A 64,556-nucleotide genomic window follows, 5' to 3' on the forward strand; every position below is an offset into this window, starting at 1 on the left:
TGGAAATCATTTTGACATGCATAAATGTTTGTTTTTTGTGACAATTACAGTACTCAAGGTGACTTTTCCCAATTCCACCTATTTGTGAGCATTAGGCTGTCTTGTTGGCTGGGCAAACACTGGAAACTCACAATAGAGTAGTCACCTGTACCTTGTGGAGAGAAAGTACCTAAGAGTCCTAAAATGTCCACTGTGGCCAGAGATATTCTTAGCAACAGATCGGCTACTACTTGGCTCTGACCTATTTCTTCCTTTACCGTGAAAAATTGGTCCTGCCAGCTGGAGAGCTGTTACTGGTGCCTCATTTCCCCTCCATGTGGCTTACTTTTAAAGGCCCTGCCTGCCTCCAACCAAAAGCCCATTTTCCAGCTGGTGCGAGCCCGGGTCCCATGCCACCAAGAGTAATGGCCATGGTCACGGTCGGTCAGAAAAGCGTACCGTATCCATCTGCCGTGCTGTGGTCGTGGATGCTGATATAACCTCTAACATCTAGAAAATTGTGCTACATGTTTTCTGTGATAAATATTTGCGTCTGCATGTGTTTGTATACATAAGAAGGATATATATGTCCTGTCAAATGTGTGTGGGTGGTATAATCCACACGCTATACCACGTGCCTAATTTGTTTATCTGGACTCGCATGAGCCACTCGGGGGCACAGAAGGCAGTCAGGAGCACAGAAGTAGAGAGCTGCAGCAGGCTGTGTCCCAAATGAAACCCTATACTTCTCAGTACTTCTCACTAGGGCCCGTAGGGAAAAGGGTGCTATTTGAGAAGCAACCCCAGTGAACCCCATGGAGAGAGGCCGTCCATTACTGACGATGGCCATTTATGTTTAAGGGCACTTCAAGTCCCATCGTAAATTTCTCCCCTTTGAAGATAATATTTTTTCCTTTCCGTAATCACCTGTGGCTTGTGTTGTGTTGTGGCGGGGGGGGGGGGGGGGGGGGTTCTTGGGAACATTGGTGGTTATTTATAACATGTAACCACTATGGTTCATGTCACCTTTTTCTTCACAGAAAGAACACTGAAAGAAAAATGATGTTTAATGTAGCCTGCTGTACTACAGTTAATTACCATGTTGGTTAGCGAGTCACATTTGCTTGACTATAGGAAATGTACCTCTTACGTTTTATAAAAAATCCCTTTACATGTATGTTTTTGAACCGAAGAAAGAGGCCTACCAGCACAATTTCTGAGGCACATGGAAGAGAAATGATCATAGCTTTTTTTGTGTGCAAAGAGCAGCATGACCAAGCTTTGCAAGCCCATTTTGGTAAACACTGACTTACCAGCAGGCAGGGTTTTTCGAAGGCTTTGTTTTTCTTAATTGACAGATTGGCTTGACTCACAAATGTGCATGCATTACTATGGGTCCATTGTTGGAACATACACATGTGAACAAGTCCATCTGTTGATGAGCATCAAACAGAATCGATGATACACAGCCACATACTGTACCTGTGTATTACCAAACATTGTGCAGGTGTTTGGTGTTGGCTAGTGCCAACAAGCCAATATTGCGATCCCATTATTCTTTTGTTGTGATTAAGTGTAAAGTATTCATATGGATTAAAGGTGTTCATTCAAACATTCAAAGTTCCTACGCTACAGAAATCAACTTGCTCATTTGTAAATTGTACACTGAGTATATAAAACATTAAGAACGCCTGCTCTTTCCATGACATAGACTGTCCGTCAATTGTGTATGTGGCTTTGAACGGGATATGCTAGCCGGTGCCAGGCGCACTGGTTTGTGTCAGGAACTGCAAAACTTTCACGCTCAACAGTTTCCCCTGTGTATCAAGAATGGACATCCAGCCAACTTGGCACAACTGTGACACAGTTAGTCATCAGAATCTTCATTTTTCATTTTAAAGACCACGTGAGTCAGTAATCAGACCAAGATTCCCAGACACCAGAAGTCTTACAAATGTATCATCTGACCCACAAATGTGTTATTTTTAGAAGTTTTAGATGGGATGGAAACATTAAAAAGTCATGAAAAAAATGCTCTGGAAATGCAAACGGATTAATCAAATTAGCCCAATTTACTCCGCTATAGATATCCTCAGAAGCACACCCAAAACCAATGTCTAGGTTCAAATATTCTTATAGTGTAGTTCTTTCCCTAGTTTCCTTTCCAACTTGGCCCAATGGGTCTGGACTAAATAGGTGCCAGCAGTGACGAGGAAACATGCGGTGTATCTAAAAACTGGCCTCCTCTCCTTTTTCTGTACTGACCTCAAAAGACAGGATAGATCAGAGCAATGTTGTGGTTGCCACCAGGAATGTGCTTTTTTGTCCTTCAAGTTATTTCACGTCAGTGCAAATGAAGGAAAGGAGATGAGAAGAGGAAGCCACTTTAGACTATTGAGATGTACCCCGATATTACAATCCTTTCCTCTCACCTATCAGAGGTCACAAGGGGACTTACAAAAATATATATCATGTTTTCAAGGGTGATACTGTTGTAATAGGATTTAGATTTGGGAGTGTTTGTAATGTGTTCAGACATTTGATTGTGCTATTTAATGTATTTAATTCATAAGGGGAAATCAGATATAGAACATGTTTTGCAAGCCTGCCATTGCATCTATTTTGCAAAAACAAAACTGAACTCTATTGGTGCTTCGTATGTCTTAAGCTGTTTATGAATGTGTTATATGGTTTATATTCACAGTAGCGTGCCTGAAGCGTTACCTACGTATATGTTTCTCTCAGCATGGCTTCCTTTACTTTGAATGTCCACTCTTATGTCTTCAGCTTATATTTCATAGTGTGTGGGTGTTTATTTTGCAAAGAGGTAATGTAGATGCACACAGACACACATACTCACACACAAACACACACACACACACATCCAAAATCCTCAGTATTCCACTCATGAGTGTAAAATTGCATCTGGCACCCAAAGGCATTTACACTGCGGACACACATCTTCCCACAGTTCTTTGCATTTCACGCTGTCACATGATATAAAACTTGTCCACATTTTTCTGGCATTTTCTCTCCTTGTGTACTTGGCGTGAGATGCTTACTCTTTCTCTACTGAAGGAGGTATCTGTTTTCTTCAACTCCAAATCGAATGCAGACTATAAGACTATAATCCTGGAGATAAACTTCACATAATTAAATTAAAATTGAATTAAACGTACTACATAACTCCCCAAACAATTCTCAAAGCCTTGTGGAACAACAAACAAGTCTTATTAAGTTTTAAATTATCATCCGTTTTGGTAAAAAACGTACTTAATAGGAAATGTACTTAATTTAAGCAACATATAACAATTATTCATTGATTGGCTTCATGAATTAAATATAAGGGGGCTATTTATATTGTTAACTGAGTGTATATGTGAATTACTGATTATATAAATCTGTCTCATTAGGACTCGAGGGACAGTGCCTGCATCAGCCTCCAGGCACATGCTTCCTGATGCTAACTAGTCCAAACTCTCAGCCATCCACTTGCTCTAGCTTACTTCAAAGCAGCGGGAGAGGAAAGAGGCCCACATTAGCATATATTTACATACCTGCAGATGCACCCTAATTTGTGGCAGCTGTTGGATTAAATAGTTCTCATTGGGAGAGATGCATGGGCGTAATTTCCACTAGGGACTAGACCTGGGTTCAAATACTATTTGACATCTCTCAAATACTTTGAGCATTTTCCCTAGTCAGCCTGGAGTGTTAGATGGGTGGGGTTTGCAGCTTTGTGACTATTCTATTGGTCCATTAAGCCAGACAAGCTCAGTCATGCACATATAAAGTGTCACACCCTGAACTGTTTCACCTGTCTTGTGCTTGTCTACACCCCCCACCAGGTGTGTCCCATTTCCCTTATTATCCCCTGTGTATTTATACCTTTGTTTTCTGTTTCTGTTGCCAGTGCGACTTGTTTTGTCAGGTCTTACCAGCATGTTTCCCATTTCGACTGTTCTCAAGTTTTTGTTTTCTAGTCTACCCGGTTCTGACCATTCTGGCAACCCTGAGCATGCCTGCCGTCCTGTACCTGCCTGACTCTGACCTGGTTTACGAACCTCTGCCTGCCCTCGACCTGCCTTTAGCCTGCCCCTTTGTGATAATAAATATTCTGAGAATTGAACTATCTGCCTCCTGTGTCTGCATCTGATTCATATCCTGAGACGTGATGATAAAGTATCTGAAATGACTTCAAATATTATTTAAATCCAGGTCTGCAAGGGACTAGGTACGCACACACATACATTTCAATGTTAAATGTTTCTCCCCAACACTTTTGTCGATTGATGTCATAATTTATTGCCCAATTAGATTGTGTAGAAATGTATGAAATGAGCTTTGAATGGCAATTTGGCAAAAGAGCTTGGAATAGCAATGGGGGTGGTCCCCCAAAACCCTTGCCTGATTTTTCTCCCCCACATTTTGTATACAAGTTTTGTAGGAATGTTAATTTAAGGGCCTTTTAGATCACAATGAAAAAGGTTACATGGGTATGGAAGTCCTAGATCAGCCCTTCAAGCTGAACAGAGTAAAACAGAATGGGGCTTTCTGTCTTTTCATTCTTAAACACATGTAAGATGAATGTTATGTTTCAATTCCCTCTCTAACCCCAATCTGCTGAAACACTGCAGAAGTCAAAGAGCTAATAGAACTCATTATAAACCCATGAATGTTCTAGTAACTCACACATTGTCTTTGCCCAAAAGGCGCTATCCCTCTATTATTTACATCTTTGAGTTCGTAACTGTAAATCAGCAATAAACCGAAAGAAGTGTGTAAAACCTGACATTTTTTTCACACAAAACAAATCGGTTACTTTCTTTGTCTCGTCCCTTGCATCTGGGCTAAGAAATCAATTTCAATCTCCATAAAATGTGGGTATCTTTAGCGGTAAAACGATTAGTGTTTGATGTTACAGTATCTATCCTTTGACCAATGTAAATCCCCTCTAGATTTTTGTCAAATGTGTGTGTGTGTGTGTGTGTGTGTGTGTGTGTGTGTGTGTGTGTGTGTGTGTGTGTGTGTGTGTGTGTGTGTGTGTGTGTGTGTGTGTGTGTGTGTGTGTGTGTCTGTGTGTGTGTGTGTGTGTAATGCTACAAGCACAGTGAGGATACAGTCTTTGGGGATTTGCTAACTCATGTGTTCCAGTTTATTATGTTACTGACACTATTTAAAGTCGTTGTAGGCCATAAACAGGTTTACGTTACCAATTTTTCACACATCCCAAATTATTTTGACAAGGAGTCAATAATTAAAAATTTAAATTAGGGTCGCTTTACCTTTCAAATGAACTGCCCCAATAGTGGTCAGAATAAATAAACTCAATATACAAGGATTTCAAATACAGTATAAACATTTTGTCTGGCATTTCTGGAACACGTATCAGGGACAATGAAATATCAAACAATTTACACAGATGTCGGAAGACTGTGGACACAACACTCAATTACACTAAGTATGACATCGCTCTGGACAATTCAGTCAGCTTTGATAACTTTAACAAGTCTGTTTATCTTTTATCTTCAAACCAAAATGGCCACCTCCATCAACTCCTTGGCCTTCCGGTTGTCAAAAAGCTTTCTGTATGTACCAGGTCTTCCCCGTAGGAAGTGCTTTGGACTCTCATCTGAAAAAGTGTGTGTATATACAGCATGAGACTCTGAGCACACAACCAGGTAAGAAGGACAGTTCCGGTGTTCTGGAGCAAGGCGGGTAATTGCCTCTCGGCTCCAAAAGATGACATCCTTCTTCTTCACGCTTCAGTGAGTTTTGCCTGCCTGCGCTTTTCCCGCAGCTGCACAGGTCATCTGAAAACCCTCGCACGGTGCATGGGACCCTTCGTTTCCGTCCGTTTCCTCACAGTCTGCACAGGTTACTTTAATGGATGCGGGCGGCCCTTGACACTACGTGGTTTTAATTGTGTTTGGATTGGCTTCGTGTTTAGACTGTGAAGATGAGATGTGAGAGAGCCTCATTCTACTCAGATCCATCTGCTGTTGTGGGAAAACATTACCTGAACCTTCTTGGTGAGACGGGGGTAACGCAGTCATAAGCATGTCATAACAGAGTTATAAGCTGTTGTACACTCTTACAAAAAAGGGTTCTAAAAGGGTTCTTCGGCTGTCCACATAGGAGAACCCTTTGTGGTTTCAGGCAGGACCCTTTGTGGAAAGGGCTCTACATGGAACCCAAAAGGGTTATACCTGCACCAAAAGGGTTCTACCTGGAACCAAAAAGGGTTCTTCAAAGGGTTCTGCTATGGGGACATCCGAAGAACCCTTTTAGGTTCTAGATAGCACCTTTTTCTAAGAATATAGCTAAGAGTGTACATGGCCTTCAGTTTCAGCCTTGACTTACTTCTGCCAGGGAAGGGGGCATCGAGGTAGTAGCCTAACTACTGGGGCTCCAGGTAGAAGTTCCCTTTTGGCACAGATCTAGAATCGGCTTACCCTCCCCAAATCCTAACCTTAACCATTGTCAGGAAATAAGCTAAACTGACCTTAGATCAGATTCCAGGGGCAACTTTAACTTACTCCCCACTGGGTCAGACGACAAAGGACGAAAGCATGTCATGGCAAGAACACAAAAGTTAGAGAGGGGTAGAGTTTTTAGAAAATCCTGATGAAAAAATATAACACAACCATCTAAAAGCCTTAATAATTTAAAGTTTCATTATTTGAATTTGCAACATGAATCAGTCATTTTGTTACAATCCGTGGTTAAAGATAGTGGGGCTCCTTTTAATGTTATTATTTTGTAGCAAATTAGCAATTTCATTTGGTCTATCAATTTCTGATGTCTTAAAATGTATCAAATATTCTGAGCTTGAATAAAATAAATGCACTTCAAGGATTGGCCCGGACGTATGGCTGCCAATTCTGTCACCAAGGTCCAGAGCATTATCCAGTACCTTCCCTTCACCCCTACCTCCCTCCCAGACTCTCTCCTAATCCACTAAATTCTTTCCTCAGCTCACCCTTCCTAACCCAACATGTAATAATTACTAATTTCTACCCACCCCTCTTATGCAATGCATATTGAATTTAAGCCCGTCTTCAAACCTCCCTCTCCCTCAACCCTAAAGACCATCATTTAGGAGCCTGCTGAGTCATTGATTGGATTGTGTAGGGGTCTCCGAGCAAATTAGACTGTACCAACCCGCCACAGTTATAAAATGGCCAACCGCGTGACAGGACATGCTCTCAGCCAATCTCCATTGGAGCGTGGCTAATGGGATGTGTGCATTGATTTTGCTGTGTCGTGGTCGTTGCCTCAATACATTACGGTGATGATCGTATCAGCACTGATCAAACATTCATCTAGAATATTTAGGATATTATGGCAATCACCACCATTTCAGAAGCCAATAGCGCCCATTTGACCAGGAAGGATGGAGAACTTTGGATGGATGTTTGTTTTAGCCATGCACGGTATTGTCAATAGGGGCAGAGTAATGGAAGGTTAAGTCAGATGGATGACATCGATACTAACATCAATACTTTTTAAAGAGATACTTGCTGTCAAGGAATTGAACACACACCATAAAAATGAATTCCATTCCAAATTAAGAGCATGTTGACCTTGACCCCTTTTGATTGGTAGAAAAAGTCAGTTCATAGTTCATATTCTGCCCATGGTATAAAACGACTATTCCCAGACCAAAAATGGTTAACTATGAACCAGTACGGTGTCAATATTAGGAGGCATTCATAGGCAACTCCTGCTGAGAATGAAATAACTTAGGCTGAGACTGAGACGGTCCTAATATGGAGACCGTAGTGGAGGATTCTCACACATTGTCTTGCTGACAGTCAGCTAGGCCCTACAGGACGTTAAGCCCTTTGGACCAGCTGGCAAACTCACTCAGTTCACCAGCCCTCTAGCACTAACGGACCTCCAGGGCAGCTCAATGTCAGCCAGAGGTCGCAATCATTGTTCAATACTACTGTATATAAAGTAGTATTTCCTTCCACATTTTGTGCCACATTTCTGCGGACTCCATCATTAACTGGTTCCAGGAACCAGCAGCACCTTTCAATATCTGAAAAGTATGCTATGCAGAGTAGCCCACTGTGTTACTGTAACTACAGATCTTGGAGATTAGATTATCCCACCCACACGATCTAACCATTACAAGATTGATAAGATATCTGATCCTATGTCAGTTGTTGGGGGCGGGGGGGGGGGGGGGTAACCTCTCTACCTACTCCACAACACTGTTTTCCTCGGAAGTGTCAAATGTTGCACAACACTACCTGAATGACTATCGGGGGAAAAGATTCCTCTGCATGTTTCTCCCCTAAGCAGGTTACAATTTCCATTCCTTATTAAAACTAAGCAAATGATTACCGTAGAGTTGGTTTTGTAAATTGCAAGGTGGTGGACTGCCTCAAAACACACACACACACACACACACACACACACACGCACGCACGCACGCACACACACACACACACACAGTGACACACACCAACCAAACAAGCGCTGACTCCCTGGGAGACCCCCTCTGATGATTTTTAGGAATGTCTCCATCCTCCCAGCATGCAACAGTGCCTGGAGCAAGAGCTTCAAAGGCTCGGCAACGTGTGAAACAATATATCTCATATCTCACACGAGAGAGATTAAAGTAGATGTCACACGTCAAAATTTGATGGATGACCCTATGTGAACCTATGTGACCGCTATGTGAACCTAAGGGGCTGCCTGTCAGGACATCCTGATGGTTAGGTGGGGGTCTTTGGGTAAGGGTCCAGTTGTCAGGTCAACCGGTAATGATTTATGACCCAAGCCTGATTTATGACCCTATGTAATGATTTATGACCCTATGTCATGTAGAAGGGTGCATGTCAATATTTGGGTTTCAGGTCAGGACATCGTGGTGGTTAGGGGGGTAGGGTTGAGTAAGTGACCAGGTGTCAGGTCAACCTGTTTCTCACGGTTTGGGGGTGGTTAATGCCCCTTATAAAGCGGCTGAACAATACCTGTTTAAGCCTGTACATGATAACCCCCCTGAATATTAAACAAAAATGACACCTATGCCAATTTTAGGGATGTTATGCACGGCTTGTCATGAACCCAGTGACCAAAGCCTTGAAAAAGTTCTGTGTGAAGCTCCAGAATGTTTTAAAGGATTTTTGGGTACGAGTGAGGGCCACATGTCTTACATATTCCACCCGGAGGATTCTACGGTAAAGATATTCACAGACAGTGGACCCAAACCCCTTTATCAGGCAAAACCTGGGAGTTTTCCCCCGGCTCTGGGGATGAGAGAATGGCTAAACATCAGGCTGGCGCTTTGTAAAATTGAACAGGTCCTGAGTGGTACAAATGTGCCAGGATATGCTTTGGAAGAACAGGTCTGCGGCCGCAGTGATCTCAAGGCTCTAAGAATTGCTTCAATGGACTATAGCCCTGACAACAAAGTGACAATTTTAGCCTGTGACCTTTATGATAAGTCTAATGCTACAAAGTCTGTCAATTCTCCTGTAGCTTCCAGAGCACGCAAACATGTAAACTTTTTTATTCCTGTGTTTAGTTTTAAATGGGTGGATTATCCAATTTTCATAACCCTTATGAATAAGCTGGACATTCTCTTCCAAAATGGTGAACAGTTACAGCGCTGGGCGAGGCTTTCCTTGAGACAGAGTCAAGACCAAAAGGCCAGACGTCGGATCTACCCCTGGAGTGAAAACTTACCAAGTGTTGCTGAGCCTGGCAAGAGATCCCGGCATTTTGATGACCAACTGGACACTGACAATGGGGGGTGGTTGCATCAGATCCCTGGATCTGTAAGAACGGCATTGTAAAATACCTTAATAATGTAAGGCTATAAAATGTATGTACTAAATATTTTGAATGAAATAAATGGTTTTAAAAGCAGAATCTTACCATGTCAGGAACTCTCGCGTTTGTTCACTCTTAGCGCAGTCGGTCCCTGAGAAAAAAACTTGCGCAATGTGCGCGCGTGTGTGTGTGTGTGTTTCAAAAACAGAGAAAAAAGGGTCGGGTGTGTTTGTTAAAAAAATACCCTTGCATCTGCGCTCAAGGCTCTCTATGCATGGGGGTCGTTTGAAACCAAGGTTTACACTATCTGGCAAAACAGATGCCTAAAAGTCATTCAGCCCAGCGATGTCGAGACCTCCCCACCCCAACATCTAGATGCTAGCCCCCGGAGATTTTAGAATATCAAAAAGATACCTAATGTTTAGACACCCCCCCAATACCCTATGTTTGAACCAAATGGCAGGTGTTTGAACCACATGTCTTAGGCTTCAAAGATAACTTTGAGGCGGTTTTAGCGCGAAAAAATACGACACCACTAGAGTCAGACGGCTACAAAAGCTATGCAAAACAGGTCCCCCTGTTAGCCTCGTTTTAGCGCAGTTACCCTACAGCATTCCCCCCAGGAATAGTTATCGGACGGACCCCGTTAAAAAAGATAATCTGGGAAAAACCTCCTCATGGATATTTCTGAAGGTTAGTTCTTGAAATAAATATTTACATATGCTATATATTAGATTTGTTTGTTCTGGGGAATTGTTTGAAAACGTTGTATGTTATAGAAATATTAAACAGGCCTTAGGGCCCGGATTCTTAACGTATAAAATGTCAATATTAGCTAAAATGATTAGAGCTTTAATATTATCTAATGTTTTTTTAGATTCTCAAACCTTCACGCAGATTCTCCGAGATATAAATGAGCTCGAACCGGCCGTAGGGTCTCCGGAACAAATTGCTTACATCCCAACGCCGACCCTGAATTGTAGTAAGTAAGATCCAAGAATTCCGTAAGAATATTTATACCTTAAAAACAAAAAGTGTCGGCATCTTATATTAAAAGTTATTTTATGTGTTTACAGCGGAAATACCTCCGAGAAGGGATGCCATATGTCAGGGGTGTCAAACTCATTCCACGGAGGGCCGAGTGTCTGCAGGTTTTTGGTTTTTCCTTTCAATAAAGCCCTAGACAACCAGGTGTGGGGAGTTCCTAACTAATTAGTGATGTTAATTCATCAATCAAGTACAAGGGAGGAGCGAAAACCCGCAGACACTCGGCCCTCCGTGGAATGAGTTTGACACCTGTGCCATAGGTAGTCTACACGGTTTCTGTGAAGGATATGCCTACGAGACAATTTTGCCCTACTCCCAGGATGTATTTACACACAAGCCGCAAACAGAGACTTTAAACGGCAGGTCAACTCCCCTGAGCCAGGACCGTTGGGCGCCCCCTATTAAACACCAACGGACAATCAGTGCCCAGATCCACAGGTCCGCTTCACCCGAACAATACTACTGGGCGGGTATTCACGAGACAGCGTTACAAGGACAAGGTATGAATCAATTATCATTTATATATATATTTTATTTTTATGCCTGAATATATAAAATAATATGTTTAAACATGGCCTAATGCTGTTTTTTTTATTTTTTATTTCAGGCTCACAAGCTACAGACCAGGCAGATGCTATAATTAGGGTTGCCCAAAGACATGTTCCCGAGTTCTCAGAGCTTCTTCAGAACAGCCCTCTTCAAAAAAGCCGAGGTATTTAATTCATGTATTGTTAATATATAGGCTTATATCTGAAATGTATTTTACATTTTTATCAAACATATTTTAGGGTTAATAACCTATTTTTCTGTATGTATTATTTTTAATGCAGACTCCTCGCCGGCTTATAAAGACATCCAAGAAGCTACACATCTAGATCCCGAGGAGGCGCCAAAGACCCCAGTCACCAGAACAGCGAAGCCTGATGATTTCAAAGTTTTAAATGACATTTCTGAGGTAGACGATTTGATGTTCTGTGAAGTGGCCAACCTTATTGAAACGGCCAATTCTGGTGGGGCAACAGCCTCTTGTGAAATAGACCAAGCCGTGCTTTTCAAGGCTTTTACACAGGGTTTAAAATCACGAAAGGCTTTACTTCAACGTCGTATGGGTATTCTATTCGAACATCAATACAATCAGGATGTGTCATTCTGGCGTAGAGAGCTTCCCCGCATGTTAAACAACAGTAGGGTTAAAACAAGCAAATACCTCCGTTAAAAAACACATATGTAAAAAACACAAGCACACACATCCTTAAGTAGAGAAATGGCGCCCCCTATAGACCTAAGCGAGACAATTGAAACCCTCTTAGCGGAAATCCCTACAGAGCTCCAAGATATAATTAACCATATGAATGATTCTGGGCTAATTGACATAGGGGCTATAGATGAAAACCTATTATCCCAGATTCCCTCCGAACTCATTGAAATTATTACACGTATGAATGAGTCAGGGTCTGCCGATGAAAACAGGTTATCACAGATACCCGAATCAATCATATCTTTAATTACCCTGATGAACGAGAGCCCTAGGTTTAATTCTGCACCCCCTACACCTCTAAGCCATCCTTTAACACCCATGTTCGAAGAGTCTGAAACCCAATACGATGTTTTTGAACAGCTGAACAAATGTCTATCAAATCTGGAGCGGGAAGGTCTTGATCACAATGTACAGAACGAGAGCCCTAGGTTTAATTCTGCACCACCTACACCTCTAAGCCAGCCTTTAACACCCATGTCTGAAGAGTCTGAAACCCAATACGATGTTTTTGAACAGTTGGACAATTGTCTAGCAAATCAGGATGGGGATGGTCTTGATCGCAGTGAACATGTTTTGTATCGAAATAAATTCCACAATATTGAGGTTCGACAGTTTTTCAATTTCGCATGGGGGGGTCAGATTCGGGAATATGCTGTGTTTTACGTAATGCTTATGGACACTTTGAATGAACTGGTAGATAGAGTTAGAGCTTATAGCCAACCAAGGGATACCTTACAGTTGGAAATTTTTGGAGACAGTCTGCAGAGCCGTGTATCGCTTATTTTAAATAAGGGTGAAGCAGATCTTGAACAATTTGTTAACCTGCTAGAACGCCTTGTTCAGTCAAATTTAAACGTGCTAGCAGATAGGACCCTCGAACTTGTAGTACAATTAGTCCGGCCACCACAAGGGGGCGGCGGGCAGAGACGTAAACTCGATAGCCTGATGCAGTCCGAAATCATAAGCAATAAAAAGGCCTACCTCATAATCGTTCACAATCATGGTAATAAGCTATGCTTTGCCATAGGTTTGGCCCACTTACTCAGCCCAGGATGTACAGAGCGCGAAGCGTTACAGAAAGCTCAAGAGCTACAAAAGGCTGTGGGTTTAGGTATACAGGAGGCTGTGGCTTTCTCCGACATAGGCAAATTTGAAAACTTTCTGAATATCAAGATTGTGGTTTTGTACCACAGCAGGGCTAATGACGCTCTCTTGAAGTTCCAAAATATACAAGAACCACACCCTAAGACTATGTACTTTTATGTGCAAAATGAGCATTACTATGCCGTAACTAACATCACAGCATTTTTAGGCGCCCCATATGTCTGTCCAGCCTGTCATACCGGCTACACCCGCAAGGGGGGGCACTCGTGCCGTTATAACTGTTCAGTATGTCTGGATAAACAATGCCCTATGCAACCGCTAAACTTGACACCCTGTGAGGATTGTCACCGCACATGTCGTTCGGCCTACTGTTACGAAAAACACAAAACTGAAACATGGCACCCCAAGGCCTGTAAATCTGTAAGCAGTTGTGACATTAACAAGAAATGTCCAAAATGTCATTGCAATTACAACCTTAAAATAGACAGCCCTAAACCCCATGTTTGTGGTATTCTACATTGCCCAATCTGTAAAGGGCCCTTGAAAAGCAGAGACGCAGAACTTGTTCAAGAAGTACCACATGAGTGTTACATTCAGCCCTTGGCTGAAGATGAACATACAGAGAAATATGTTTTTTATGATTTTGAGACAAATCAGCAATCAGGGGTTCACTTGCCTATTTTTGTATCTACCATGACTTTCACCGGTGAAAAGTGGTCGGCCGAGGGGCCCGATTGCGCCCGACTCTTTCTAAAACATTTTAGAAAGGCCCAGTACAGAAACTTCACGTTTATAGCTCACAATGCTAGAGCCTATGACTCCTATCTGCTTCTGAACCCTTTGATACAGCAAGGCGTGGCGCCCAGTGTCATTGCTCAAGGGAGTAAAATCTTATGCTTTGTTGACCCCGCCTTCAAACAGAGATACATTGACAGCTTAAGCTTCTTACCCATGAGATTGGCTCAAATGCCAGAGGCCTTGGGTTTTGAAAACTCGGTCAAAGGCTATTTCTCCCACTTCTTCACATCTGAGGAGAATCTACATTATATAGGAGCTTATCCAGCCCCCGAAATGTACGGTTGTGATCAAATGTCTCCCAAAGAGCGTGAGAAATTCATGACGTGGTACGAGACAGTAAGACATGGAACTTTTGATTTCCATAAAGAGATGGAATCATACTGTGACAATGACGTGGTTATACTACGTGAAGGATGCCTCAGATTCAGAGAAGAGGTAATCAAAGATGCAGGCATTGACCCCTGGAGCTGTACAACTATTGCATCCGCGTGCATGAAAACCTATCGTACACACTATCTAACTCCAGCATCTATAGCTATCCCATCGCCAGACAACTACCGACGACAATTCAAGGCCTACTCTAGTGGTTCCATTCAATGGTTGGAGTACCTCGCCCAGGATAAAAATGTTTTTATCCAACATGCTTTGAATCGGGGGGAGAAGGCTTTTGGGCCTTACCATGTCGATGGATACACACAGATTGACGGTGTTGAGACAGTGTATGAGTACAACGGTTGTTTCTTCCACGGTTGTAAATTATGCTTTGTCCCCCAGGCCATGTGTGTCCTAACCCAAAAGACTTTTGGGGAAATGTACCAAGAGTTTCAAGACAAACTGAATTCTTTAAAGGCTACTTACGGGTTAAAAGTTGTGGTTTTGTGGGAACACGAATGGACAGCCCTGAAAAAGGCGGATCCTCATGTTCAGGCCTTCCTTACCCAATATGACCCTCCAGAGCCCCTGGAACCGAGACAGGCCTTGTTTGGAGGCAGGACCAATGCTTTGACATTGCGTTATGTAGCTCAACCCGACGAGACAATAGGCTATGTAGATTTTACATCCCTATATCCTCATGTAATGAGTTCCTCATGCTATCCTATAGGGCATCCTGAAATTATTCACAGCGACTTTGACATACCTCAAAATTATTTTGGTTTAATCAAAGCGACTGTCTACCCTCCTAGGGGTCTGTTTATACCTGTGCTGCCTTACAAGGGGTCTAAAGGAAAACTTTTCTTTCCCCTTTGTCGCACATGCTGTGAACACAACAACCAGGAAAACCCATGTGATCACTCAGATCAAGAAAGAGCCCTGACAGGTGTATGGGTCACCGTTGAATTCTCTAAGGCTTTGGAGAAGGGGTATCGTGTGGCCAAAATCTTTGAAGTGTGGAACTTTTCCAGGAAATCAGACACACTTTTTAAAGAGTACATCAAGACCTTCTTGAGATGCAAGCAGATGGCTTCAGGCTATCCAGCATCGGTCACAGATCAAGAGAGTAAAGAGAAGTACATTCAAGACTACCATGACAGAGAAGGCATACTTCTTGACCCTGACAGAATACAGGTCAACAAAACCAAAAGAAATGTTTCGAAATTGTACTTGAACTCCCTTTGGGGGAAGTTAGCGCAGAGAAGCAATATGCTAACAACTTCGATCATTAAAGACCCGGAAGAATTTTTGGAATTTGTTTTTTCGGACCAATACGAAATTTCACATTTTTCATTCTTGAGTCAAGACATTGCCATGGTGCAATGGCGGCGCAACCCAAAGTGGGTTCTACCCCCAGGTAATGTAAATGTGTTTCTTGCAGCATTTACCACAGCCTATGCCCGACTTGAACTGTACACCCTCATGGAACAGCTTCAGCGGCGGGTTCTTTACCACGACACAGACTCTGTGGTCTATGTAAGCAAGCCGGGGGATTGGAACCCCCCACTTAGCAACTATCTTGGGGGTTTAACTAGTGAACTCGCCGAGGGTGACCATATCACAGAATGGTCCTCATGTGGGCCCAAAAGCTATGCTTTTAGGACTAAAGACAATCACGTGGTGTTGAAAGCCAAAGGCGTGACTCAAAACTACGAAAATGCCCCGCGTGTAAACTTGGAATCAATCACGCGCTTGGTCGAGGGGTTCGTAAATGACAAGAATAGTGACTTGGAGATTTTGACCTCCTACAACAAAATAGTGAGGGATAAAAAGGGGTTCCATCTAAGAAACGCCCCACTCACTAAAAGATTCAGGGTAGTCTATGACAAGAGACGGCTATTGCCTGACGGTACCACATTGCCCTTTGGCTACTGACTTAGGCTACAAGCCCCAGTGTGTCTTAAAGCTTAAGATATAATGACGGCTGTCGAGGATTTTGACCCCCGTTTAAAACTGCCCTTTTCGGCCTTAATTGCAGGCCCATCAAACAGTGGTAAAACTTTTTTTGTAAAAAGTATTTTAGAGAATTCTGAACATGTGTTATCTCAAAAGCCTGACAATATTGTATGGTGTTATTCATGTTACCAACCTCTGTATGATGAATTATTGAAGACAATAAAAATCAAGTTTGTTGAAGGAATACCCGAATCTCTGTCTGATGATGAACTTCTCCCCCCACATAAATATAATCTGCTGGTTTTGGACGATATGCTATTTGCTGGTAGCGAACACCCCGAAATTGCACGAGCTTTTACCCAATATACTCATCATAGAAACCTGTCCGTGCTTTACTTGGTCCAGAATGTGTTTCACCAAGGTAAAAATAGTCGGACCATTAGCTTGAATGCCAACTACATGGTATTGTTTAAAAATCCTAGAGACAAACTGCAAATTAGCACTCTAGCTCAGCAGATGTACCCTGGACGGAAATCATACTTTATGGAGAGCTATGAGGACGCTACCAAAGAGCCATTTTCTTATTTAATCGTGGATTTAAAAGCAAATACTCCAGAACACCTTAGGCTACGTACAGGGCTGTTTCCGTGGGAGCGGCCTGCTGCATACCTTCCTAAAAAGTAAACGCTATGTCTCTGCGTTTAAAAAGAAACCTGCCCCTCTTGACAAGGCTAGTTGGGTCTACAGCTAAAGGACGGAAGGCCATCTTGGGTAGTTGTTCTTCAGATCTCATATTAGCCTTATGTGAGATTGCTTTGAATCTTCTCAAAGGACGCATTCCACTCACCCTGAACCAATTGAAAAAATTAAAGAGACAAAAGACCGCGATCAAACTCTTTGCCAATAAAAGGGCCAGTCTTCAAAAGAAAAGACATAGTATACAACAGTCTGGGGGTTTTCTTCTACCTTTACTCAGTATAGCCGTGCCCTTCATCACCAGCCTTATTGCGGCCAGACGTGGGGGTTGAACACGCGGTGTGATGGCCACTAAAATGTACTTGGTGCCTCAACAAGAGTTGGATAGACTTAAAAATCAAATGCAGGGTCCTGAAAATATCAGACAAACAGCTGAAAATGATTTGGATACGGCCATGAAGGATGTTTTGAACCGAAAAGGATTGAACCCCTATGATAAGATTCAAAAATACACAAACCTAATGCAAAGATATTTGACTCTGGTAAAGCAAGGGGAGAGAGAGACCAACCATTTAACACTTTCCCTACCGGACCCTTTAACAGATGTCGAACCTAACGAGAGCCCGGCCCCGGTAAGGCCTGTACCGGCGATCTTACCTAGTGAAGATCCTATGTCTGGTGAAGCTCAAATGCCTTTTGAAGATAAAGTTATGCATGACCTACTGACACATGTGCCTTTACGTAACAGGAAGAATGTTAAATACATTATGAACAAGATAAAAGACTCAAAGGGGTTAGCTGCTTGGAACGATTCTGGAGAGTTTATACTTCAGGGCGCTGTTGTTAGGGGGTCCCATATGGTGGACTTACTTAAAAGTACCACGGCTGCCCACAAGGTTGCTGATGACCGAAGGCCTCCCGGCTGGCGTCAGTTTCTTAAGGCCCTGGCAATCCTGAACATTCCCCTCTCGGGTGTACCCAACCATAAGCTTCGTCAACAGATTCAAGCTTTAAAACAAAAGCCTTCAACGAGATACAGCACCCCTAAAGCTGCCCCAACGACACCGCCCCCCCTATGAAAGCGATGATGCTAACTCATTTACTCCCATGAACGTCTCAGGACCTTTTCCTAATCCCGATCTCTCGGCGTGGTTAGACTTTTGAAAATGACTTTTGAATGACTATGATTAAATTCAATAAAATGTTTTATTTGAAAAATAAGCAATTTAACATTTGTGGCATTCTTGAAACATATGACGTGAGCATACGCCTTGATTACGCGTTCTTAAACGACACACATTTGAACACTTTTGATATTTTCTAACAAAACAAGATACAAAGTTATCATTACTTCTTAAATCATCCTTATAAAGAAACATAACATCTTCAAAAGAAACTCCCCGGGCTCTTTGGCACAGGTAAAATACACAGTGGTGACCGCATGTAGTGGAAAGGTTATCTTGCACTTGTTTGATGCTGTAGTAGATCTTTGAACCGTTTAGGGTCAAAAAATCTTTAATAGATTTAGGGAAATGTGAAAAACCGGGGGGAAAGCCATAGGAATCAAAAAAAGTTGAGATTTTTCTTCCACCTTCCTGTTCTAATGTCATAGCTAGCCAATGTTCACCAGGCATGTGTTTAGGATGGGTATTGACAATAAACATTGCAGGCCTCTCAGGCCATATCTCAATAGGTAATTCATCACAAGCCATCACTCCACAAAATTGTTTTCCAATCAAGCGGCTCATGAGCCCTTCCAACTCTTGGGTATTCATGTCTTTGCTCAAAGGTCCTTAATAATAATCCACTAAGACCTGTCTTCGGGCATTCACTTCCAAGATTGAATCAGAGCATGCGTAAACAATCATGCTAACTGTACAGGCTAAAGGTGTACGGAAACGCATTTCCAGCCTGAGGTTACCTTGGGACACCACAGACAGATTTCCTGAGGTGTCATCATCAGGGGATAAATTGAAAGCATACAACGTGTAACCCTCTGCAAAATCATTTCTGTCAATAGGTAAAGAGAGATCTTTTAGATGCCTCCCTGTAGCCAGGAATAGATTGTAAAATTCTCGCACAGATATGTTGTTGTTAAATTGGGGTTGGAAAGCCTTAGCAGGAACCTGACGTCCGTCCTGACAGAGAGCTACATACTCTGCATTGAAGTGTTGAAAATTAAAGGGTTTTTTATCTAAACTCCCCGTATTAGAGGCGTGATCAACCAGACCTATAACCACATATCTAGGTAAAGGGCCTAGAAATAGGTTTTCTTGACTGCAGATTCTACTGCCCACAGGTATGCTAAAGGTTTTCATGGTAATTCTTTGGAGAGGGTAAAGGGCATTTCCTTTCATCAAAGCATGTGAGTGACCCAGGCGTACGGCCGGAGATACAGACACTTTTTTAATAAAAAGGGTGGCCCCCAACACTTTCAAACTAAAATCCCCGTCTTGGGGAGACATCAGGCAAAAATCATCCTTGGCCCTGGTTAATTTTAATCTTAAATCAACCGAATTTAAGAGTAACCGTTCTTGAAAGAAAATGTCAGAGTGTATAGGGCCTAGCAAATGAAACTCTCGAGATTCGGCGCAGTAGCGAGCTCGTGCCGCTAGTCCTTTGTTTGCACCGGTGGAAGGGTCTGTCGATTCCATAGAGGCTCCTGCAGTATCCTTGCTAAACAGCCCGGCGCTAAATTGTGTTTTGAGAGTGTCTTCGGAGTAGTTTAGTAAACACTCCATGATGGCTCTATAAGGGTATGTGGCGCTGCTTTGACTGATTAGGCGTTCACCCAAAGTCACATCAACTTGGGAGAAAATGGTGGCCAAGGGGTAATTAATGAGACTCACTTTGGCATCGCCTGCAATATTAGACCCATCTCTTTTGGTCACTTTTAGACGTAAATGCACCAAGGTGTTGTTGAGGTCCAGATAGTTGTCACCGTGGCCTGGTATGAAAAATTCGATAGGCCCGTTATCGGTAATAGCAGAGAGAGGGGCTATCTCCACATAACTGGATCTATCTATTGAATGCTGCGTTAAAGGGGCCGTGAAAAGATCGAGTTCTGTCTTTATAGCTTCAGAGGACATTCGATGTAAAAGAGCCATGTCACTTATTCTTTTAGAAAATACTTCCTAGTATTCTTTTAGCCTGTTTTGGTTCAGACCTCCTCACTTTACCACGTCTTTGACTTACTGAGGTTCTTTTAACAGTTAACCGCCGCTTTTTAGGTGCCGGCCTGCGTCTTAAACCTGGGGGTCTCTTTTTTGGTCTTCGAGACAATATCATAAGCCCCGAGCCTTCTTGATGCTCCACATCTGGTGACGCCCTTCGGGTCATAGCATTGGCTACAACCTCACTTACTATATTTTTAGCCGCGGATTTTAAATGTGGTTTGGCTATGCTGAAGCCCCTCTTCATAAACGGTAAAACCATCCTAAAGAGGTTACGGAATATACCGCCTATCCCCGCACCATACATTGTCGGTGCTCCATGATATCCTGGTAGTCCATTACCAACTTGATCCACATAGTATGAAACATAACGGTTAGGGTCGAGCTGATGGTGCTCCATAACTCTTTTATTTGTATTATGTTTATAAATATAATACAGATATTATATATGTAGAGAGGTTTTGGTGGGTCTAAAGTGGAGTTTTACAATCGTTTTACCATAAGTAAATTCAATGTTTTCGTTCTGATCCGTTTTAAGCTCAACCAGAATGTTTTCAATATAGTTCTTGCTGACATGTACGTAGTGCGGCTTGTCATAATTGACAGTGACGATGTCCCCATCCTTTCCGTCTATATGAACTGTTCGCAGGAGGGGCACACAGCTGTCTCCGACCCTTTGATAGGTTATGATGTCGGTATAGACAAATATGTTGTAAAAGCCTGCATGTATATCCGCAGGGAATGGGAATAATTTATCGTTCACATACGTCCATTTATTGGGACCCATCCCCAACATGTAGGATAAATTACCGCTGGTCTTTATACCTCCGTTAGCAGGCCCTGAGATTTGTATCCTTTTATGGATTGGATTGTAGAATAGGAATATTTCCATCTTGTTCAGGGTTAGGTGTTCATTCAACTCTGAGACGATCCTGTCGACGGTTCTATAGAAACCTTTTTTAAGCTTAATAAGTTTCGCAGGTTCCGATAACCTTTTGCAATAAAAATCACGGTCCTTAGCTTTGATATTATACCAACTATGGGGGTATGTAATCTCGCTGAGACCTACTTCCCAAGCCTCTGATAACTCTATAGGCTTTGGAAAATTGGTTGTATACTTCGAACTCTGATTATTACGATATATCTGTGCCGACGCATTACTGGGGAGAGTCAGGTAGAAGCCGCTGTGTTCCATGATGCCCAACTGTGTACACGCGACTGATGCGCTAGTTATCATGACTAGGGGTTTAAATTAATCCCCGTTGCCTCCACCACATCATGCTCCAATACCCAACTGTTGAACTTTTGAGGCCAGTTTTTCCAGCGGACCAGCAACCATTTTTTACCCTTTTCTCTCTTCTGATCTAGAATCTCCTCCACGTGAAAGACTTTGTCTTTACCCAACTGGACCTTCTGTAATTCCTTCTCATAAAAAGATCCCTCTATAACACAGGTGTCAAACTCATTCCACGGGGGGCCGAGTGTCTGCGGGTTTTCGCTCCTCCCTTGTACTTGATTGATGAATTAACATCACTAATTAGTTAGGAACTCCCCACACCTGGTTGTCTAGGGCTTTATTGAAAGGAAAAACCAAAAACCTGCAGACACTAGGCCCTCCGTGGAATGAGTTTGACACCCCTGCTCTATAAGATCCCCGTCATAATCTTTTAATTTGTAGACCGGGGGAATGCGTGGCAGACATTCGGTAACGGTAAACAACTCCGAGCTAAAGCCTTGTTCGTATTTTTTGTCGAAAACACCCCTCAACTTTGATATACGAACCAAGTCACCCACTAGGAATTTAAAAGTCATTTTTTTCTTACGGCGAAGTGGGAACAAACCATACATATTTTTAAAGACTTGAAAAGAGTTTTCCGAAGAGACGTCAGAGGGCTTCATACGTATACTCTTATGGAAGCTGTGGTTGTACCCGTTTACTAAATCCTGAACTATGTCTGTATATCTGTGGGTGTTGTGAGCTGTAAAATATCGCCACATCCGCTCTTTCAAAGTCCTATTAAAGCGTTCCACAACCGAAGCTTTCAAATCAGAGCCTGTAGCAAAATGTATTATTTTATACTTATTCATCAGCTTCTGAAATGTTTTATTGAAGAATTCTTTTCCGCCATCAGTCTGCACTTTATTGGGTGCTCCTCCTGCCTTCAAGATCGAGTCAAAGGCCCGGGTTACCTCGGCCCCGCTCTTATTTTTTAAAACCCTTACAAAGGCTACTTTAGAGAAAATATCTATAACCGTTAGCATGTAGCGATTTCCATCATTTTTATCGGCAAGGGCCTGCATGTCGCATAGATCCGCCTGAAATTGGGATAAGGGATGCGTAGAAAAAACTCTATTTCTTGGAAATTGTTTTCTTACAGATTTATGGAGAGTATAGGCATCCTGCTCTGATAACCACTCACTCACTTTAGCATCGCTTAACAGGCTACCTGTTTCTTCGGCTATTGCTCTCTGTAAACGCTCTTTACCACCATAAGACCCGGGGTTAGCGGGATTATAATAAATGTTTTTCAACAGCTGTTCAGCCATCCTTCTTGCCTCTCTGAGGGACAATAACGTTAATGAGCCACTTTCAAATAACGACAACATTTCAGTTTGAGAATTTTTATTTTTTTAACACCAAGTATTACGTATACAACCAATTCAGGATTTGTTGCAAGATACAAGTCCCAGTTTTCTCAACAATCACATCATGCAACACCCTGTATATATGGTTTAGATTTACAGGTTTGTGTCGCTGAATTTTTAAAACACACACGTCGGATATATAAGTATATAAACAACAAATATGATACACGTTCACATTAAATGGGGGTTCAAACAAATAATGCAAAATCTTAGCCAAAGTTACTTCTAGCTCTTCAGACTCATCAACAATTCTTGATACCATTTGTGTCCATTGCAAACTCCCACCCGTATGTCGTACATGATTCATGATTTGTTCCATTTTCAGCAAACGCTCTACATTAGCCCAGGTATTGTGTGTCGTGTAGAACGATACATTATTCACTTTATTTTCAATAATCTGATGCATAACATTTGTAAGGTCTCTCAAAAGAAAAAATGTATTTATTCGCTCCAACATCGTAGACACATAGTTACCCATAGCTTTTACGTCTAAATAACAAAATGTCACTCGGTCTCTTGGGATTTATTGAGCCAGAAAAGCACCACATCAGCAACCACAGCTTCCCGGTATTTGTTGTCGGCCACCAGGGTGTGTCGGATTTCTTTGAGTTTCTCGTGGATGAAAATTGCCTCCTTCAGTTCATGTAGGAAGGCCTCGGTTACCCCGTAAACTCTAGGGATAGACGGCACAAGACCCATAGCCTCCAGGGCGCTGACCAGCGAGGGTATAAACCTGCGGGACCACAGTCTTTTCACCAGCTCCTCAAAATGATTGAAAAAGTAGTATCTCGGAGGGTCGTATAGGCAAGGATGACGACGCTGGCTGGGGTGATTGATCTCACAGCCGATGCATTTTTCTCTTATATAGTCGCCAATCACCAAGTCTAAAAGTGTAGCTACAGAGGCCTTGATGGTATCCACAAAAATAGTACTGACCACCCCATCAAACACATCCTCAGGCTGGGTACATGTAGGGGGTGTCGAGGGTCTTGCCAGGGGTGAGTAGAGTGTAGGGCTGTGAGGCATTGAGTCCTTAGTTTCGGGGCCCCATGACGTAGATGCGTCCACGTAGATGGTCTGGAGATCCATGGTGTATGCTGAAATGAAGAACTGGCTGCTTTTTTCTTTTTATTGTAGAACAAGGCCATTGGGTATCTGGGGGGGCGTGGTTAAAGCATCCGCTTACTTAGTTTTCTTCTGACGCTGTATCTTCTGGAGGCTCTTTTGCATCGTAATCTTTACGATTCGTATATATTATGCACTTCTTTAAATGAACAAGGCTCTGCCGCTGTTGGCTCTGTACAAAGAGATCATCCAACGCCTGCAACATTTTCAATTCCATTACATCCCAACTTTTAAAAGGAATAAGCAGACGCAGTCGGGTATCCCCAGTATGGCCCCCCTCCCTGAGGTTTTGGTTTCGGATTTCCTGGGTGCCGATATAGAACTCCACGCAGCCGCAGGGACGTCCATTCTGTCTTTGTATTTTCACCCTGTGAAATATTCGTCCTGAGGAGTCAGGGGTACCTTCCCAACGGGTCTCGTGGCCCGTGAACACACTATACCCCTTGGTGATAAGGCGCAGTTCAGGACACACAACCTTGCGAAAAACCGACCAGTCTTCAACACCATATTCCAAGCCTACAGTCTGGTCTGTATATTCTTCTCCTTCAGCTACCGTATAGAGGGTCACTCTACAGGCCACGTAATCAAACCGATACCCCCACAGCTGTCCATTAGACATCAACACTTGATCTTTCAGCGCATTTGATGGAGGTATTTGGGTTCTATAAACATTTAAAAAACGTTTTTTTGGAGCATCATATATTGCGGGTTGATACTTGGCCCGTGCTCTATGGACCAACCGAGGACCCGCTTCAGTTGTTACAGTCATCACTGCTTTGTCACCGATCCCAAATTCCATGGTTATTCTTAAGATCTTGTACAGTCTTAAACAGGAATTGTTCTGGGGCTTTATAAGGCTTCTGCAAAGCCAGCCTCTTTGAAATGTTCATTAACAACCCCCAACACTAGACATCCAGGAACAGTTTGACATGACACCTGGTCACTTACTTATCCAAAAAGCACCCCTAACCATCAGGATGTCCTGACCGGAAGCCCAAATATGGGCATGCCCCCATTCTACAAACCATTGGGGCATCAATCACTACATAGGGTCATAAATCATGATCTTTTTTTGATTTACGACATTGACAGCTTGACACTTACCCCAAAGACCCCCACCCCAGGCCAGGATGTCCTGACCGGAAGCCCAAATATGGGCATGCCTGCTACAACAGGACATAGGGTCATAAATCATTACATAGGGTCATAAATCAGGCTTGGGTCATAAATCATTACCGGTTGACCTGACAACTGGACCCTTACCCAAAGACCCCCACCCCAGGCCAGGATGTCCTGACCGGAAGCCCAAATATGGGCATGCCTGCTACAACAGGACATAGGGTCATAAATCATTACATAGGGTCATAAATCAGGCTTGGGTCATAAATCATTACCGGTTGACCTGACAACTGGACCCTTACCCAAAGACCCCCACCTAACCATCAGGATGTCCTGACAGGCAGCCCCTTAGGTTCACATAGCGGTCACATAGGTTCACATAGGGTCATCCATCAAATTTTGACGTGTGACATCTACTTTAATCTCTCTCACACGTCCTCCTGTGCCATTCTTCTCCTGTGTTTGTATGTGTGTGTGTGCATTCAAACTCCTGTGTCATCGCTTGTAGGATCGCTTGTGTGTTTCGACACAGCGATCTGTCAGTCACGTTGGCAACTGTACACTGCCTATCGTGGGTGGGAGCAATCATACTGTTAAAATTCTGCACACGTCTCCCGTATTAAGAACCAAAGTGGTTTTGATGGCACCAGTTTTGACAGACATGCTGGGTAAATACAGCTTCAGCTCGGTTATCTCCCAGGAGTACCGATTACAAACTGTAGAGTAGGGCAAGGTTGCATTCCAAATAGGTTTAGGCCCCGTATGGGCCCGAGTCGACAGTAGTGTACTAAAATGGAAATAGGTGGCATTTGAGACACAACCCAAGGGCTCCACTTTACATATAGTCTTCATAAAACATTCATAGCACTTCCATATGGAAACCCCTAAAGGAGTGTACAGAAAATGTATAATAAGTTGCATGTGTAACAGGGTGGGTTATGTTTCCACTTGCCTCTAAAGAAATGTGTATTTAATGTTCAAGCATTCTTATTGGTTGGGTCAATTCCGATGACAATAAGGCGTGTTGTTATTGGCCCAGCTTACAGATCGGGGAGATCACGAACGTCAGGTCTCCCCAGTATGAAAATGTGACGCAAGAGGTAGGTCACGTTCTGAATACTGTATTCTATTTTTATATTTTACAATATGTACAAGTTTGCTGTACGTTGCTGATTTATACATGTGTGGGTATATGGTACCTGTTAGGGATTGAGGGGCTTTCTGGGATGTGCTTTGGTATATGATTGCTGTATTTAAGTGTGTTAGCTAGCATGCAACAATGTAATGGTCACATAGGCCCACTGCTAACACAGTTGTTTTCATGCTACATATTTTACCATCGACAACTATCAGCATCATTAAGCCCTGCACATTAATGTGCTGTTTCCTATTTAACTACAGAAAATAAAGAATTATCTTTCATGCTAGGTTTAGAGGCTCATAGAGACTCCCGCGCTCCAGAGTGGCGCAACGTTCTAAGGAACTACATCTCAGTGCTAGAGGTGTCACTACAGACCCTGGTTCAATTCCAGGCTGTATCACAACCGGCCGTGATTGGGAGTCCCATAGGGCGGCACACAATTGGCCCAGCGTTGTCCGGGTTATGGTTTGGCCAGAGTAGGCTGTCATTTTAAATAAAAAATTGTTCTTAACGGGCTTGCCTAGTTATATACAATTTAAAAAAATAAGAGAACCGAACTGACATATAGAACAATCTTAAAATGATCCACTTTGGTTTAGATAAAAGCATCTTGAAACCTCTTAAACAAATTAATTTGACTTGGTGAATATCCTTTTTTTTTTTACCTAACTTTCTTACCACTCTTTTTGTGGTTTCTTCCTTCAAAGACTCCACGAAATGAAGACCTCTTCTGAAATATTTGGTCAAATTATACATTTTGTTTATGGTTTCCATGAAACAAGGATGGCTCAGCTTACCCCTTTGGCTCAACTTACCCCACTCTCCCCTACAAGTAACGGAGAAAAACAACCTCAGATTTTTTGGATATGATGGGGTAAGACAGTTGTACTAAGCTCGTTCGGCATTTATAAGTGATAGTCTTCCAGAATCAATGGATTATATATCCATATTGAAATACTATTAGAATTAAGTAAATATAGCAGATTGTACATTTAACACATTACCTCTGGTGCTCAAATTGGGCAGCTGTTTTTGTTTATGCACCCATCCAGCATGTTGTAGAAAGCCAAAGGCCTGGGCCTCATTTCTAACTGTTGCAAACAGTAAATTTAACACTAAATCAGATCTGTCGTAAAACGGTGCACGCGTGAACGAACATTATAACTCCGCCTGAAAAACACCCATCACACACATTTTACGGTGACAATAATGCCCTTATTTGCTGTATACTTTGGAAGTAGTGGAATTAGGCCAAGACAGTGTCCAAAGGAAATACACCACATGACCAAATGTATGTGGACACCTGCTCGTCAAACTTCTCATTCCAAAATCATGGGCATTAATATGGAGTATTAAATAGCCGAATCCACTACTTTGAAGGTGTGTCCACATACTTTTTTTTATAGATGTTGTAGAATGATAAACTTGATGTTGGCAGAATTTTATTTTTTTCAGTAACATTTTCTGTATCTGACCATTTCTGGAAGACAAAAACATCTAAATTGTTGTTGAACTGGAAACAGATCGCTTGAACGCAATAATGTTTTGCATCCACTTTCTCCCGAACCTAAATATGCTGCACTGGCCACGAGTTCTGAAACATTGTCTACTCTGGGATAACTACAGTAAGCCTACTTACAGTGGTAGCCTACATACCTCAATGCAAAAGATCAGCTGTCTGTTCACCTGTTAATTTCTACTGTATGTTAAAAACCGCGCACCCTGTCATCTGCATAGAGCAAAAACTATAAATTATAATAGCCTATAGGCCCAAATAAATGAGAGATGCGCATGGTAATTTGTTGTATGGCTACCTCGGGAATATGAACTCATCATGGCCAGAAACGATGAGGAATTTATTCTGCAATAGTTATGATATATGTAGCCACGTGTGCACATTTTGTTCATATCCTTTGCTAGTTAGTGAGTTGTTAGCCCAGTTATAAATCATTTGTAGTCGGCAATAGGGAAGTGATTGCTTCCTACAAGATACACAAAACGTCTACTTCTGTAGACATCTTTGAAAAGCGAGTCAAGTAAAGAGTTTTTTCTGTCTTAAAGGGGCAGTGTTGTATTTTGAAACAGGCTTGAATAAGCTGGGTAGCCAATAGGCAGAGGGTAGTTGTTACGCGGAGCAGGTGAACCCAAGGGCTGACTCAGACGAGGAGATTGGTATAAGGTATTGAAAAGCAGGGGAAAGATTGGGTGTAGGTCAGGGGAAGCTTGGCGGGTTGCAGGAAGCCAGGTTCTGAGGCTGGAGCGAGGGGAGTTGGGGCTGGGTAGGCATGTCCGGAGCGAAATCCAAGGAAACAGTGAAGTGGGGGTTCTGGACAGGGTGGCAGGACTGACGAGACGTGGGACAGGAGACAGGGACCAGAGTCAGAGCGGACGGATCTCCTGCGGAGAGAAAACAGCATCAGGCAAGGAAAAACAGGCACAACATGAAAACAGGATCTATGCATGAGCCAATGGCTAAAACGCAGACTGACTGAGCAGAGGCTGCGATCTAGCAGCACGGAAGTGACAGGGCTGAGTTTTTGTAGAGGTCTTGATTGTGGAACAGGTTGCAGCTGGTGGGGATCTGCTCTGACTACAGCACACCTTACTCCGCCCACACAATCTCACACACGCGCACACAAAGAGAGGGAGAGAGCACTGGGGGAGTGGCAGCAGGTCAAGGAGACACAGGATGAGCAGTAGAGGGCGTGGCAGGAGTGGATGTAACAGTAACATAATTTGTCTGATTCTCTCTTATGATGGTATGGGAATAATAATGCATTGTGTATTATGTATTATGTTTGTAAAATAAATATTTTGCTACGCAACACATTTCACATTACAGTTTTCAGACGTAGCCTACAAACGTCAATGGAAAAGGTGAACCGTCTGTTGTACCATTAAACTGTGCTTTGGATCGGAGTGGATATAGCAAAATAGGCTGCTTGAAATAGCTTATCTACTTTATTTACTATTTGGAAGTGGGTCGAATTAAATGAAAGATGGGACAAATGATAGCCTATTATAACCTGTTGTAGTGCCTGCCTATAGGCTATTTTGCTAGTAGCCTATGAAACCATCACTGTCAGAAAAGTTGAGGAATTTATTCTGCAATGATCATTGAAATATATGCCTATTTCAAATTATTTTAGATGATTGCATTTTGTTATTATATTTAACTAGGCTTACCTGTTCTTTTGTTTTGAATAAGTGTAACGGCTGTCAATGTCGTTCTCCTCCTCAGACGAGGAGGAGCATGGATCGGACCAAGATGCGGATTGGTAAGTGTTCATTATTTAATGGCAAACCAACAAACACTACAAATTAACAAAATAACAAACGTGACTAACCTGCAACAGTCCTGTGTGGCCCAAACGCTGACACAGGAACAAACACCCACAAAACACCAGTGAAACCCTGGCTGCCTTAGTATGACTCTCAATCAGAGACAAACGATACACACCTGTCTCTGATTGAGAATCATACCAGGCCGAACACAAAAACCCAACATAGAAATAGAAAACCTAGACTGCCCACCCAAAACTCACACCCTGACCAATAAACACATACAAAACAAGAGAAAACAGGTCAGGAACGTGACATAACCCCTCCCTTAAGGTGCAAACTCCGGGCGCACCAGCACAAAGTCTAGGGGAGGGTCTGGGTGGGCATCTGACCACGGTGGTGGCTCAGGCTCTGGGCGAGGTCCCCACCCCACCACAGTCACTCCCCGCCTCCGTATCCCCCTCCCAATGACCACCCTCCAACTAAACCCACCTAAATGAAGGGGCAGCATCGGGATAAGGGGCAGCACCGGGATAAGGGGCAGCAGCTCCGGGCTGAGGGACTCTGGCGGGTCCTGGCTGAGGGACTCTGGCGGGTCCTGGCTGAGGGACTCTGGCGGGTCCTGGCTGAGGGACTCTGGCGGGTCCTGGCTGAGGGACTCTGGCGGGTCCTGGCTGGCGGCTGGCTCTGGCGGGTCCTGGCTGGCGGCTGGCTCTGGCGGGTCCTGGCTGGCGGCTGGCTCTGGCGGGTCCTGGCTGGCGGCTGGCTCTGGCGGGTCCTGGCTGGCGGCTGGCTCTGGCGGGTCCTGGCTGGCGGCTGGCTCTGGCGGGTCCTGGCTGGCGGCTGGCTCTGGCGGGTCCTGGCTGGCGGCTGGCTCTGGCGGGTCCTGGCTGGCGGCTGGCTCTGGCGGGTCCTGGCTGGCGGCTGGCTCTGGCGGGTCCTGGCTGGCGGCTGGCTCTGGCGGGTCCTGGCTGGCGGATGGCTCTGGCGGGTCCTGGCTGGCGGCTGGCTCTGGCGGATCCTGGCTGGCGGCTGGCGGATCCTGGCTGGCGGCTGGCGGATCCTGGCTGGCGGCTGGCGGATCCTGGCTGGCGGCTGGCGGATCCTGGCTGGCGGCTGGCGGATCCTGGCTGGCGGCTGGCGGATCCTGGCTGGCGGCTGGCGGATCCTGGCTGGCGGCTGGCGGATCCTGGCTGGCGGCTGGCGGATCCTGGCTGGCGGCTGGCTCTGGCGGATCCTGGCTGGCGGCTGGCTCTGGCGGATCCTGGCTGGCGGCTGGCTCTGGCGGATCCTGGCTGGCGGCTGGCTCTGGCGGATCCTGGCTGGCGGCTGGCTCTGGCGGATCCTGGCTGGCGGAAGGCTCTGGCTGGTCCTGGCTGGACGGCTCTGGCTGGTCCTGGCTGGACGGCTCTGGCTGGTCCTGGCTGGACGGCTCTGGCTGGTCCTGGCTGGACGGCTCTGGCTGGTCCTGGCTGGACGGCTCTGGCTGGTCCTGGCTGGACGACGGCTCTGCAGGCTCAGTCCCGACGGGCAGTTCTGGGCAGACTGGCAGACCTGTAGGGAGGAGACGGAGAGACAGCCTGGTGCGTGGTATAGGCACTGGCTGCGCTGGAGAGGAGGAAAGCTCTGACAGCGCTGGACAGGTGGGAGCAGCTGGAGAGAGAACCCGGAGAGACAGCCTGGTGCGGGGGGCTGCCACCGGTGGACTGGTACTTGGAGGTGGCACCGGGTATACCGGACCGTGAAGGAGGACACGTGCTCTTGAGCACCGAGCCTGCCCAACCCTACCAGGTTGAATGGTCCCCGTAGCCCTGCCAGTGCGGCGAGGTGGAATAGCCCGCACTGGGCTATGCAGGCGAACCGGGGACACCACCTGTAAGGCTGGTGCCATGTACGCCGGCCCGAGGAGACGTACTGGAGGCCAGATACGTTGGGCCGGCTTCATGACATCCGGCTCGATGCCCAACCTAGCCCTCCCAGTGCGGCAAGGTGGAATAGCCCGCACTGGGCTAAGCACGCGTACTGGGGACACCGTGCGCTTTACCGCATAACACGGTGTCTGACCAGTACGACGCCCTCTCACTCCACGGTAAGCCCGGGGAGTTGGCTCAGGTATCCAACCCGGCTTCGCCACACTCCCCTTTAGCCCCCCCCCAATAAATTTTGGGGTGAGCCTCTCGGGCTTCCAGCCGCTCTGCCTTGCTTTTGCCTCATAAAACCTCCTCTCCGCTTTCGCTGCCTCCAGCTCCGCTTTGGGACGGCGATATTCCCCTGGCTGAGTCCAGGGTCCTTTGCCGTCCAGGATCTCCTCCCATGTCCATTCCTCTTCTCTCCATTGCTTTTGTTCTTGCCGTCCTTCTCCAATCCGCTTGGTCCTGGTTTGGTGGGTGTTTCTGTAACGGCTGTCAATGTCGTTCTCCTCCTCAGACGAGGAGGAGCATGGATCGGACCAAGATGCGGATTGGTAAGTGTTCATTATTTAATGGCAAACCAACAAACACTACAAATTAACAAAATAACAAACGTGACTAACCTGCAACAGTCCTGTGTGGCCCAAACGCTGACACAGGAACAAACACCCACAAAACACCAGTGAAACCCTGGCTGCCTTAGTATGACTCTCAATCAGAGACAAACGATACACACCTGTCTCTGATTGAGAATCATACCAGGCCGAACACAAAAACCCAACATAGAAATAGAAAACCTAGACTGCCCACCCAAAACTCACGCCCTGACCAATAAACACATACAAAACAAGAGAAAACAGGTCAGGAACGTGACAATAAGTGTCTTATATTCCCCACTTGTACTACTAGGCTACTTTTGCCTTCTTGCAATGCAAGTCTTCAACCACTAGAAACTGTGAGCACAAATGTTCTAAAGTTTGCAGGAGGATAAGCACATTCTCACTTCAAGTTCAGTCTTTATAAATGAAAACTTTTGCGTGAAAACTGGTGCACGCATGGTTTGGGGTATATTTTGTGTGTACCCAAACGTTTATCAATTAGGCCCCTGGTGTGCTAGGGCTAGTCATTTCCATTGACCTTAGAAAAAGATGATTAATTGAACTGAGACAGAGAGAGACAGAGACACACACATGGAGACAGAGAGAGAGACAGAGACATAGAGGGAGAGCACACAGCATGATATAATACATACAGTTGAAGTCGGAAGTTTACATACACCTTAGCCAAATACATTTAAATGCAATTTTTCACAATTCCAATTTCAGAAGTTTACATACACTCAATTAGTATTTGGTAGCATTGCCTTTAAATTGTTTAACTTGGGTCAAACGTTTTGGGTAGCCTTCCACAAGCATCCCACAATAAGTTAGGGGAATTTTGGCCCATTCCTCCTGACAGAGCTGGTGTAACTGAGTCAGGTTTTAAGGCCTCCTTGCTCGAACACGCTTTTAAAGTTCTGCCCACAAATGTTCTATGTGTTTGACATCAGGGCTTTGTGATGGCCACTTCAATACCTTCACTTTGTTGTCCTTAAGCCATCTTGCCACAAATTTGGAAGTATGCTTGGGGTCATTGTCCATTTGGAAGACCCATTTGTGACCAAGCTTGAACTTCCAGACTGATGTCTTGAGATGTTGTTTCAAATTATCCACATAATTTTCCTCCTCATGATGCCATCTATTTTGTGAAGTGCACCAGTCCCTCCTGCAGCAAAGCACCCCCACAACATGATGCTGCCACCCCCGTTCTTCACGGTTGGGATGGTGTTCTTCCGCTTGCAAGCCTCCCCCTTTTTCCTCCAAACATAACGATGGTCATTATGGCCAAACAGTTCTATTTTTGGTTTCATCAGACCAGAGTACATTTCTCCAAAAAGTACGATATTTGTCCCCATGTGCAGTTGCAAACCGTAGTCTGGCTTTTTTATGACGGGTTTGGAGCAGTGGCTTCTTCCTTGCTGAGCGGCCTTTCAGGTTATGTCGATTTAGGACTCGTTTAACTGTGGATATAGATACTTTTGTACCTGTTTCCTCCAGCATCTTCACAAGGTCCTTTGCTGTTGTTCTGCAATTGATTTGCACTTTTCGCACCAAAATACGTTCATCTCTAGGAGACGGAACGCGTCTCCTTCCTGAGCGGAATGACGGCTGCGTGGTCCCATGGTGTTTATACTTGCGTACTATTGTTTGTACAGATGAACGTGGTACATGCAGGCGTTTGTAAATTGCTCCCAAGGATGAACCAGACTTGTGGAGGTCTACTATTATTTTTCTGAGGTCTTGGCTGATTTCTTTTGATTTTCCCATGATGTCAAGCAAAGTGGCACTGTTTGAAGGTAGGCCTTGAAATACATCCACAGGTACACCTCCGATTGACTCAAATTATGTCAATTAGCCTATCAGAAGCTTCTAAAGCCATGACATAATTTTCTGGAATTTTCCAAGCTGTTTAAAGGCACAGTCAACTTAGTGTATGTAAACTTCTGACCCACTGCAATTGTGACAGTTGTGAAATAGAATGTCTGTAAACAATTGTTGGAAAAATGACTTGTGTCATGCACAAAGTAGATGTTCTAACTGACTTGCCAAAACTATAGTTTGTTAACAAGAAATTTGTGGAGTGTTTGAAAAATGAGTTTTAATAAACTTCCGACACCAACTGTACCTTAAACGCTGAGTGATGGGCCTGGAGAAATGTAACCATCAAATTCATAGACAGCGCTATAGATGCAAGGACTGACCAACAATGACATCAACATTATAGTGATAAGCATGTTTTGAGGCTATACAGTGTTTGTTACACTTTCATTGTTTATAAACATTGGAGTAAAAAATATATATTTTGGGTTCTGATGGGGTACGACATGAGGCATTTATAAGTTATATTCTTCAATAATCAATGGGTATATATCATTAATTTATACATCCACAAATGGATATTGCAACTAAGAATTTTACAACACAATTTATGGTACCCTGGCTGTGAATGTATTTTATTATAAATGTGCTCTTAATCAAACTATAAGCTTTGAGTCTTCTCGGGTATGACGCTACAATCTTGGCACACCTGTATTTGGTTTCTCCCATTCTTCTCTGCAGATCCTCTCAAGCTCTGTCAGGTTGGATCGGGAGCGTCGCTGCACAGCTATTTTCAGGTCTCTCCAGAGGTGTTATATCGGGTTCAAGTCCGGGCTCTGGTTGGGCCACTCAAGGACATTCAGAGACTTGTTCCGAAGCCACTCCTGCGTTGTCTTGGCTGTGTGCTTAGCGTTGTTGACCTGTTGGAAGGTAAACATTTGCAAACTTCTTCCATTTAAGAATGATGGAGGCCACTGTGTTCTTGGTGACCTTCATAGCTACAGAAATGTTTTGATACCCTTCCCCAGATCTGTGCCTCAATAAAATCCTGTCTCGGAGCTCTACGGACAATTCCTTCAACCTCATGGCTTGGTTATTGCTCTGACGTGCACTGTCAACTGTGGGATCTTAGACAGGTATGTGCCTGTCCAATCAATTGAATTGACCACAGGTGGACTCCAATCCAGGTGTAGAAACATCTCACGAATGATTAATGGAAACAGGATGCACCTGAGATCATTTTTGAGTCTTATAGAAAAGGGTCTGAAAACTTCTGTTTTTTATTGATAATACATTTTCAAACATTTCTAAAAACCTGTTAACACTTTGTAATTTCCGGGTATTATGTGTAGATTGGTGAGAAAACAAAAATATTTAATACATTTTAGAATAAGTCTGTAACGTGACAAAATGTTGAAAAAGTCAAGGGGTCTGAATTTTTTCTGAATGCACTGTATTTCTATCTAGGATTCCAAGTGTGTCAACATGCACAAATCACATAATAGGGTAGACTGGGTGTCTGGCAATACCACACTGGTTGTATCCTCTGGCCATGAGAATGTACCCGTCTCTTCCCCAACCAGTACCCCAGCTGCAAAACCAATGGAGAAATTAAAGAATCCTTAGTACCGAGAGTGTGTGTACGTTTACATTAGATATGTACATGACGTGTGAATAGAACTAAAATCCATTACAACCTGGTAGTATGATTGAATTTGGAACTTTTCTTCAAAAAATAAAATATATAATAGGATTATTTGGCTGGATGAATAATGTTTAAACGATGGCCTTTTTACAACACAAATTGTTGAAGAAAAGTGTCAAATTACAACACACGGGCAGATTATGATGAGTTTGACTGTATTTTCTGCATCAAAAATGTTGCCTTATGTCATTAATATTGAGTTGTTGGATGGCTTTAAACTTTCAAAGTAAACACTGACCTGTTTTTCACAATCCAGTAGTCCAGGTAAGAACTACCATACCCGACAGCCAGTACAGCATGGTTAGTTCTTGTTGAACAGTCAGGCTGGTAGAGGACTCCTAAAGAAGAAACACTACAAGAGTTCATGTGCAATTTCATATGTATTTATTTACAATTTAATAGAGGTAATGGTAACACTTTACTTAAAGCATCCAGGTATAATGCATTATACCGTTATAATGCATTGCGAGTTGTCATGATGATGATGATGACCCCTTTACATTATAATAATTCATAGTGAAACGGGCTAAATAACCAGTTGAAAAAGTATATATATAAAATATATAAATATAATATAAATATTATAAAGACTCATACATGGTTATAACAAGTTATGCCTGGATTCTTCAAGAAAAGTGTTTGCAAACAAATTTTTTATTTTAATTTTTGTCTCTATGTGTAAAATATTAGTTCTGTCACTGTATGACCATTCATTGGTATTGGTAAGACTAGGGCTATTTTTTCTTCTTACTTATTTGTTGCTTAATGGTTCACACCTAAAATTGTAGTAATATGTTTGCAGAAGTCCACGCAATAATGTCAAACTACTACAATCTCAAACGAGATCATCTATGACCTATTTTTGGAAAGTGTACCCTTGACGGGAATGTACATGTATACTTGGGGCGGCAGGTAGCCAAGTGGTTGGAACATTAGGCCAGTAACCGAAAGGTTGCTGGATCAAATCCCCGAGCTGACAAGGTAAAAATCTGTTGTTCTGACCCTGAACAAGGCAGTTAACCCACTGTTCCCTGCTGGCTGTCATTGTAAATAAGGATTTGTTCTTAACTGACTTGCCTAGTTAAATAAAGGTTACATTTAAAACAAATCATAGGTGTGACACCGAGCTCACCATCTTTGTAGAACTTGAAGGAGGGATGTGTGGCGTTCACAGACACAGCGATAGGGCCAACCTCATACAAAGTGTCTCAAAACACTTTTTCATCCAGCGAAGGAACTCTGTTGAAGCCTGTGCACCAGGCTTCCTTTGTTGCATTCTGGTATTCACAAGGGCCCACCTGAAAACAGTTTATTATGATAATCTCAAGCTTTACAGTGAGCTTTTCACTCATCTATTCTATGTTCTTTCCAAAATTCCCACTTTTTACAGAAATCCCAGTTGGAGGATTCCTGGTTTCATGGTTATTCCCTCCTGATTCCAAGAATCTTCCAACTGGGATTTCTGGAAAACCTGAGAATTTGGGAGAAAGTTACCAGAATTTTGCAACCCTAATGGTAACATATTGTATTGTACCTCTGCAGTGTAAGGATATTTCCTCTCCGACATAATCCCATGATCTGAGACGTAACTAAAACACCTCATGGCCAAGCCACCGCCACAGCCATTATTGTGATAGTCTCCGCTGCAGTCCACCAGGTTCTGCTCACTCAGAGGCAACAGTTTGCCTGTCTGCTTACCTCCCGGGTGGCGCAGTGGTCTAGGGCACTGCATCGCAGTGCTAGCTGCGCCACCAGAGTCTCTGGGTTCGCGCCCAGGCTGGGCTGGGTTCGCGCCCAGGCTCTGTCGCAGCCGGCCGCAACCGGGAGGTCCGTGGGGCGACGCACAATTGGCATAGCGTCGTCTGGGTTAGGGAGGGTTTGGCCGGTAGGGATATCCTTGTCTCAGTATGTAAAATGTAATGAAATGTAATGTAATGAAATGTAAAAAAAAATATAAAAAATGTATGCACTCTACTGTAAGTCGCTCTGGATAAGAGCGTCTGCTAAATGACTAAAATGTAAATGTAATGCTTGAACAACTGGCCCTCCAGGGCTCCGACTGCAGCAAATGCATAGCAAGATCCACAAGACCCCTAGATCAAATGAAATAGTTGTCATATCTACTGTTTTGCGTTGAAATTATTGACTAGACGTAAATGCATAGCAAGATCCACAATGCCGCTTGATAAAATACCCATTTTACTTCCCTTATTGTTCTTTGAAGATATCCCCTAGAGGTATGGCGGCATGTTTTTCCTGGTAAAGTGCTCAGGAAAAACTCCTGTCCCTACATATCATATCAGGCCACTACCTCAACAGTATCTAAGAAACATAGATACAGTTTCGTCACCTTTCTAAATGCAGAGAAAGTGGCTTTTCATGTCATGTCTAATAAGTGGCACCTAGAATACACACTCCTCTAATCCTTTCCATATCAGTGTCAATCTGTACAATACCAGAAAAATGAAGGGGTGAATACTAACTTCCAGTTAAGTCAAATGTTTACTTAGTCATGCATGATGTCAATGGGAGACCAAGGGAAATGTCGACTTAAGTGGAAGTTAGGATTCGCCCAAAAGTGAGAGAGAACAAATGAAAGAGGCTGCTCTTCAACCTGGTCCTTCACCGGAGTCACATATCCATATGACCGCCAGTCCCACGTCTCAGGAGCTGCTGAGAAACTGCAGTTCCACTTAGAGAGGGGGATCCCATCCAGGAGTTTCTCCTCCTCAGCAGCATTAACAGTCAGCAAGGCGTTGTACTCTTTATTCGTCTGGAACACAGAATTAACACTAGAATGGATCGGCATCCTAATGGATCACCATCTTAGTCAGGAAAACACTAATTCTAGAAACTGATTAAATATTGTAAAAAACAATGAATGTGTAGATACGTCTGCATTGTACAGTATCTCTGTGGTCTGGACAAATGGAGGCAGGGGGTGTCATTCATAACCTACAATCCCTTTAGAATGTATTCAGACCGCTTGACTTTTTTCATCTTTTGTTACATTGCAGCCTTATTCTAAAACGGATTAAATAGTTGTTTTGACCTCATCAATCTACACACAATATCCCACAATGACGAAGCAAAAACAGTTTTTTTGACATTTTTGCAAATGTATTAAACATGGAAAAAAACGTAAATCACATTTACATAAGTATTCAGACCCTTTACTCAGTCCTTTCTTGAAGCACCTTTGGCAGCGATTACAGCATCGAGTCTTCTTGGGTACGACGCTACAAGCTTGGCACACCTGTATTTGGGGAGTTTCTCCCATTCTTCTCTGCATATCCTCTCAAGCTCTAGCACACTGATCCCACACTGATCCCTTCAGCGGATTGAAAAGATTTGGCATGGGTCCTCAGATCCTCAAAAGGTTTAACAGCTGCACAATCAAGAGCATCCTGAAGGGTTGCATCAAATCAAATCAACGTTTATTTGTCACGTGCGCCGAATACAACAGGTGTAGTAGACCTTACAGTGAAATGCTTACTTACAGGCTCTCACTTTCTGGTATGGCAACTAAAGGCATAGAGATAAGCCTGGAAGTGTTAAGAATTAGGGATTAGTGTGCTTAGACCATGTTAGTTTGTTGGTGATGTGGACCCTAAGGAACTTGAAGCTCTCAACCTGCTCCACTACAGCCCCATCGATGAGAATGGGGGCGTACTCGGTTCTCCTTTTCCTGTAGTCCACAATCATCTCCTTTGTCTTGATCATGTTGAGTGAGAGGTTGTTATCCTTGCACCACACGGTCAGTTCTCTGACCTCCTCCCTATAGGCTGTCTCATCGTTGTCGGTGATCAGGTCTACCACTGTTGTGTCATCAGCAAACTTAATGATGGTTTTGGAGTCGTGCCTAGCCGTGCAATCATGAGTGAACAGGGAGTACAGGATGGGACTGACCACGCACCCCTGAGGGGCTCCCGTGTTGAGGATCAGCGTGGCGGATGTGTTGTTACCTACCCTTACCACCTGGGGGCGGCCCGTCAGAAAGTCCAGGATTCAGTTGCAGAAGGAGGTGTTTAGTCCCAGGGTTTTAGCTTAGTGATGAGCTTTGAGGGCACTATGGTGTTGAATGCTGAGCTGTAGTCAATGAATAGCATTCTCACATAGGTGTTCCTTTTGTACAGGTGGGAAAGGGCAGTGTGGAGTGCAATAGAGATTGCATCATCTGTGGATCTGTTGGTGCGGTATGCAAATTGGAGTGAGTCTAGGGTTTCTGGGATAATGGTGTTGATGTGAGCCATGACCAGCCTTTCAAAGCATTTCATGGCTACAGACGTGAGTGCTACGGGTCGGTAGTCATTTAGGCAGGTTACCTTAGTGTTCTTCAACACAGAGACTATGGTGGTCTGCTTGAAACATGTTGGTATTACAGACTCGGACAGGGAGAGGTTGAAAATGTCAGTGAAGACACTTGCCAGTTGGTTAGCGCATGCTCGGAGTACACGTCCTGGTAATCCGTCTGGCCCTGCGGCCTTGTGAATGTTGACCTGTTTAATGGTCTTACTCACATCGGCTGTGGAGAGTGTGATCACACAGTTGTCCGGAAGAGCTGATGCTCTCATGCATGTTTCAGTGTTACTTGCCTCGAAGCAAGCACAGAAGTTATTTAGCTCGTCTGGTAGGCTCGTGTCACTAGGCAGCTCTCGGCTGTGCTTCCCTTTGTAGTCTGTAATATTTTGCAAGCCCTGCTACATCCGACGAGCATCGGAGCCGGTGTAGTATGATTCGATCTCAGTCCTGTATTGATGCATTGCCTGTTTGATGGTTCATTGGAGGGCATAGCGGGATTTCTTATAAGCTTCCGGGTTAGAGTCCCGCTCCTTGAAAGCGGAAGCTCTACCCTTCAGCTCATTTTGAATGTTGCCTGTAATCCATGGCTTCTGGTTGGGGTATGTACATACAGTCACTGTGGGGATGACGTCCTCGATGCACTTATGGATAAAGCCAGTGACTGATGTGGTGTACTCCTCAATGCTATTGGAAGAATCCCGGAACATATCCCAGTCTGCGCTAGCAAAACAGTCCTGTAGTTTAGCATCTGCTTCATCTGACCACTTTTTTATAGACCGAGTCACTGGTACTTCCTGCTTTAAGGGAGAAGGGAGAGCTTTGTACGCGTCTCTGTGTGTGGAGTAAAGGTGGTCTATCTCTGTCCAGTGTCTGTGTTCTTTTGCCTATCTTAGTCTTTTTATTGGCCAGTCTGAGATATGTATTTTTATTTGCAATGTTGCCTAAAAGGCCAGCATCCCGGAGTCACCTCTTCACTGTTGACGTTGAGACTGGTGCTTGAGGGTACTATTTAATGAAGCTGCCAGTTAAGGACTTGTGAGGCGTCTGTTTCTCAAACTAGACACTCGAATGTACTTGTCCTCTTGCTCAGTTGTGCCCCGGGGCCTTCCACTCCTCTTTCTATTCTGGTTAGAGCCAGTTTGCGCCGTTCTGTGAAGGGAGTAGTACATAGCATTGTACGGGATCTTCAGTTTCTTTCTCACATGGAATAGCCTTCATTGCTCAGAACAAGAATAGACTGATGAGTTTCAGAAGAAAGTTATTTGTTTCTGGATATTTTTAGCCTGTAATCGAACCCACAAATGCTGATGCTCCAGATACTCAACTAGTCTAAAGAAGGCCAGTTGTAATTGCTTCAGCTACAATAGTCATTTATAACAATAACAATGTCTACACTGTATTTCTGATCAATTTGATGTTATCTTAATGAACAAAAAATATGCTTTCTTTCAAAAAACAAGGACATTTCTAAGTGACCCCAAACTTTTGAACGGTAGTGTACATGCTTTCAGTTCGTCCCATTTATTTTCCAGCGATTGAAGATTAGCTAGCAGAACGGAAGGCAAGGGCAGATTAGCCACTCATCGCCTCACACGGCATCCTGATCTCTTTCCGTGAAACCTACGTTTCCTTTTCCAGCGAATCACGGGGATCTGGACCTGGTCGGGTGTTTGTAGTCTATCCCTCACGTCCGACTCATTGAAGAAGAACTCGTCCAATTTGAGGTGATTAATCTCAGTTCTGGTGTCCAGAAGCTCTTTTCAGTCATAAGAAACGGTAGCAGCAGCATTATGTACAAAACAAGTTACAAATAATGCAAAAAAACAAACAAAATAGCATGGTTGGTTAAGAGCCGATAAGACGGCAGCCCTCCCTTCTGGTGCCATCTTGCTACTTGAGGCTGTTCTACAAAGTACAGAGTAAAGGGTCTGAATACTTAGGCAAATGAAATATTTAAGTTTATTATTTTTTATAAATTAGTAAACATTTCTACAAAACAGTTTTTGCTTTGTAATTATAGGGTATTGTGGGTAGATTGATGAGGGGGGGAATGATGTAATCAGTTTTAGAACAAGGCTGTAACGTAACAATGTAACGATTCTAGTCTGGTGAAGGAGAAGAAGACCAAAATGCAGCGTGGTAAGTGTTCGTCATATTTTAATTTAAAACTGAACACTACACAAAATAACAACGATGAGAAAACAGTTCTGCAAGATGAACAGACACTACACAGAAAATAAACACCCACAACCAAAATGGGGAAAACACTATGTATGATTCTCAATCAGAGACAACGATCGACAGCTGCCTCTGATTGAGAACCATACCAGGCCAAACACAGAAATATAACAACATAGAAAAAAGAACAGACTACCCACCCCAACTCACGCCCTGACCAACCTAACACAAAGACATAAAAAAGGAACTAAGGTCAGAACTTGACAAACAAAATGTGGAAAAAATACCTTTCTGGCCTGAATACTTTTCAAATGCACTGGATATATATTATTATTTATTTATTTTTGTGCCTGTTTTGCATGTTATTTTGGCATTAATATGTGTCACATATCAGTTTGCAAACAATGAAAATAATAATAAAGCCGCATTACAAAGATCGTCTCTTTTTTGCTTTCTTGAGTAAGGCAGCTCCAAAATTCAGGTGCTTCAGCCTAGCTCTGGGGTTTCTGTGGTGGTGGGGCAGGCTGCGAAAATTACAAGCATAGGGGTTGCTAATGTTCTCTAATTGCGCTGTGATTTGCTCAGTGTTCTGTCACTCATGGGGACACTGCGTCACCGCAAAATCTACAGGGAGAGCTCAAAAATTGAAGCCTCTTGGGTGCTGCCATAGAGTTACATTAGAAGTGCCCATCCAAGAAGGCTCAAGGTCATTGGCCACAGATAAAATGATGTGAAACCACGTTATATCTACAGTACCTTTGATTGAACTGATCATTTCAACATACTACTTTCAAAATCGATGGGGTATCGTCGGACGGGGCCAGAGTGTCTCCCAACCCCTCCTGTCTCAGCCTCCAGTATTTATGCTGCAGTAGTTTGTGTCGGGGGGCTAGGGTCAATCTGTTATATCTGGGGTATTTCTCCTGTCTTATCCGGTGTCCTGTGTGAATTTAAGTATGCTCTCTCTAATTCTTTTTTTCTCTCTTTCAGAGGACCTGAGCCCTAGGACCATGCCTCAGGACTACCTGACCTGATGACTCCTTGCTGTCCCCAGTCCACCTGGCCGTGCTGCTGCTCCAGTTTCAACTGTTCTGCCTGCGGCTATGGAACGCTGACCTGTTCACTGGACGTGCTACCTGTCCCAGACCGGCTGTTTTCAACTCTCTAGAGACAGCAGGAGCGGTAGAGATACTCTGAATGATCGGCTATGAAAAGCCAACTGACATTTACTCTTGAGGTGCTGACCTGTTGCACCCTCGACAACCACTGTGATTATTATTATTTGACCATGCTGGTCATCTATGAACATTTGAACATCTTGGCCATGTTCTGTTATAATCTCCACCCGGCACAACCAGAAGAGGACTGGCCACCCCTCATAGCCTGGTTCCTCTCTAGGTTTCTTCCTAGGTTCTGGCTTTTCTAGGGAGTTTTTCCAAGCCAACGTGCTTCTACACCTGCATTGCTTGCTGTTTGGGATTTTAGGCTGGGTTTCTGTACAGCACTTTGAGATATCAGCTGATGTAAGAAGGGCTTCATAAATAAATTTGATTTGATCATGAATCAAGCCGACAATCTACTGGCAAATCCTTTTCAATACTTGTCATATGAAGAGAAATTATAGATAAAACGTATCGGTGCTCATCGGCCATTGGCCATAAACATTTCACAAAAACTTGGAAATCGCAAATTCAAGAATGAGTGGTTTGGAAGGAATCAGTGGCTAACTGCAAGCCTGCTATTCAGTGGAGTGGATTTCCAAGTCTTGGTTAAAGGGTCTCTTTTCCAAGTTTAAAAGGATAAACATTCAACATTGGCCATGTTGTCAATCCAACATGACTTCTGCTGCTTTCAAAACAACTGGAAACTCGGAACTGGGAAATCTCAGACTTCAGTGAGTGGGAACTCTGAAAAAACGAGCTCAGACTGGGAAAATATATTTTGAACAGTCATCCAACTCAGTATTCCAAGTTGGGAGTTCGAGCTCTGACCTGAAGATCACTAACGTCATGATTCAAACTTGTTTTTTCCCAAGTTCCCAGTTGTCTTGAAAGCACCATAAATCCAGAGAATGAGAGACTTTGATGACAAAGTTTGATGACAAAATTTGCCCACGAAGGACCGCCGCACCACCTTCCTGTTCATGTGAGCACAGCACAACAAGGTGAGTCCAAAAATGTATTGTATGTTGCTGTAAAAATGATGTAATATGCCAGGGAGATATGTATACTGTAGCTAAGAAAGTAATACTATGTGTATGTTGTGTTGTAAGCTGTTAGTAGCCCATGTGCGTCACCCTAATAATTTGGTCCCCTTTCCACTCATAATTTAGCCTTCTTTTCTGACTTGATGGTACACATGTAGCTTATAGCCTGTTTTAGAGAAATGTCAGCATCAAATATTGTTAGACCTTTCATTGTCTACGGTTCTGACTTGGTGTACAGGGAGAATACGTCCGTCCTAGCTCTCTCAGTAATGTCTTAATCAAAATTACGTATTGCCTCTTATCTGCTCGTCGTCCCCTTATGCCATAGTTTGTACATCTCAATTGTCAGTAGAAACCACATTCGTTTAACCTCTCTGGGATATGTGGTACGGTAGCGTCCCACCTGGCCAACATCCAGTGAAAATGCAGAGCGCCAAATTCAAATAAATTACTATAAAAATTTAACTTTCATGAAATCACACATTCAATATACCAAATTAAAGCTACACTTGTTGTGAATCCAGCCAATGTGTCAGATTTCAAAAATACTTTACGGCGAAAGCAAACAATGCTATTATTTGAGGATAGCACCCCAGCTAACAATCACAGACCATCATATTTCAACCTTCCAGGCACGACACAAAACGCAGAAATAAAGATATAATTCATGCCTTACCTTTGACGAGCTTCTTCTGCTGGCACTCCAATATGTCCCATAAACATCACAAATGGTCATTTTGTTCGATTAATTCCATCGATATATATCCAAAATGTGCATTTAATTGGCGCGTTTGATCCAGAAAAACACCGGTTCCAACTTGCACAACGTGACTACAAAATATCTCAAAAGTTACCTGTAAGCCTTGTGTGTTTGGAGGAATGGGCCAAAATACCAGCAACAGTGTGTGAAAACCTTGTGAAGACTTACAGAAAACGTTTGACCTCTGTCATTGCCAACAAAGGGTATATAACAAAGTATTGAGATAAACTTTTGTTATTGACCAAATACTTATTTTCCACCATAATTTGCAAATAAATTCATTAAAGATCCTACAATGTGATTTTCTGGATTTTTTTTTCTCATTTTGTCTGTCATAGTTGAAGTGTACCTATGATGAAAATTACAGGCCTCTCTCATCTTTTTAAGTGGGAGAACTTGCACAATTGGTGGCTGACTAAATACTTTTTTGCCCCACTGTATTTCTTAAAATCATGTTTCATGCTCATCCAATTGCTGATCCAAACACAATTGTGGGTTGTCTTACCATGTCTCCAAACTGGTTCATTCCCAGGGTGAAAGTGTGCTTTCCTATTTCTGCCTCCAGGTTGTGTTGATGGATGAGGCCTTGGTTTGTCTCCCAGATCATCCTTCTGAAGCCCTCATCCACCTGAGAAAGACAAGCCAAAGGCCCCACAAGTTATTGACATCATGATTAATCTCTATGGGGCAAATCATAACACAAGGGTGATATGCACATGCTAAACTTCCACTTAAGTCACATTTTCACCCAGCTAGCACACTTGGTTCCTTGGAAGTTGCGGGAACGTACATTTTTGGTTTCCCATTGGTTCTGGGAATGAAGGCATACAGACTGGTAAAACGTAATGTTTTTTTAAGATTCTGAGAACAGAAGTGAACATTGTGCCTGTTCTGGGAATGTACATTTTTGGGTTGCAGAGAGGTTCTGATGTTTCACTATGATTCCCTGAAAGTTTTCCTGGGTGGTTTTATTAATGTTATGAGAACGGAAATTCAAAGTTATTTGAAGGTAATTAAATAACGTTTTGAGAACATTCTCTAAATGTGAAAGAAATGTAAAAGTTATTTGAAGGTTTTAGAATAATTTCCTTTAAACTTTCACTGAATGTTTCAATACGACTTTTAATAGTACTGCTAGCTTGGTTTGGATTAACTGTTTTGAACTCCAAGCACAGAGAGGCAACGTGGACATTTATTTGCTTAGGCATTAATCATGCAAACACCAAAACATTTTTATTGTGGCTCGGCATCAGTGCGATTCAAACCTATGATCGCTGGTCCCTATCCATGGAATTAGTCCACTGCGCCACCAGGATGGAGGAAGCATGCCATGTTTTTTTAAATTCATACAAAGCTGTTCAAACAGACCCCATTTCAAAGGAACCAACAACTAATTTAAGTTCAAGTGTGGGCAATTAGTGGGCTCGGCCAACACACCTGAACACACTTAACAAGATAGAGAGTTTTGTTGACACTGAAAACAGAATGTATATTTTTTAAATAACATTCTTAGAACGTTCTTTGAATGTTACTACAGTTTTCTTGTTGATTTTATGGACAGTTTTCTTAATGTTCTGAGGACATTAATGGTCTGAGAACACTTTAAATAGAACCATGAGGACATCTGCAGAAAATGTTATGGTGAAGTACTAAAATTCCCATAGAAGACATTTTTTTTCTTAACATTCTCTGACCAATTTGAGAACATTACCTTAAATAGAACCATACGGAAACCTGTAGGAAGAATTCTGCTGAAGTACTGAAATTCCCACAGAAGAACGTTGTTTCTTAACAGTCTCGGAACAATTTGAGAACATTCCCAATGTCAAACCAGTTAGATAATGTAAATATCCTGCTCCATTCCCAGAACGTTGTGGGAAGGTTTTATGCAAAATAACCATAGACAGCCATGCTCTCACCAAGCTCTAAGAAACATATGGTTCTCAGAACATTATGTGCTAGCTGGGCACAAAATTTGACTTAAAGCTGCAATATGGAACTTTTTGGGTGATCCGACCAAATTCACATGGAGTTATAGATCTGTCATTCTCATTGAAAGTCTAAGAAGCTGTAGATCTGTTCTATGTGTGCTATTTCTATGCTTCGCTTTATTAAATATCGTTTTTGCATATTTTACTTTTGGTTATGTAAACCAGCTTCAAACAGCTGAAAATACAATATTTTTGGTTATATTTCACAGAGGTTAAGATGGTACAATGATTATCTACACTATACTTGCTTGTTTTGTCAAACAAACTACCTCCCCTCCAGGACACCTACAGCACCCGATGTCAGAGGAAGGCCAAAAAGATCATCAAGGACAACAACCACCCGAGCCACTGCCGGTTCACCCCGCTACCATCCAGAAGGCGATGTCAGTACAGGTGCATCAAAGCTGGGACCGAGAGACTGAAAAACAGCTTCTATCTCAAGGCCATCAGACTGTTAAACAGCCATCACTAACACAGAGAGGCTGCTGCCCACATACAGGCTCGGAATCATTAGCCACTTTAATAAATGGATCCCTAGTCACTTTAAATAATGTTTACATATCTTACATTTCTCATCTCATATGTATATACTGTATTTTATACCATCTATTGCATCTTGCCTATGTCTCTCCGTCATCGCTCATCCATATATTTATATGTACATATTCTTATTCCATCCCTTTAGATTTGAGTGAATTGTTAGATTACTTGTTAAATATTACTGCACAGTCAGAACTAGAAGCACAAGCATTTCACTACACTCACATTACCATCTGGTTACCATGTATTTGGATTTGGACTTGTTTGGATTTGAAACTGAATTTAGGCAAAATATTACAATTTTAGCAACCGGGAAATTGCAGCGTAATCTCTGCGTAGTGCATATTTAAGTGAAATTTAGGATTAACTCATCCTGTATGACTGGCGTACTGTGTTTGCCGTAGGCTCTAAGTAACCTTGGAATACTGTTTGCCGTGTTGGGTTTTCCACTCCTCCCAGATGCCATCCAGCTCAGCGCCCAGTGGTTGTTTGAAAGAGGACACCACTGCACACAGTGCCATTAGTAGGAGTTTCATCTGAATCCTACACACACACACACACACACACACACACACACACACACACACACACACACACACACACACACACACACACACACACACACACACACACACACACACACACACACACACACACACACACACACACACACAGTTAGCATTTACACTTACATTTCTCTATCATTTGTAAACGTGAATAGTTGCCTGAGTAAAAAATGTTATGGGGCATATGAAAGCAATGCAGCGGAATTTCATGATCACTAACTCTCATGAAATAGAGAACATTTGCACAAATCACGAAGCCATTTTGTTCCTGAGCATATTGATTTTATCTACGTTTCTATTTACTGACACCATCATTCAAAGGTAAGATTTCTACAGAGCAGATTTGGCATACAATTTCAAAGAAAATGTTACCTTTGGAGTTAGGTATATTATATATTATACAAAAAAATTGATAATAGGCTAAGGAATAAATTTAAGAATCATCACACCAAATGTGGTGAATAACTCTGCCTACATATTACCTCAACACCGGTGCCCCGCACATTGACTCTGTACCGGTACCCCCTGTATATAGTTATTTACTGCTGCTCAATTATTTGTTATTCTGATCTCTACTTTTTTTAAAATATTTTCTTAAAACGGCGTTGTTGGTTAAGGGCTTGTAAGTAAGCATTTCACGGCGAATGTGACAAATCAAATTTGATTGTTTGACTTGGAGTAGCCTGCCCTCAATTTAGGGAACCAAGCCTGAATTTAGTTTAAATCATCATCTCTATAAAGGTTTCTATGGTCTAGCTCGTAATATTTTCCATAGAATATGTGTTATATTAATGTGTTATATTGATATAGGCATGTGCTTTAATTATGCACAGAATTATTGACACCCTTGATAAAGATGAGCTATATTGTATGCTATTTGCCTGAGTAAAAACAACTCTAAGTAGTACCTTGTGAAGACAGCAGAGTAATGTAAAGCTGTAAAACTACATAAAGTCGTTACCTGGGTTTGAATGCTCCTGCCTCGATGTGAGGGGAAAATGAAAGCAATGTAACGGTTTATAGTTTTTAGGCTTCCTCTTTACTAACTAGCCTGTTGATATTTATAGGTAGGCGGTACATAAGGGTCATAGTTAACCAAGTTCCTGTATTTAAACATCTGTTATGAAAGAACAAGTTCCTCTTCATGAGAGTTTCATGATCACTAATTCTTAAGAAATATGCATACAGCACATTTGCATTCAGTACAAGTTTTTGTTTTCTAGTCTACCCGGTTCTGACCCTGAGCCTGCCTGCCGTCCTGTACCTGCCTGACTCTGACCTGGTTTACGAACCTCTGCCTGCCTTCGACCTGCATTTTGCCTGCCCCTTTGTAATAATAAATATTCTGAGAATCGAACTATCCTCCTGTGTCTGCATCTGACTCATATCCTGAGACGTGATAATAAAGTATCTGAAATTACTTCAAATATTATTTAAATCCAGGTCTGCAAGGGTCTAGGGACACACACACATACATTTCAATGTTAAATGTTTCTCCCCAACACTTTTGTCTAGTGGTGTCATAATTTATTGCCCAATTAGATACTGTAGAAATGTATGAAATGAGCTTTGAATGGCAATTTGGCAAAAGAGATTTGAATAGCAATCGGGGTGGTCCCCCAAAACCCTTGTCTGATGTTGCTCCCCACATTTTAAATACATGTTTTGTAGGAATGCTAAGCGCCTTTTAGATCACAATGAAAAAGGTTACATGGGTATGGAAGTCCTAGATCAGCCCTTCAAGCTGAACAGAGTAAAACAGAATGGGGCTTTCTGTCTTTTCATTCTAAAGTTCTCACGTTTTAGGGAAGACCCAGATGCAGACAATGTCGAAGTAACAAAAGTTTATTACTAGAACAGGGGCAGGAAAAACGACAGGTCAAGGGCAGGCAGAGGTCAGTAATCCAGATCAGAGTCCAAACGGTACAGAACAGCAGGCAGGCTCAGGGTCGGTGCAGGCAGAGCTCAATAATCCCGTGTGGTGGGACAAGGTACAGGACGGCAGGCAGGCTCAGGGTCGGTGCAGGCAGAGCTCAATAATCCCGTGTGGTGGGACAAGGTACAGGACGGCAGGCAGGCTCAGGGTCGGTGCAGGCAGAGCTCAATAATCCCGTGTGGTGGGACAAGGTACAGGACGGCAGGCAGGCTCAGGGTCAGCACAGGCAGAATGGTCAAAACTGGGGAAACCTAGAAAACAGGAACTTTAGAAAAGACAGGATCAAGGGGAAAAACACTGGTAGGCTTGACGAACAAAACGAACTGGCGACAGACAAACAGAACACAGGTATAAATACACAGGGGATAAGGAGGGGAGATGGGAGACACCTGGTGGGGGGTGGAAACAAGCACAAAGACAGGTGAAACACATCAGGGAGTGACAAAAGTACATGTAAGATGAATGTTATGTTTCAATTCCCTCTCTAATCCCCCACCTGCTGAAACCACTGCAGTCAAAGAGCTAATAGAACTCATTATAAACCCATGAATGTTCCAGTAACTCACACATTGTCTTTGCCCAAAAGGCGCTATCCCTCTATTATTTACGTCTTCTAGCTCGTAACTGTAAATCAGCAATAAACCAAAATAAGTGTGTAAAAACTGAATTTTTTTCACACAAGACAAAACGATTACTTTCATTGTCTCATCCCTTGCATCCAGGCTAAGAAATCAATTTCAATCTCCATAAAATGTGGGTATCTTTAGCGGTAAACCGATTAGAGTTTGATGTTATAGTTTCTATCCTTAGACCAATATACATCCCCTCTAAAAAAAAAAAAAAAAAATGTGTGTGTGTGTGCGTGTGTGTGTGAGTAATGCTACAAGCACAGTGAGGATACAGTCTTTGGGGATTCGCTAACTCATGTGTTCCAGTTTATTATGTTACTGACACTATTTAAAGTCATTGTAGGCCATAAACAGGTTTAAGTTACACATTTTTCACAGATCCCAAATTATTTTGACAAGGAGTCTTCAATGTGTCAACACTACATCATTTTTCCAAAAAAATTACGGTCGCTTTACCTTTCAAAAGAACTGCCGACTCCCATAAGACACAATAGTTGTCAGAATAAATAAAATCAAGATACAAGGATTTCAAATACAGTATAAACATTTTGTCTGGCATTTCTGAAACACGTATCAGGGACAATGAAATATCAAACAATTTATACAAATGTTGGAAGAATGTCGACACAACACTCAATTACACAAAGTATGACATTGCCCTGGACAATTCAGTCGGCTTTGATAACTTTAACCAGTCTGTTTATCTTTTATCTTATCCAAAAGGGCCTCCTCCATCAACTCCTTGGCCTTCCGGTTGTCAAAAAGCTTTCTGTATGTACCAGGTCTTCCCCGTAGGAAGTGCTTTGGACTCTCATCTGAAAAAGTGTGTGTATATACAGTATGAGACTCTGAGCACACAACCAGGTCAGAAGGACAGTTTTGGTGTTCTGGAGCAAGGCGTGTAATTGCCTCTCGGCTCCAAAAGATGACATCCTTCTTCTTCACGCTTCAGTGAGTTTTGCCTGCCTGCGCTTTTCCCGCAGCTGCACAGGTCATCTGAAAACCCTCGCACGGTGCATGGGACCCTTCGTTTCCTTCCGTTTCCTCGCAGTCTGCACAGGTTACTTTAATGGATGCGGACGGCCCTTGACACTACGTGGTTTTATTTGTGTTTGGATTGGCTTCGTGTTTAGACTGTGAAGATGAGAGGTGAGAGGGCCTCATTCTACTAAGATCCATCTGCTGTTGTGGGAAAACATTACCTGAACCTTCTTGGTGAGATGGTGGTAACGCAGTCATAAGCATGTCATAACAGATTTATAAGCAGTTATACACTCTTACAAAAAAAGGTTCTAAAAGGGTTATTCGGCTGTCCCCATAGGAGAAGGCAGGACCCTTTCTGGTTCCAGGTATAACCCTTTTGGGTTGCATGTAGAACCCTCTGCGGAAAGGTTTCTGCCAGGGCAGGGAGCATTGAGGTAGTATCCTAAACTCTGGGGCTCCAGTTAGAAGTTGCCATTTGTGACTCACCACCTGGATTCGGTCTTATGTAGCAAAATGTGAAATGGTGTTTTTTACATTGGATAAAAGTAGAGACTCAGAGCTACAAAATGGTATATCATACACTGCATTTGAGGAACAATGGCCACTTTTGAGAAAATTACCTTTGAATGTTTTGGTATCTAGTGAAGAGCTCTTCTTTGTTAACACCCATTCAACATTGTTCACATCCTCTTAAGCTTAAGCCCCACCTATCTCGTTTCGCTCTCGGAGAACACACTTGACGCTCTGGCCGATGATTTGTTTACCTCTGGATAACATGAAAACAGCCTAACCATCTCTGCTGGCAACAATTTCATTACGCTTTTTTGCAGACGTTTACTGACACCGGCCATATTCAACAGGTGTTGTACACACCTCACGTAATGTTAGCCAGCCAGCTAACGTTAACGTAAACTCACCCCATTCCGTACAAATGTGCGCAACCGCAACATTCAAACGAGGCTACAAAGAAAACTAATGGGACTGTAGCGACTGTGTTGACTTCAAAATCTGTGGTGTGAACTACGATTCTATTCAAGCGTTGATCGACATGGTAATGGCTCTATAGTATTGGAGAAAAGTTGGAAAAACTGACCCGCCGTTACATCGTGACGTGTCATGTCGTAACGTTCAGCACTCATAAAGCAACTATTTCTGTCTTACAATCTCTCTCCACCAGGTGTAGCACTTCTCTCATCGTTTAAAAACAAGAAATGGACAGTGACGGGGGTAAGGGAGGGATACCTAGTCATTTTTTGCGTCATCATTGCATGCGATCATCATTCTCAAAGCCGCTGTTTACTTCTAAGATCACTTTAGCACCGCCCTAAAAACCCGATTGAAATTCAACACAAACCTTCAAATAGGTATGTAATGACACATTATATAAACTCTTTATAGTGTTTTATTTACATTTTAGAGGCGATAAGGTGATAAGTTGGACAGATCGAGTGAAAAAAAGCAATTTTCCCACACAACATCTCTCCTTCTCAATATCACGCATTAGTTTCGCTTCCCCACCCGCAATTTTTAAAAAGTCCCGACGGGCCTCATTGCCTGCTTGAATTATGCAGAAACGGGCAACGTTTAGGTAATGTAATTGATTCTGTTGGAAAGGGGAGAAAGTGTGCTTTACAATGGTATTGCCATTACAGTTGATCTGGAAGTATTACGTTTTTGGGGGCGCTAAAATAAGGGCAATTGTACGGACCAAGGCGATTATGGCTAGTGGGAAGATGGTAACTTTATCTGTGGCTTAACCAACAAGGCTCGTCATTTAACAATTTTATTCGTATTTACAGATGGCATACAAGTTTTTTATTAAGGCACATGAAAGTTCACATGTTCGAGAAGGCATTTCCGCCAAAAAACGCATTATGATAAAAAATATATATTTTACATTCAAACGGCTCTCCTGTGAAGTTGTGACTTGCGACATATGCCTAGTTTCCTGAATCGGGTCACATTTAGCACAGATCAAGAATCGGCTAACCCTCCCCAAATCCTAGCCTTAACATTCTTCGGGAAATAAGCTAAACTGACCTTAGATCAGCTTCCAGGGCTAACAGCAAAGGACGAAAGCATGTCAGGGCAAGAACACTACACTTCAAAGTACCAGGGAACACAAAAGTTAGAGGGGTAGAGTTTTTAGAAAGTCCTGATAAAAAATAACACAACCATCTATTTGAATTTGCAACATGAATCAGTCATTTTGTTACAATACATGGTAAAAGACAGTGGGGCTCCATTTAATGTTATTATTTTGTAGCAAATGAGCAATTTCATTTGGTCTATCAAGTGCTGATGTCTTAAAATGTATCAAATATTCTGAGCTTGAATAAAATAAATGCACTTGAAGGATTGGCCCGGAAGCAATGAAAAATGTTTTTGGGGGGTCAATAGAACCATAAATAAGTTATTTTGAGATTACAGTCGCTGTTAAAGGAGACATCATGTATGCCCAGTCATTGCATTGTACTGTAATTATACAGTTGATCACACTGCTGTATAAATAGCTGGGGACTGCGTGCAAGATGCCCGACCGTTGTTTTCAACATAATCTACTAACGTTCACATACACCGATTCATGAACCATCTATATCCGGGTTGCATCCGGTTTACACGGCCCAAATTCACATTTGCACTTGCACTCAGTGCGCACAGGCAGCAGAGCAAGCAGCGACGACGTCATCAAGACATCCAAAAACATGGCAGACATTAGATTATTGTAAAATTGAAATAGCTTCAGCCGTGAGTGATGAAAAAGAAATCGGCCTCAGCACCAATTCTTCCAATGATTCAATGGATGTTTTATGTACAATTGTGATGTGTAAAGTGTCTTATTAAGAATTTTTAAATAGGATTTCTCTATGTGGCCGTCTATGGATATTGTATTTCTGGGATGGGCGTCAGTTAAACTCCAGTACCGAAGCAAGGCAGTAGGAGCAGTTGAAACCGTGCTTCTAGACCGCTTCCTGGCCCCTTGGCTGATCAAGATGAATCATGATATATCATGATATATCTGAGGACTGTAATAGCGAATATTATAATAAAGATTTTTTAAATCTTTGTTTCACCAATGGGTTTTGAGGGTTTATGAATTATTGATAGCTTCCTTGTGAATTCAAATGCTTTATAGTGCAAATTATAGTGCCTTTTTAACCTCTACTTCCTCACAAACCCGGATCCGGGAGCACCCCCATCAGTAAAAAAGCTGACTAGCATAGCCTAGCATAGCGTCACAAGTAAATACTAGCATCTAAATATCATTAAATCACAAGTCCAAGACACCAGATGAAAGATACACATCTTGTGAATCCAGCCATCATTTCTGATTTTTAAAATGTTTTACAGGGAAGACACAATATGTAAATCTATTAGCTAACCACGATAGCAAAAGACACAACTTTTTTTCCCACCATTTTTTTCCTGCATAGGTAGCTATCACAATTTCGATCAAATAAAGATATAAATAGCCACTAACCAAGAAACAATTTCATCAGATGACAGTCTGATAACATATTTATTGTATAGCATATGTTTTGTTAGAAAAATGTGCATATTTCAGGTATAAATCATAGTTTACCATTGCAGCCACCATCACAACTCTCACCAAAGCAACTAGAATAACTACAGAGACCATCGTGTATTACCTAAATACTCATCATAAAACATTTCTGAAAAATACACAGCGTACAGCAAATGAAAGACAAAGATCTTGTGAATCCAGCCAATATTTCAGATTTTTTAAGTGTTTTACAGCGAAAACACAATATAGCATTATATTAGCTTATTACAATAGCCAACCACACAGCAGCATTGATTCATGCATGTTAGCGATAGCGAATAAACCAGCAAAAGATATTACATTTTTGACTAACCTTCTCAAAACTTCATCAGATGACAGTCCTATAACATCATATTACACAATACATATAGAGTTTGTTCGAAAATGTGCATATTTAGCGGCACAAATCGTGGTTATACAATGAGAAAAGTAGCCAGGCTGCCAACAATATGTCGGGAGAAATCTTGGGAGAGGCACCTAATCTAATCGATAACTAATCATAAACTTGACTAAAAAAATACAGGTTGGACAGCAAATGAAAGATACATTAGTTCTTAATGCAATCGCTGTGTTAGATTTTTAAAATTAACGTTACTACAACATACAGCGTGCGTTAAAGCGAGACCGCACCTAGATTAATGGCAGAATATGAGTTCTACATTTTTCAACAGAACAACGAATTAACATCATATATAGTTCTTACTATTTGATGAGCTTCCATCAGAATCTTGGGCAAGGTGTCCTTTGTCCAAAAGAATCGTTGCTTGGTTGTAGATTGTCCTCTTCAACATTCGAATTAGCAGTAAACATTAGCCATGTGGCAAAGACGTGTCCGACTCACTAAAACGCAGCACAAATAAATATCCGAAAATCGCAATATACCGATATAAACTGATATAACTCGGTTTAATATAACAACATTATGATGTCTTTAACACCTATATCGAATAAAAACAGAGCCGGATATATCTAAGGGCTATAACCGGAGCGTTCTAGAACGACAGCCAGAGCTCCTTTCTGCGTCAGGGCGAAGAGAAGAAAGGGGGCACCCCACGTTGCCAGCCCATTTATAAGCTCTCAGATCCGCCTAGCAACACCATTTCAATTCTCACTATTCGCTGACACCCAGGGGAAGACGTATGCAGTGCATCTCAACCAATAGAAGACAGGCAGATTTATAAACAGATCTCAGAACAGCCAGCAGATTTCAGCATTCTCACATCCTCATAGGAAAATTGCTCTAAGTCCAGTTCTGTTTTACTCACAGATATAATTCAAACGGTTTTAGAAACTAGAGAGTGTTTTCTATCCAATAGTAATAGTAATATGCATATTGTACGAGCAAGAATTGAGTACGAGGCAGTTTAATTTGGGAACGAAATTATTACAAAGTGCAAACAGCACCCCCTATTTAACATGACACGACATTCTTATGATCTCATAGTCATAGGCTATAGTCGAAGTGTTAATGTCTTACAAAATGTACATAGAAGTATAAATACATATGACTTGTCAAGAGAGGAAAAACTACATTTAATTCTTAATGCTTCAACTTTTACTGTGTTCTCCCTCATAAGGTAGTATTTTCCCCTGAACACTCAATCCTAAATGGCCGCCAATTCTGTCACCAAGGTCCAGAGCATTATCCAGCACCTTCCCCCTACCTGCCTCCCAGATTCTCTCCTAATCCCCTAAATTCTTTCCTCAGCTCACCCTTCCTAACCCATTACTCATTTCTACCCACCCCTCTTATGCAATGCATATTGAATTAAAGCTCATCTTCAAACCTCCCACTCCCTCAACCCTAAAGACCATCATTTAGGAGCCTGCTGAGTCATTGATTGGATTGTGTAGGGATCTCCGAGCAAATTAGACTGTACCAACCCGCCACAGTTATAAAATGGCCAACCGCGTGACAGGACATCCTCTCATTGATTTTGCTCTGTCGTGGTCGTTGCCTCAGTACTTTACAGTGATGATCGTATCAGCACAGATCAAACATTAATCTAGAATATTTAAGAAATTATGGCAATCACCTCCATTTCAGAAGCCAAAAGCGCCCATTTGACCAGGATGGACAGAGAACTTTGGATGGATGTTTGTTTTAGCCATGCACGTTGTCGTCTCCCGAGTGGCGCAGCAGTCTAAGGCACTGCATCTCAGTGCAAGAGGTGGCACTGCAGTCCCTAGTTTGAATCCAAGCAGCATCACATCCGGCCGTGATTGGGAGTCCCATAGGGCGGCCAACAATTGGCCCAGCTTCGTCCGGGTTTGGCTGGGGTAGGCCTTCATTGTAAATAAGAATTTCTTCTTAACTGACTAGCCTAGTTAAATAAATAAATAAATAAACTAGGGGCAGAGTAATGGAAGGTTTCGTCAGATGAATGACATCAATACTTTTTAAAGAGATACTTGCTGTCAATGAATTGAACACACTCTAATACACCATAAAAAGGAATTGATGGTCATTCCATTCCAAATCAATAGCGTGTTGACCTTGACCCTTTTTGATTGGTAAAAAGGATTTGTAAACTTTGAACTGATCAGGAACTAGACATAATCAAACTACTGTAGGCATGATCTATTCCTATTATATTCCTATTATTATTCCTATTCCCCTTATGTAAAGACCATCTCAGATTGTTAAGGAAATTGTGGAGTACGGTGTCTATATTAGGAGGCATATCAGAGGCAACTCCAGCTGAGAATGAGCCGTTCCTAATATGGAGACCGTAGTGGAGGATTCTCACACATTGTCTTGCTGACAGTCAGCTAGGCCCTACAGGATGTTAAGCCCTTTGGACCAGCTGGCAAACTCACTCAGCTCACCAGCCCTCTAGCACTAATGGACCTCCAGGGAAGCTCAATGTCAGCCGGAGGTCGCAGGCCATTATCAATCATTGTTCAATACTACTGTATATAAAGTAGTATTTCCTTCCACATTTTGTGCCAAATTTCTGCGGACTCCATCATTAACTGGCAAATGCTTACCATAGAGTTGGTTTTGTAAATTGCATGGTGGTAGACCGCCTCAAAACACACACACACACACACACACACAGTCACACACACCAACCAACCGCTGACTCCCTGGGAGATCCCCTCTGATGTTTTTTAGGAACGTCTCCATCCTCCCAGCATGCAACAGTGTCCAGAGCAATAGTTTCAAAGGCTCGACAACGTGTGAAACAATATATCTCACATCTCACACGTCCTCCTGTGCCATTCTTCTCCTGTGTTTGTATGTGTGTGTGTGCATTCAAACTCCTGTGTCATCGCTTGTAGGATCGCTTGTGTGTTTCGACACAGCGATCTGTCAGTCACGTTGGCAACTGTACACTGCCTATCGTGGGTGGGAGCAATCATACTGTTAAAATTCTGCACACGTCTCCCGTATTAAGAACCAAAGTGGTTTTGATGGCACCAGTTTTGACAGACATGCTGGGTAAATACAGCTTCAGCTCGGTTATCTCCCAGGAGTACCGATTACAAACTGTAGAGTAAGGCAAGGTTGCATTCCAAATAGGTTTAGGCCCCGTATGGGCCCGAGTCGACAGTAGTGTACTAAAATGGGAATAGGTGGCATTTGAGACACAACCCAAGGGCTCCACTTTACATATAGTCTTCATAAAACATTCATAGCACTTCCATATGGAAACCCCTAAAGCAGTGTACAAAAAATGTATAATAAGTTGCATGTGTGTGAATTAATTACATTAAGCACACAATAGTGTTGGTGTTGGACTGCACACGGTTAACATTTCATGCTAATTAGCGTCCCTGGTGTATTGGTGCATCTGTCTTGTACTGTGACAGCGAAGTTGCTTTTTATTGATTTGGGGCACCAGACAGCAGTGAAAGAGTGTCCAATACGGTCGCCATATTACAGAGCTTATAGCCATGACGTTAAAGGCAGAGTCCTTCATTTGGTTTTCAGTCAAATGGCAGCTATACCATCACTTGTTTTGGTAGAAGCTGGAGAAATATAACCCCTCTCCAATTCATAGATGGAACTATGGATTCAAGGACTGTTAGTCCATGAGATCTCCCCTAAAGTATTAAAGCGTTTTTAAGCTTTAGGGGAGAGTGGGGTAAGTTGAGCCATTTTTTACATTCAACATTAAATATATATTTGTTCTTACAAATATATCTACATATATTTCAGGATGTTGTGTATCCCTGGAAATAATCAGTTTTGAAAATATAGCTTGTCCAGAAAATGTCTTCTCTTGGCACAACATACCACTGGTATGGGGTAAGTTGACCCACAGGACAGGGTAAGTTAAGCCACCAAAAATGTTTGTACTGAATGAAATATTGCCACTACTTTTTTAAAACCATTTCAATCTTTCTTTCCCAAAGACAATTAAACACAATCACAATTGCTTTTTGTGTCTTTGAATCAATTTAAGCATCTTTTAGAACCGTCTTAACCCCTTTTTAAGCACGTTTAACATAGACCAGGCCTCATATCCCAACGATAATGCTTTGTATTACGCCTGGAAGAAAACACTTCAATTTGCTCAACTTGACATTGGCTCAGCCACTGCCACAAGGATGCACTTTCATGCTAGGTTTAGAACCTCATATTGAAGCTCATAGAGACTCCTGGGCTCCTGAGTGGCGCTGCTGTCATATCACTAAATCTCAGTGCTAGAGGTGTCACTACAGACCCTGGTTCAATTCCAGGCTTTATCACTAGCTGTGATTGTGAGTCCCATAGGGCGGTGCACAATTGGCCCAGCATCGTCCAGATTAGGGTTTGGCCAGGGTAGGCCGTCATTGTAAATTAGAATTTCTTCTTAAAACTGACTTGCCTAGTTAAATAAAAGAGTCCCAAACTGGTGTACAGAACAATCTTAAAATTATCCACTTTGGTTTAGATAAAAGCATCTTGGAACCTCTTAACACAAATTACTTTACCACTTCCTTCAAAGACTCCATGAAATGATGACCTCTTCCGAAATATATTCGGTCAAATGATACATTTTGTGTATGGTTTCCAAGAAACAAGGGTGGCTCAACTTACCCCTTTGGCTCAACTTACTTACCCACTCTCCCCTACAAATAACGGAGAAAAACAACCTCAGATTTTTGGGATATGATGGGGTAAGACAGTTGTACTAAGCTCATTCGGCATTTATAAGTGATAGTCTTCCAGAATCAATGGATTATATATCCATATTGAAATACTATTAGAATGAAGTAAATATAGCAGATTGTACATTTAACACATTACCTCTGGTACTCGAATTGGGCAGCTGTTTTTGTTTATGCACCCATCCAGCATCTTGTAGAAAGCCAAAGGCCTGGGCCTCATTTCTAACTGTTGCAAACAGTAAATTTAACACTAAATCAGATCTGTCGTAAAACGGTGCACGCGTGAACGAACATTATAACTCCGCCTGAAAAACACCCATCACACACATTTTACGGTGACAATAATGCCCTTATTTGCTGTATACTTTGGAAGTAGTGGAATTAGGCCAAGACAGTGTCCAAAGGAAATACACCACATGACCAAATGTATGTGGACACCTGCTCGTCGAACTTCTCATTCCAAAATCATGGGCATTAATATGGAGTATTAAATAGCCGAATCCACTACTTTGAAGGGGTGTCCACATACCTTTTTTTATAGATGTTGTAGAATGATAAACTTGATGTTGGCAGACTTTTTTTTTTTCAGTAACATTTTCTGTATCTGACCATTTCTGACCATCTAAATTGTTGTTGAACTGGAAACAGATCGCTTGAACGCAATAATGTTTTGCATCCACTTTCTCCCAAACATAAATATGCTGCACTGGCCACGAGTTCTGAAACATTGTCTACTCTGGGATAACTACAGTAAGCCTACTTACAGTGGTAGCCTACATACCTCAATGCAAAAGATCAGCTGTCTGTTCACCTGTTAATTTCTACTGTATGTTAAAAACCGCGCACCCTGTCATCTGCATAGAGCAAAAACTATAAATTATAATAGCCTATAGGCCCAAATAAATGAGAGATGCGCATGGTAATTTGTTGTATGGCTACTTCGGGAATATGAACTCATCATGGCCAGAAACGATGAGGAATTTATTCTGCAATAGTTATGATATATGTAGCCACGTGTGCACATTTTGTTCATATCCTTTGCTAGTTAGTGAGTTGTTAGCCCAGTTATAAATCATTTGTAGTCGGCAATAGGGAAGTGATTGCTTCCTACAAGATACACAAAACGTCTACTTCTGTAGACATCTTTGAAAAGCGAGTCAAGTAAAGAGTTTTTTTCTGTCTTAAAGGGGCAGTGTTGTATTTTGAAACAGGCTTGAATAAGCTGGGTAGCCAATAGGCAGAGGGTAGTTGTTACTTGGAGCAGGTGAACCCAAGGGCTGACTCAGACGAGGAGATTGGTATAAGGTATTGAAAAGCAGGGGAAAGATTGGGTGTAGGTCAGGGGAAGCTTGGCGGGTTGCAGGACGCCAGGTTCTGAGGCTGGAGCGAGGGGAGTTGGGGCTGGGTAGGCAGGTCCGGAGCGAAATCCAAGGAAACAGTGAAGTGGGGGTTCTGGACAGGGTGGCAGGACTGACGAGACGTGGGACAGGAGACAGGGACCAGAGTCAGAGCGGACGGATCTCCTGCGGAGAGAAAACAGCATCAGGCAAGGAAAAACAGGCACAACATGAAAACAGGATCTATGCATGAGCCAATGGCTAAAACGCAGACTGACTGAGCAGAGGCTGCGATCTAGCAGCACGGAAGTGACAGGGCTGAGTTTTTGTAGAGGTCTTGATTGTGGAACAGGTTGCAGCTGGTGGGGATCTGCTCTGACTACAGCACACCTTACTCCGCCCACACAATCTCACACACGCGCACACAAAGAGAGGGAGAGAGCACTGGGGGAGTGGCAGCAGGTCAAGGAGACACAGGATGAGCAATTTTAGATGATTGCATTTTGTTATTATATTATAACTAGGCTTACCTGTTCTTTTGTTTTGAATAAGTGTCTTATATTCCCCACTTGTACTACTAGGCTACTTTTGCCTTCTTGCAATGCAAGTCTTCAACCACTAGAAACTGTGAGCACAAATGTTCTAAAGTTTGCAGGAGGATAAGCACATTCTCACTTCAAGTTCAGTCTTTATAAATGAAAACCTTTGCGTGAAAACTGGTGCACGCATGTTTTGGGGTATATTTTGTGTGCACCCACACGTTTATCAATTAGGCCCCTGGTGTGCTAGGGCTAGTCATTTCCATTGACCTTAGAAAAAGATGATTAGATGAACTGAGACAGAGAGAGACAGAGACACACACATGGAGACAGAGAGAGAGACAGAGACACAGAGGGAGAGCACACAGCATGATATAATACATACAGTTGAAGTCGGAAGTTTACATACACCTTAGCCAAATACATTTAAACGCAATTTTTCACAATTCCAATTTCAAAAGTTTACATACACTCAATTAGTATTTGGTAGCATTGCCTTTAAATTATTTAACTTGGGTCAAACGTTTTGGGTAGCCTTCCACAAGCATCCCACAATAAGTTAGGGGAATTTTGGCCCATTCCTCCTGACAGAGCTGGTGTAACTGAGTCAGGTTTAAAGGCCTCCTTGCTCGAACACGCTTTTAAAGTTCTGTCATTGTTCATTTGGAAGACCCATTTGTGACCAAGCTTGAACTTCCAGACTGATGTCTTGAGATGTTGTTTCAAATTATCCACATAATTTTCTTTCCTCATGATGCCATCTATTTTGTGAAGTGCACCAGTCCCTCCTGCAGCAAAGCACCCCCACAACATGATGCTGCCACCCCCGTTCTTCACGGTTGGGATGGTGTTCTTCCGCTTGCAAGCCTCCCCTTTTTCCTCCAAACATAACGATGGTCATTATGGCCAAACAGTTCTATTTTTGGTTTCATCAGACCAGAGTACATTTCCAAAAAGTACGATATTTGTCCCCATGTGCAGTTGCAAACCGTAGTCTGGCTTTTTTATGGCGGGTTTGGAGCAGTGGCTTCTTCCTTGCTGAGCGGCCTTTCAGGTTATGTCGATTTAGGACTTGTTTAACTGTGGATATAGATACTTTTGTACCTGTTTCATCCAGCATCTTCACAAGGTCCTTTGCTGTTGTTCTGCAATTGATTTGCACTTTTCGCACCAAAGTACGTTCATCTCTAGGAGACAGAACGCGTCTCCTTCCTGAGCGGAATGACGGCTGCGTGGTCCCATGGTGTTTATACTTGCGTACTATTGTTTGTACAGATGAACGTGTACATGCAGGCGTTTGTAAATTGCTCCCAAGGATGAACCAGACTTGTGGAGGTCTACTATTATTTTTCTGAGGTCTTGGCTGATTTCTTTTGATTTTCCCATGATGTCAAGCAAAGTGGCACTGTTTGAAGGTAGGCCTTGAAATACATCCACAGGTACACCTCCGATTGACTCAAATTATGTCAATTAGCCTATCAGAAGCTTCTAAAGCCATGACATAATTTTCTGGAATTTTCCAAGCTGTTTAAAGGCACAGTCAACTTAGTGTATGTAAACTTCTGACCCACTGCAATTGTGACAGTTGTGAAATGAATGTCTGTAAACAATTGTTGGAAAAATGACTTGTGTCATGCACAAAGTAGATGTTCTAACTGACTTGCCAAAACTATAGTTTGTTAACAAGAAATTTGTGGAGTGTTTGAAAAATGAGTTTTAATAAACTTCCGACACCAACTGTACCTTAAACGCTGAGTGATGGGCCTGGAGAAATGTAACCATCAAATTCATAGACAGCGCTATAGATGCAAGGACTGACCAACAATGACATCAACATTATAGTGATAAGCATGTTTTGAGGCTATACAGTGTTTGTTACACTTTCATTGTTTATAAACATTGGAGTAAAAAATATATATTTTGGGTTCTGATGGGGTACGACATGAGGCATTTATAAGTTATATTCTTCAAGAATCAATGGGTATATATCATTAATTTATACATCCACAAATGGATATTGCAACTAAGAATTTTACAACACAATTTATGGTACCCTGGCTGTGATGTATTTTATTATAAATGTGCTCTTAATCAAACTAAAAGCTTTGAGTCTTCTTGGGTATGACGCTACAATCTTGGCACACCTGTATTTGGTTTCTCCATTCTTCTCTGCAGATCCTCTCAAGCTCTGTCAGGTTGGATCGGGAGCGTCGCTGCACAGCTATTTTCAGGTCTCTCCAGAGGTGTTATATCGGGTTCAAGTCCGGGCTCTGGTTGGGCCACTCAAGGACATTCAGAGACTTGTTCCGAAGCCACTCCTGCGTTGTCTTGGCTGTGTGCTTAGCGTTGTTGACCTGTTCGAAGGTAACATTTGCAAACTTCTTCCATTTAAGAATGATGGAGGCC

The 64,556-nt window shown here is 42.6% G+C and overlaps 1 long non-coding RNA gene and 1 pseudogene across 1 annotated transcript; one reads left to right on the forward strand and one right to left on the reverse strand.

Annotated features, from left to right (window-relative positions):
* The first annotated feature begins 11,146 nt into the window (after positions 1–11,146).
* On the forward strand, positions 11,147–11,734 carry LOC120041617. Its single transcript, XR_005475905.1, has 3 exons — positions 11,147–11,315; positions 11,423–11,527; positions 11,646–11,734. It is a non-coding gene; the product is annotated as an uncharacterized LOC120041617 (long non-coding RNA).
* Positions 11,735–35,291: 23,557 nt separating this feature from the next.
* LOC120041616 lies at positions 35,292–58,065 on the reverse strand (annotated as a pseudogene).
* Between the last annotated feature and the right edge of the window lie 6,491 nt (positions 58,066–64,556).

This window comes from Salvelinus namaycush, unplaced genomic scaffold (genome assembly GCF_016432855.1).
Source record: "Salvelinus namaycush isolate Seneca unplaced genomic scaffold, SaNama_1.0 Scaffold488, whole genome shotgun sequence".
Taxonomy (NCBI): domain Eukaryota; kingdom Metazoa; phylum Chordata; class Actinopteri; order Salmoniformes; family Salmonidae; genus Salvelinus; species Salvelinus namaycush.